Genomic DNA, 69935 nt, shown 5'->3' on the forward strand with positions numbered 1-69935 from the left:
ACATGATGATACTTATTCCCTGTTAGTTCATTTCATACTTTTACTGAATTTCTTTCTTTTTTTTTTGGTTTTCTACTGCACGTTTTACATTTGTTTTTTTTTAATTCAGATAATGAGTTTAATTTAGTTTTTTGATTTATTATGAAATATTATATTACTTGTTCCTTGTTGGTTCAACACATTTTAACATGTGTTATTTGTCAGAATTATTTGGGGGGCAATGGGCACACACACACTATATATATATATATATCAGGCACATGCAGTCAGGGTAGGCAAGGTAGGCAGTGCCTACCAAGGGTGAATTTAAATGAATGTCCTGCCTGGACTGTGTGTTCTCCTACTGTAAGACTCACCTGGAGCCGCATCTTACAGCATCAGGCCTGAGAAAACATCAGCTAGTGGAGCCTGTGAAGAACCTGTAAACCAGGATGTGTCCAAAGCACAGCAAACCTCTGGAGCTGTTCTTTCTGAGCGATCAGACACGTGTCTGCTTGATGTGTTCTGTTTTGGAACACAGGAGTCACCAGTTTGTCCCTCTGGGAGAAGATCTGTTTGAAGACAAGAAAGTTTATCTTCAGCAGATGATCCAGAAGAGACGAGAGAAACTGAAGGAGATCAAAGAGTCAGTGAGGATCAGGAAGGACGCTGCAGACAGAGAGATAGCTGAAGGTGTGGAGATGTTCACTGCTCTGATGAAGCTTGTTCAAAGAGGCCTGAACAAGCTGATAGAGAAGATGGAGGAGCAACAGGAAGCAGAAGAGAGAGAGGCTGATAGTTTGATCAAAGAGCTGGAGGAGGAAATCTCTGAGCTGATGAAGAGAAGCTCTGAGGTGGAGCAGCTCTCCCACTCTGAAGACCGCCTCCTCCAACACTTTTGCTCCCTGAAAGCTCCTCCAGCCACCAAGGACTGGACAGAGGTCATGGTCCGTCCATCATCATATGAAGGGACTGTGCTGAGAGCTGTGACTCAGCTGGAGGACACACTCAGTGACAAGATGATGAAGATGAAGATGTTAGCGATGAAGAGGCTGCAGCAGTTTGCAGTAGATGTGACTCTTGATCCTCTTACAGCTCATCCTAACCTCGTCCTGTCTGATGATGGAAAACTAGTTTGCCACAGTGATGTGAGGAAGAACCTTCCAGACAACAAAGAGAGATTTTCTCCTAGTGTTAATGTTTCAGGGAAGCAGAGTTTCGGTTCAGGCAGATTTTACTTTGAGGTTCAGGTTAAAAGAAAAACTAAGTGGTATTTAGGAGTGGTTAAAGAATCCATCAACAGGAAGGGATACGCCCCTCTGACTCCTAAGAATGGTTACTGGACTTTGATACTCAGAGATGGAAAGTTGTATAAAGCATGTGAAGATTCTTCAGTCATTCTTCATCTGAAGTGTGTTCCTGAGAAGGTGGGTGTGTTTGTGGACTATGAGGGGGGTGTGGTCTCCTTTTATGATGTTGATGCTGCAGCTCTGATCGACTCCTTCACTCACTGCTGCTTCACTCATAAACTACAGCCATTCTTTAGTCCCTGTTTAAACTATGGTGGTAAAAACTCAGCACCTCTGATCATCTGCCCTGTCAATCAAAGTGAATGATCAGTGTCATGATGAAGTCTCACCAACAATAGATTCAATGGTTCTCTGCAACCATTCACTTCTCCAGGTTGGTTACGCACTCCATCCAACCTAACATGTATGTTTCTCAACAGTGGGAGGAAACATTTTATTAAAGAAACTTCACATTTGGTGTTTGGATTGTTTTATGATCAGTTGAAAGGTGTTAGTTGCTAGTAAAATAGGAACATGATGATTTTTTCTATGAAATGTAATGGAAAAAAAATGCTCAGGTTATCTAAGGAGTTTTTGTAAGTCCATCTAAGTTTAATTTATAATTGTGTTGAGTATAACTGTGGTACATTTTGTTTCCAAGTGTTGTATGTGGGTATAAATGTTGTTTTTTGTCATATTACTTTTGAAACCTACATGTAAAAGAGGGTGATTGAACCTCAAAGAAGTATTCTATGTTTATCCAGGGTTACTTAATTTTAATTGAGTTTAACTGTTTTGTTTTTTATTTATTTCTCTCTGAGTTTTATTTCAAGAAAAAAGACTTGTAAAGATCACATGCATTTATATACTTTATTACTGTATCTGTCACAGTGTGTTGTATGCCACCCTTTGTAAACTTTGTGTGATTGTTCAAACAAAAATACAGAAAAATAAAAAATGTGGTGAAAATAAAACATTTGCAAATTTCCTTTTTTAAGTCACTATTACTCTTCCTCATTAACTTACCCTTTAATTAAAGAGAAACCGTGAAGTTTTGGTGTTTAAGAAGTGTTTATCACACTGGTAGCCCTTTGGATTATTCACTAGTTTTAAAGTAGCTCCATGTTTCACAAAGGTTGGTGACTTGTTCTTTAGATCAGTGGTTTTCACGGCACGACCGCCAAAATAAAGGTTTCAGAAAGCGGGGACCCCCACTGTAGCAGAAGGTGGTTGAACACAGACATGAACTTTGAAGAACAGTCATGTGGAGACAGGATCATCTATAAGGGGGAATAAAGGGGAGAGATTTTTGGGGTCCATCCATAAAGTACGCAAAATGATGGTCCATTGTTCTATGAATCTGTGATAACCACATTTATAATATAATATAATATAATATAATATAATATAATACAATGTAATGTGATATAATATAATATAATATCCACTGTTATCCAGGAAGTTTACTATCATTATAGTCATCTTAAAGAAATCCTTTTATTTAATTAGACAAAGTGACCAAAATTAGGAAAAAGGTGGTGACATGGGTTTTTAAAACCACAGAAATGGGTTAAAAGTAGCAAACTAGAGTGGGTAAAAACTGACAAAAAGTGTTAAAAGGGTTTCAAATTGTCAATATTGGAACAATTAGTTGAAACTTGCTAATAATGGGTATGACAATTTGTGAATGTGTTTAAATTGGCCAAAAAGCATGGACTATATTGAAAAGAGGTTAAAAGTGACAATAATGGGTCAACATTTGTCACATTAGGTGGAAAAGTGGTGGAAAGGGTTTATATCGGCTGAAAATGTCTGGAAAGTGAAAACACTTGCACAAAAGGCATTGAAATAAGATTGAGAAGTGTCAGAAATGGGAGTGATGTAGCAAAAATGCTTTAAAAGGAGCAAAAATATGGCAAGAAAAAGTGATGAAAACATGTTAAAATATGGCAAGTTTGGTTTAGTTGCAGAAAAAGGGTAAAAATGAGCAAAAAACGTGGTCCTTGCTTTAGATACTGGTTCCAGGCTGCTGTGGTGTGTGCAGTCTCCTCTGTGGCCACTAGGTGTCAGCCTTCCTCTGCTAACAGCCTGACTCTTTGGATGGAGGTAAAAACCTATGTTTAGCTACAAAAAGTCCCTTTATGCACTGTTAAATAATCCCAATATGATTCTGAAATCTACAAACCAGTGACAATAAGCTGTTTCCTGGTCAGAATACCAGTTGTGAGTGAAGAAGAGGAAGTTAAAAGTTAATGAAGCTCCGTGAGTGAAGCACGTATTGTGGTTATCCTGCTACATGCTAACAATAATTAGGACTTTACTGGTTTAAAAACAGGTGTTAATCTGTCCAGGTATTCTCCCTAAAACCAGTCGGAGGGATGACAATTATGTTTCTTTGTTTGCTGTACTATAGTGCACTTTGTAACACTAAAACAATGCTAAAGTAGATACTATTAGCTAGCGGCCACCAGGGACGAGCAGAGCAGCACAACCGGAGACCCCCCACGGCACCCCCCGAACCATGAGCACGGCGGGACCCCCCCCCCAGGCGGAGCAGGCCCCAGCCACATCCCCCAGCAGTCCCCCACCACCAGGGACATATTGGAGACAATATGCTAGTTTTTAATTGAACATTTGTAATGTCCAGGGCTTTCCACCACGCAGTCAGGGTGGAGGCAATCAGTGGGTTTTTAAAGCAGTTATGACGTTTGAGGGTAGCAGTGATAAAAGGGAGATCAGAGAATTTAAAATGTTTGCAGTCTAGCTGTTCTATTACTAGCCAGGTGTTGTGATATTCTTTTGGTTTTAGCCATTCTGTTAAATATAGAATTTGGTTTGCTAGGTAATAATGCGTGAAATTAGGGGCTTCCAACCCACCCTCGTTTTTGTTTTTTTGAAAGGTTGAAAGGCTTATTTTTGGTTTTTTAAACCGAGCATAGAATTTTGTAATTGCAGAATCTAATCTTTTGAACCATTGCATTGGTGGTTTCAGTGGGATCATAGAGAACAGTTTATTTTAGGTAAGATTTTCATTTTAAAGGGGACATATCATGCTAAATCCACTTTTTTTAGCCCTTAAATGCATTTTGATGTATATTTAGATTGTTTAGAAGCACAGAAAAGTTCAAATTAATCTCTTCAGGTGCTCCGTTGATATCTTTATATTCTGTTTTGGTCATATTTTTCAATCTGTTTCGACTTTTCGATTCTCTATTACGTTTTTTGAACAATAACGTCAGCGGAACTGCCAAATTAGGATATCGACTCCAGGCCCAACACTTCGAGCAATCCGCCATTTTTATTATTCAGTACAACGTCTCCCAGCATCAGAACCTTTTCAAAGTGCCTGGTTGAGTTTTATTTTTTATGGAAATGTACCCACATCTGTGGGTAAGGTCATTTTTGTGTGCACGAAGCACTTCAAGGATGACTGCTTCTGCAACCTCCGCCAGAATAAAGAAGGAACCCTCAATCAGACTTTGTCTGATTGAGGGTTCAATTCCTTCTATCTTTGGAGACGATGAACAGAGCACTTTGGTAAGCTGTAAATAACGCTAAAAAGTGTGATGATAAGATGTCCCTGTCATTGTTTTGTTAGCATTAGCAGTTGCACCGTCTTCATATGTTAGCGCTGTGTGCTCGTTTTAGATCCTTGATGATATGGCCTACGTGGTTTAATTTAAGTCTAAAGTTTTCATTAGTCATTTCATTTTGCCGTTTTTGTCTCCGAAAAGACTGTATTAAAATTCATTTTGTGACGTTAGCTTGGCGCTAGCGTTAGCTCGGTGCTTGTGTTAGCTCACTTGTTAGGGTTCTGCAGGTTCATCATCTTCATTTTCATCTCGCTCCGCCAGGTCAGACTCTGGCTCAAACATGTAAAGCTGGATGGACAAGTATTTCGTTGTTGACATTGTGTAAATAACGTGTGAATAAACTTTTTCTGCGCCGCTACATAGCCATATCTCTTCTATCAAACTACAAAAATGGCCGAGCAGGGTGGAGTTGAACCTGGAAAGTGGGTGGGGTATGAAGTGTCTCATTTGCATTTGAACAGACCGCACCAAAACGAGTTGCTCTTAGAAGCACATCAGAAAAGGGGTAGAAAAGGGGTGGAGCTATAATAATGAGGAATTCAGACCCAAGCAATGCAGTTCCGCTTTATATAGACCACAACTGTATGATTTATATCTAAAAGGAAGGATTTAAAACCATGATATGTCCCCTTTAACTGAGGCTATTCTGCCAAGGTGTGAGATGGGGAGATTGTTCCATCTCCGCAGATCTTCTGTGACTTTATCCAACAGCGGATCTAGGTTTAGTATAATTAATTCATTTAGGTTTGGTGATATATTTAAGCCTAGATATTTAATTGTATTTTTAGGGGAGGGGTATTGTGGGTATTGGGTTGCTGGGTTCCATGAATCTTTTGTTAATGGAAGGAGTCATGATTTTGACCAGTTAATGGAATAGTCTTATAATTTAGAGAAGCTGTTTATTAGTTTAAATACTTCTTCTAATGAGGATTGGGGTTCTTCCAAATAGAGTAAAATATCATCCGCATAAAGATTAATTTTGTGTTCTGAAATGGATGAGTGGATTTCTTTAATAACAGTATTCTGATAAACAGCTGCTGCGAGAGGTTCAACAAATATTGCAAAAAGCAAAGGTGAGAGTGGGCAACCTTGTCTGGTTCCCCACTGCAGTGTGAAGCTTTGGGATGTTATTTTGTTTGTGGTTACTGAGGCCTTAGGTTTAGAGTATAGGGTGGAGATCCATTGTATGAATGATTCTCCAAAGCCAAATTTGCCAAGGACAGCAAGGAGGAATGACCAGTTGATTCTATCGAATGCTTTTTCTGCGTCAAGTGACAAGATTATTGTTTTCTTTTTAGAGTTCTGTGCCATGTTGATCAAATTAAACAGTCTTCTAACATTGTCTGTTGAGTGTCTATTTTTAATAAATACTGTCTGGTCTTGGTATATAATTGTATGTACTACTTTCTCTAACCTGGAAGTGAGTGCTTTGGAAATAATTTTTATGTCTGTGTTAATAAGAGCGATGGGATGGTAGCTTGGGGGTAACATGGGGTTTTTGTCTGGTTTAAGTAATAATGTAATGTTAGATGTATTCATGTGACCTCCTACATAACCTTTATTTCTAATCTCTGTTACTACTCTGAAAAAGAGCGGCGCCAGCATTGACCAGAAATGTTTTAGGAATTCAGCAGGGAACCCATCTGGACCTGGTGCTTTGCCTGTTGACATACTATCCAAAGCATTTTGTAGTTCTTGTAAGGTTAATGGTGAGTCTAAGGTGGTTTTCTGCTCTATGGTGAGCTGTGGTAGATTTAAGTTATTGAGGAAGGTTTTAATATATTCAGGGTCAGGGTTTAAGTTTGATGAGTAAAGGTTTTGATAATAATCATGAAAAATCTTATTAATGTCCTGATTTAAGTTTAAAGTTTGACCTGAATTATCAGAAATTGCCGCTATGAAATAGTTTTATTTGTTGTGTTTAAGCTGATTTGCTAAATATTTGCCTGATTTATTGTTGTAGTCAAAGTTTTTGTACCGTAGTTGCTGTAAAATAAAATGCGTTTTTTTAGATAAAATTATGTCCAGATTAAGTTTTGTATTTTGGAGTTTTTTCCATAAAAGTTCAGACGGGTTAGCTGCGTATTCTTCCGTAAGTTTCTTAATTTTTTTTTCAATCGTTTTTTCTGCTATCTGTTCCTGTTTTTTCTTATAAGAAGAGTATGATATAATCTTCCCTCTGATGACAGCCTTGCCGGTTTCCCAGAGTAAGGACGGTGACACTTCCAGAAAATCGTTTGTAATTAGAAAGTCCTCCCATTCTTTTCTTATCATTTTACCAAATTCACTGTCATTAAGTAATGAAGTATTAAAGCACCACAGAGAGGATAATTTCTGATTAGAGTCACACTTCAGGGTGAGGGATATCGGGGCATGATCGCTAATGATTATAGGATGTATTTTAGAGGAAATCTTATGTGCGATGGATTTATTTGAGAGAAAAAAGTCAATTCGGGAGAAGGATTTATGCACAGGGGAGAAGAAGGTGTATTCTTTTTTAGTTGGATTGTTCAGTCTCCATACGTCTCCTATTCCAAGATCATCCATGTAATTCATTAATACTTTAGCAGATCGAGACGGTTTTGTATTTGGGCACTTACTGGATCTGTCTAATGATGTGTTGAGTGTCAGATTGAAGTCACCTCCGATGATTACAGATGAATCTGCAGATAGGTCCGATAACTCCCAAAAAACTCTCTGGAAGAATTCAGGGTCGTCGTTATTGGGGGCGTAGAGGTTTAGAATTGTGAAACATTTATTATAGATTACCACTTTGGTAATAATATATCTACCCTCTGGGTCTATGGTGGAGTTGATTATGTTAAAGAGCAACCTTTTGTTGAAAAGAACCGAGACTCCTCTTTGCCTGGAATTGAAACACGAATTATATATTTTGTTAAAATTTGAGTCTGTCAGAGATTTTTCTTCTGATTGAAGTAAGTGAGTTTCTTGAAAGAAAACAATGTCTGCATTTAATCTTGATACATAATCAAATATCTTGATATTTTTAGCCTGCGAGCGAATGCCACGCACATTCCAAGATGTTACTGTAAACTGAGACATGGAAAGGAGTGCGGTTTAGTCCATACGATTGTGAGCATAACCAAGAGTCTGAGAGCATTTGTGCACAGCTGTGTCGTGATAGACTTCGATGCAAGAAAGAAAGAGAAGAAATGCTTATCATGCGATACCACCACAGGGTAAGGGGCTGGGTTGAGAAGGTTAGTGAGAAGCACAAACACAACAACAACAACCAGTACCAAAAGAATAAAACACGCAACGGGTAATTATATAAAGCGTAGGAAGGGGGGGGTATTGAGTGGATGTGAAAGAACACACATACATACACACACACTTAGTATATATACACATATCCATGATTTTATTTTATTTATCTTTTGAATTATTTCAATTATTTTAGATATATATATACATACATACTTTTTTTTAATTTTGTTAACATACATAGATATATATGGATATACATACACATAGAATACATACAGTATATATATATATATTATTTATTTATTTATTTTCTCGTGACTGAACATCAAAAACCTCCAGAGGACTACTGTGGTGAAAAACTTTGGGACATTGTTGAGCAGGAGATTGTTGCATGAGGATTTTTCCAAAGTATTACATTTTTTTCATATTGTTAATCTAAAGGTTTTGTATATATAACACAAGTTAAATTAAAAAAAAATGTTAACTGTTTCTTTTCTTGTTTTGTTCTGTTCTTTTCCCCCAGGTCATGAAAAAAATGTCCTTTCTGTAAAACCCAGCTTTGATCTCTGGGCCCCATGGATTGGGAAAGAAACCTGCAAGTCTGTGCTTGTGTTAAACATTAACTCAAAGGGACCCAGAATGGATTTTGTTATAAGGTTGAGGGAAGAAATGAAAATGAGACACATATGACAAGATATTCCAGAAAATCTGGGGAGCATTTGGTAATGGTTAGATGTGGTAGAGGATAATTTTTTTTCATCACATCTGTTACTCATGTTCAAATAAGTATTGTTCTTGTCTTCTGTTTTTTTTAAAGGTGGCTGGTCAGTGATTCTGTGCCCTCATGGTGTGGTGTACAGTTTGAAGTTCAATCTCCGAGCAGAGTCTCCAAGAGATTTTACAGATCTTCTATTATCTTGGAGGCATCTGTGTACGATTTTGCCAGGGGATTGGCAACCCATGCCAACCTTCGTTGCCCACAATCGCCACCTTTTCACCCACATGAAGGAAGACTGGCTGCCTCCACCCCAGAGAATATTAAAGCAGCTCAGCAGAAAAAAAAGAGAGTCTCACTGCCCTGGTCAATTGAAAAGCTGCATTCACCGGTTAAACAGGGACATCCCCTCACAGGATGCTCTGAACATTATGTGTTGTATGACAAATTCCATGAAGCCAACACCAGAGACCCTCAACAAATCCTGAGACGGATTAACCTTGTCCCGGAACTTCAGGGCTCATTGAATAGCCAGGTCGCTTAGCAGCTTTTCTCAACCATGCAGAAAAATAACTATTACCTCAACAACATGTCACCATCGACACACATTTTCATGATGAGGAACATTGTTCACCACCGAAATAAAAACACAAACGCTCAGCTTTTGGAGCACATTCTCAAGAGAGGACAGGAGTCACATCAGGGGCAAGACATCCTTTTGAATGATCTGGGACAAGCTGTACTGGGTAAATATGTAGACTAAGAAATGTACATGTTTATTGTTGCAAATTTAAATACAGTTTTTAAATTGTACTCATTTTTTAGTGAAAGACTCTGGAGTGTCGCCTTGCAAAAGGGTGATGCAACCACAGCTCGTTCCTGATGGTGCCCCTTTGCTGCAACAAATGCTTCCCACAGACCCTACTTCGAACAACAGTGGGTAGTAGGCCCAGACCAACAAATGTCAATGGATTTCTTGTTTAGTTCCTACTTTCACTTTTTTTTTCTCTTAATAGACTATAATCCATGTGGACCACATTGTGAGTCCATCACAAAGGTTGACCAAGTTGGGGCTTGCCAACACTCTCAACTCATCCTGCTCAGGAACGGCTGGTAATTATTCTGTTTCCCCCTAATAGAGCCTCATTCATATCCTCTTAATGCAGCAAACAATGATTGACCAGGGGATATTTTTTGGACCTTTTCATTTGGAATATATTCTGGATACTGAGGGGCCTGAAACAGAGTTAATTGTGAGAACACAAAAGGCCTGCCTGACTCGCGATGACTTTTGGACCCTTGGCCCGAATAAAGAAATGGAATCTAACGTGGGTTAAACACTTGGTATATATAAAATTGTTATGACTTAAATTGTGAATTGGAATTTGTGCTGTTTTTCAGATAGGAAATGCTTGTTTCGAGCTCAATGAGCAGATAGCTCAGTCCAAGGTAAAATGGGGGGTGGGGGGGATCAGATTTCACTTATTTTCTGTCATTTTTGTATATTGGAAATTTATTATTGAAATTGTTTTTCATTTTTCAGAAAAAGAACATCTATATTGCTGACCTCTATGTTGTTTCAACTTGGAGACATCCAACATTGTGTGACCCCCCTCTCAAGTTTGCCTGTAAGTATCTGAACCCAATGGTCACAACATACAGGAACTGAATGTAATTGCAAAAATAGTAAGAAATACATTTGTTATGCTTTTTTTATTGTTATATTTTACATCCTGGAGAGACATATTTTACATCCTGGAGCCGAAAACCACAAGTGCAAAAAAAATCAACACGCTCATCAGACAGAAGGCCCAGCTCCAACGAGAAGAAGATTCCTCCTTCTTCTCATTTGCACAGCTTTGATCATCGCTGAGGAAAGCATTGAACACATTGAAAAATGATTAAAAAAAATGTGAAACATTAAAGTAAAAGACTGGATGTAAGAGTAAAGGCTGAGGTACCATTGAGAGGGCTGATGTACAACAGTAGTATCTGTCTGATCCTCGGGTTCAGGTTCCTCCTGCAGACACACAAAGCATGACAGGTCAAATATAGCTTATATACACTGATAAAGCAGCTTTACAAGGTTTCAACAGCATCCAAACAGATCTTACCTATTCTATATTTTTAATTGGTCTAAGCTGAATACTAAAACGTTGTTACTAATTTGTGTAAGAAATGTCCTTGGAGACATTTATATTAACTTTTAGCCTTAAACACATGAAATATCCCTCAATATGTGGAAATCACCATTTTGGAGATTACAGCCAATCAGCTTTCACATATCATGTTCTTGTCTCGTCAGGATTACTGTTCCTATCCTAGAAATTGCAGTGAGTCTATTGAGACTCAACATGTCAGTCTGGTGCTTTAGGGCTTGGTTATGTGTCATCAAGTTCCTGGGACGTTATGACGTTATTATAAGACCAGGAACTTTACAGAGGGACAGATGTTGACATTACACTTACACGGAAAATGCAAGATCAGACTTAAAAAGCCAGTTCAATACCGCGCTCAATACCGAGAGGGAGCCGTAATCTAAATTAAAATGAACGTTTGCAACTCCAAATTACTCCAAAAATAATGGATGCTCACACTTGGAGTATTTGGAAGCCATTGATAAAGTTTCAGGTCAAACACATACCTCATCGGGGAGATATTCACTCCATGCACGCACGCACGCATACATAACATTCTTGCTTTTATAGGTAGATAGCAGCTTCTAACTCAGCTCTCATTCCTACAAGGAGATGTTTCATATACTAGTCTTTCACTTGGGGTGTTTATCACTTTAACAGTGAGTTTTAGATCAATTTTGGGTTACAGCTAGTGATGCACTGAAATTCCAGCCACCAAAAATAGCATTTTCAGTTGAGATGACGTCAGCAAACACCACACCCAGCGCGCCCTTGTCTGGAAAAGGGACAATGTGTCCGTGGAGCGGCCGTATTTAAACACATGAAAAGTTCACTTTCAGGTGAGATTTGAGTTTCTGTTTCAAGTTGGCACCACAGGTACGTACAGCCCTCTGTGTCGGCACACGGACTCCTACAGCACAGCCTGAGGCGTGGCTTTAGAGTCTGTCAGCCCAGGTTTCATTGAGATCATGTGCACTTAATTGCGACTGTCCTTGGTGTAAAGATCATTATTTGGATGGGATTAAAACAGCGTGCCCAAGAAATGATAGAATGGATGTGGAGAACCTGCTTTAAGACAAAGAGCAGCGCAGGAAATGAGAGCAGAGCTCAGAGTCACTGTGAGATAAAGCAGAGAAGCTGCTTTTCATCACCACCTTATATGAACTTTGTGTTTCTATGAGAGAACATTATTAATTTCAGTCTCATTCAGCAGCCCAGTCAGTTAAAGGCTTGTACAATACGCAGCACAAAGAAAAGTCTCGACAGTTTTCTACATCAATAAATGCCAGGATGGGGAGCATAAAAGCAGAATTGCTAACCACTACAGCACAGTGCTGCACAATATTCAAGTTTTACAATAGTTTGTTGTATTTCAAGTGTTATCTTGAATCAGAAGAAATCAGTAGAAACTATTATAAATGGTGAAGTGTCACATCTGAGAGACAAATAAATATTGTGACATTGCAGAAGCTTGTGGAAATGATGCCACAACAAATGCAAATAGACTTAGCCACAGCATGACAGTTACAGTATCAGTAATTATCAGAAATAATGGAAAACAAATGTTAACCTCAGATGTTTGTAGTTCAGCATTGAGTTTGCTTATGTTGGTCTGGTTCTTCTCATTTTCTTCCTGGAGGCTTTTCAGCTGAATGATTGGTGACAAACATTGGTAATATTGATTAGCTTATCTATTAAACACATGATGAAGCTTTTACCAACACATCTACCTCTGCAGTGAGCTTCTGATTTTCCTGTATCAGAGCAGCCTCTTTTTCCTGCAGCTGAGTTTCCTGAGCAATGACCAGAGGGTTACTGAGCACTCCTTCATTCTCAGCTTCTGGCTCTTTAAGAGCTGCACTAAAAGCAGACATGCAGACAGTACTGAGTTAGTATACAGTGCTATAGATTAATGGGAAATAAGAAGATCAGATGTGTCATTATTACATAGGGGTCCTCTCCAATACTTCCTTTAACAGCCTCTTCAGCTCCTGGTTCATCCATCGGTAATCCTTCAGCACAGAAACAACATCAGACAATAAAACACATCCAAACCATCTTTAATTTGCAGATGAACTTTTCAGATAATGACATATATAATGATTTGGGTGACCATGGCTCAGGTGGTAGTGGGTCGTCTTCTGATCGAGAGGTTGGGGGTTCGATCCCAGTACCTGACTATGTGTCGAAGTGTCCTTGGGCAAGACACCAAACCCTAAGTTGCTCCCAGTGGTCGACTAGTGCCTTGCATGGCAGTCCTGTCCCACTGGTGTGTGAATGTGAGAGTGAATGGGTGAATGCGCTATGTAAAGCGCTTTGAGACTGCTTCAGTGTGGTGATAAAGCGCTATATAAATCAAGTCCATTTACTTACAGCTCTACTTCACATCCCACAATGCAAAGTGTGAAACTTTTATGAAATTGTCAAAAACAGTGTTTACAGTGGAGATCAATAAAATCTTTTGAGCTGCAATTTCAACCTCTTTTTGAGCAAAGGATTTTTGATTTCCCAACGACCCTGATAAACGGGAATAAGTGGGTCTTAAAATGGATGAATGGATTTTTGATTTATGGGGTCTATACTATGAGTCTCATCCCTAAAGAACGAAGCGCAATTACTCTCAGCGCCACGATTTCTGCAGCGTATGTGCGGCAGTCGGCACTGTTTTAGCGCCGTATCCTCAAATTAATTTGCACTAAGGGTGTAACGATTAATCCATTTGATCGATGAATCGGTTTTTTATTCATACGATCCAACTACATTGATCTATGCTCAGCAAGTTGGCCTTCCGGATGACATTAATCGATCTAACCTTGTTTCAAAGGTAATCAATCGACATCGATACAAGGAAATAACGCATTGGATGTAAGCATGGCAAACTGGATGTGTTTGAAAAACACTAAGTATTAAAGACATTACAGCAGACTCTGTTGGCTCTTTGTGACAGGGAGCGCCAGCAGACAACAAAACAAAAGGGAGAAGCTGGCGAGTGTGTGGAAATACTTTAACACAGATGGAGATATTCTAAAGGAGTCACTCTCTGTGTTTAACATTGCAGCAGCAGCACATGTAGCGTTAGCTCATTAGCATTAGCTCTGCGGAAGCTGCCTCAGGCTTCGTAATTATGTTAAAAAGAAAAGTAGCAGATTCAACCACTGCTCATTTAAGCTGAAAAGATCTGGGTTGCACTTCATTTTCAATATCAACATTGTATTATTTCTATCTTGAAAAAACAAACAGAAGAGTCAGGTAAACCTAATATGTATTTTTAATGAAAACTTTTTAAGTATTAAAAAGGAGAGCAGAAAAGGTTAACATCTTGTTCATTTAAACTTAAGTGTTGGTTGGACTTTATTCAAATAAAATGTGAATAAATGTGCCATTGAATGTTTATTTGTTTGTTTGTGTCCATAATACATATATAGACGATTCCCTTACATTAAACATCAGGAGTCGATGAAAGCTCACCTGCACTGTATAGTATTCAGGTGTGTATTTCAGTCCCACTGGTTGAATTATTTTGGCAAAAAAGTTAAAATTACAAACATGCAGATATAATTACCTCAATGATGTTGGTGTACTTTCCAATGGCGATCTCAAAATGATTTAACTGCAAAGTTTTCTATCACAAACAAAGGCAAATATTTCAATGTGAATGTTAAGATGAGTTGTAATTACTAAGGAGTCATAGTTAGGTCACTCCCTGTGTTCCTACCTGATGAATGATCTCATCCTTTCGCTGCTGCTCTAACTCAACCTGTTCAATCCAACGCTGATGGAACAAACAGACTCAGCCACAGCATGGAACAGCATTACTGATAAGTGTATCAGTAATTATCAGAAATATTGGAAAACAAATATCAACCCCAAGTGTTTCCAGGTTTGTGAAGATATCGCGTAGGCAGGTCTGGTTCTTCTCATTTTCTTCCTGTAGGCTTTTCAGCTGAATGATTGATGACAAACATTAATAATATTGATTAGCTTCCATGTTAAACACATGACCTAGCTTTTACCAACATATCTACCACTGCAGTGAGCTTCTGATTTTCCTGCAGGACACCAAAGTTCAACTTTAAATCAGAGCTCCACACAAGTCATCACAGCAAGTGATCTTTTCTTGCATGATGTGCCTGGCCTGTGGGCGGCCCATCTTGTCTGCCTTGTCTGCCGCCTCCTCTTTCTGTTCAGGATCCAGCACCTGGCCCAGCCCCTTGTAATCAGCAGCTGCTGATATCAGCTGGGAGCTGTGCTCCTTGTGCCTCTCTCTCTCTACCTGCCTGCATGCCTGTGGTCTGGTGGCCACGTTCTCCAGCCTTTAGTTTTGCACATTTGAGTTTGTATTTTATTTAGTTTTTGTATACCTGTTACTTTATTATTAAATGTACTTCTTTGCACCCTTTTCCTGTGTCACGTCCCCCTTATTTGTTGCGGCCTAGAGCCGGTCGTAACAAGTAGCCGCGTTTTTGTTTAAACCGGTTTTGGGAGCGCTTTTGTCGCAGTATTAGCTCTAGTTTGTTTGTTGGCTGTGCGCCATTTTGAGAGTGAGCTGGTCCTGGCGTCTTGGTGTGACGTGTTCAGTGGGAATTCCCTGTGAAGTCATTTTGTTATTTGGATAGCAGTGCGCGCTTTGTGGGGGACATGTGGGAGGATTTGGTCAGCTGAAGCTGTTGTTAAAGACCCAGAAGGTAAGTGTGTTTTTTTTTAAGTTGCACGGAAAGTTTAAAGGTGGGGAATCCCTTTTAGGTTTAGCGGTGTTTCCCAACAGGGGTTTCACTGCATTTCTGTGTTTAGTGTGGAAGTTAAGAGTGGGTCGCAGCTTCCATTTTCTTCCCTTCCCTACATCGGCTCGGGAGCGTGCCGCAGTTACGCTTGGTTGCCAGTTTGGTGGTCCTGTGTACCGACGGTATCTGGCGCATAAGAACCCACCGCCACACTTCCCAAAGACTAGGGTTGAGTTAGTAAGTTTTTGGACTAGGTAGTTTAGCGGGATTTCCTCAGCTTTGTATCTGTGTATTTGTAAATTAACATTTAAGCTTCTGGGGTCTTTTTGAGTTTGTTAGTTATGGATGAAATGGTGGAGGATTTTGTTGAGGCACCATGTGTAGATGGTCTGGATCTGTCACGGGCGTGTGTGGGTGCAGACCCAAATGCAGGGACGGAGGCGGAGCTCAGGTGCATCATACCAGTATTTATTGTTCTCAAAGGCATGGTCAGTCCAGGGAGGCACCCAAGAAAAACAACAAAAGTAAAACCAAGAACCAAAGTCACAGCAAGAAGCAACAGCAAGTAGCAATGTCCCAGCACTGAAGTGACCCCAAGCCTCCACATTTATACTCAGCTAATCCATTGCAGCTGGAGGCCAATCAGCAGGAGAAAGCTGCTGGAAGGGAGTCCACGATCTCCTGCCTGCCCTCCAAAATAAAAGCCCATCGTGACAGGATCTCTGCACTAAAAAGCAGTTAATTAGTATAACAGAGTATTATGAGATTGATTTGGGTGATACTAAAAAAATGAAAGGTATCATAAAAAATAATTTAAAGGAAAAGTTGTTTGAAATGAACATTTGTAAGATAGAGGAGCATGAGGTAGGTTTAGTCTCACCTGTGGTTGCAACTGGTTTGACATTTGAGCAGCAGAAAGAGCTACTTTTGTTGAAACTATAGGCAGAACATGAGAAGGAGAAAATGAAGCAGGGTTTGGAAATTGCTAAGCTGGATTTGGAGCGGCAGAAACTGGATTTGAGGAGACAAGAGGTTCAGAGTGCTTCTAGATCTGGGGAACACACAAAGGATGAGCTGTGTGATTTGAAGTTTGTTCCTCAGTTTAATGAGAGGGATCCTGAAACGTTTTTTGCCCTGTTTGAGCATTTAGCAGAGGCTCGTGGTTGGTCTGAGGCTATGCGTGTGCTGATGCTACAGTGTGTTTTGGTAGGTAAAGCGCAGCAAACGATATCAGGTTTGAGTGGTGCTGATGGTACTACATATTTGGATGTTAAAGCTGCAGTACTGAAAGCATATGAGCTTGTACCGGAGGCTTACAGACAACGTTTTCGAGGTTGGAAACGTGGAGATAAGTCACATTTGGAGTTTGGACGTGATTTGGTGGTACATTTAGAGAGCTGGTGTTCGTCAGCTGGTGTTAAAACTCTAGAGGATTTGAAGGAGCTTATGTTGCTGGAGCAGTTTAGAAACTCTGTAACTGTTATGGAGGCAGCTGCATTAGCGGATGATTATTATCTGACACATTCAATGGGCAATAGAAGTAGTTTTGGTTCTCGTGAAAATGGGTCTAATTTTTCAAAACCACCAGGAGAGATTGGAAGTGGCCGGTTTTCACGTGACGCTGAGAAAGTTTGTAATTATTGTCACAAACATGGGCATTGGAAGAATGATTGTTATATGTTGAAGGCTTGTTTCGAGCAGAAGTCACCTGATCGTAAACCGGTCATGTGTGCAGTGTCTGTTATGGTTCCTACAGTGGTGGAGCCAGAGTTAAAGTTTTTCCTACCGTTCATTACAGGGGGTATGTCTCCTTGGTCGGCAGTGATGAGCGTGTGCGGGTTAAGATTCTGCGCGTCACAGGGGCAGTTGATTCATTTATTGTTGCATCTGTGTTACAGTTTTCAGAAAAAACCTTTACGGGCGCTGAAATTCCTGTTGTGGGAATGGGTTTAAGTGTCCTAAATGTGCCTCAACATAAAATGGTACTGGACTGTGATTTCTTCCAGGCTGAAGTGTCCATAGGTGTCCGTCCAGCGTTGCCAGTAGATGGCGTTACGATGATATTGGGCAATGATATTGCAGGTGGGCTGATGTTCCTCCTCCAGTCCAAGTGTCCAGTGCTCCTGTGGTATGTAATGAACCTGATGAAAATGAGAGGCAGTTTCCTGACGTGTTTAGTACCTGTGTAGTTACACGTTCAAAACTATTGGAAGCTAAAAGTAATGAAATGGTTGGGGTGTCTAACTGTGATGTCACAGTGTCTGTTATTCCCTGGTCGGTGACACACGATGATCTGGTGAAAGAGCAGAAGTCTGACGTCACCTTAAGTGAGCTTTTTGATTTGGTTTGTTGTTCATCTGAAGTTGCAGATCGTCCTTGCTGTTACTTCCTGCGTGAAGGAGCATTGATGAGGAAGTGGACACTTCAGATGGATGGCTTTGGAGGTGATCCTGTGTACCAGGTTGTGGTGCCTTTAAAGTTTCGTGATACTGTGTTACAAATATCTCACGACCAGTCCATCTTGGGATCCGGAAAACCTATGATCGAGTGTTGAGGTATTTCTTTTGGCCTCGCTTGAAGAGAGATGTGTCTGTTTACTGTAAGTCCTGTCACACATGTCAGTTGACTAGTAAGCCAAATCAGACTTTGCAATCGGCTCCATTGAATCCTATTCCAGCAATAGGACAGCCATTTGAACATTTGATTATAGACTGCGTTGGTCCATTGCCGCCAGCTAGGTCTGGTGTACAGTATTTGTTGACTGTGATGTGTCAAAGTACACGTTATCCGGCTGCGTTTCCTTTGCGCAGTATTACGACAAAGAATGTAGTGCGTGCATTGTCATTTCATTTCTGTATTTGGTTTTCCTTGTATCGTCCAAACTGATCGGGGATCCAATTTTTGCTCAAAGATGTTTGCACAAGTGTTGAAGCAATTAAAAATAACTCACAACCTTTCCTCTGCTTATCATGCACAGAGTCAAGGTGCTTTGGAAAGGTTTCATCAGACTCTAAAATCAATGTTGCGTTCTTTTTGTGTCCAGATGCGAGGAGACTGGGAAGAAGCCCTGCCCTGGATGTTGTTAGCAGCACGGGAAGTGGTCCAGGAGAGCACAGGGTTTAGTCCTAATGACCTTGTGTTTAGCCATAAAGTTCGTGGCCCTTTGGCACTGTTGAAAGATAATTGGAGTGAATCAGATCCTCCAAGTAATTTGATTGATTTTGTGAATGGGTTTAGATACAGGTTGTATACAGCTCAGGAAGTGGCTAAAAAGCATTTAGCTGTGGGCATTGCACTTTTTCAGGGTGTATGTGGGATCTGGGCCCATAACTGTTTTTACAGATCACAACCCCCTGACGTTCCTCAGCAGTCTCCAGTCTCCCAACCAACGACTGATGCGCTGGGCTCTGCACCTCCAGGCGTATCAACTGGAGATTCGTCACATACGGGGCCGGGAGAACCTGGTGGCGGATGCCCTCTCCAGGGCTCATTGATGTCACCGGACGCGTGTGACTTCAACCCACCGTGCAAGCTACGCCGGGACGGCACGGTGGGAACCCCGATGTCCCGGGGGTGTAAACTAAAGGTGCACCACTATCCTGGGGCCCCTTTCTTGTGGGGGGGGTGTGTGTGATGTGCCTGGCCTGTGGGCGGCCCATCTTGTCTGCCTTGTCTGCCGCCTCCTCTTTCTGTTCAGGATCCAGCACCTGGCCCAGCTGCTGATATCAGCTGGGAGCTGTGCTCCTTGTGTGTCTCTCGCTCTCTCTACCTGCCTGCATGCCTGTGGTCTGGTGACCACGTTCTCCAGCCTTTGGTTTTGTACATTTGAGTTTGTATTTTATTTAGTTTTTGTATACCTGTTACTTTATTATTAAATGTACTTCTTTGCACCCTTTTCCTGTGTCGCGTCCCCCTTATTTGTTGCGGCCTAGAGCCGGTCGTAACAATCTTCTTTCAAGCATAAATTCAAATTGAAAAGCTTGTGATTATTACACACCATCTTGTTCATCTTTTGCACATTCATTTTATCTGCATTAAGTAACCTGCTTGTCTCTGCAGACTGGAGAAGCTCCTCAGTGAAAAAGCTCACAATGAAGCAGACACACACACACACGTTAATTACCATTAACTGTGATGAGTATATTTCTAAATCAGTATTTTACTTGTAGTTAAGTACGTTTTAAAAGAAGTAAAGCAATGTTTAACTTCTACACCCAATCATTACTGAGTAAATTATTTTTTTTACGTTTTTTAAATGATCAACGGACATTGTGAAACTACAAAAAATGAAATGACCAGACAAAAACCAAATGCATCACATCATAGGCAACCAACCAGATTAACATAATGCACCGCACCAAAACACCACTGAATGCTGGTTGTCATCTCAGTTTTATAGTTCAGAAATTTAGCTATACTTAGAGCCTGAGAATGTACTTTTATTTTGAATTGAAGTCATTGGTGTTAATTTTATGTATTTAAAAAAAAAAAAAAAAAATTACATTTTGACAAATCTTTTATTTTATACAGATGCCTTGGTGAAAAATAAATTAAGTTCCATTTGTTGAAAATTTGGTCTCCAGTTTTTTTCCAAAAGTGCTTGGATCGGACTGAACGGGGAATCAGCAGCTAGGTCTGGTCCCGTCGAGTCCATATGTGTGCACCATTCCTGAGTCCAAATTGTGCCTGCTAGAGACCCTAAAAGGAACCTCAGACACTACTCATGTATATGCACAAAGGCCCCAAAACGGCCAGTTCTTAGGAGCGGCCATGAAAGTGACTTTTCAGAGGACCAAAAATCTGAAAAACAGACGAGGTTGTGAAAATAAACCTCAAATACTATGTTGTTGGGGTTCTTAGAACAATTTGAGATGGTGAAAAATACCATATTACTGGACCTTTAACCCTACCGTTTGTGTTGTACATCACTTTGGATAAACTCGTCTGCTAAATGAAATTGTAATCTTGTAATCTACCTTGTAGAATATTGGCATATCTGATCTTGGCCAAAAATCCAAAACTGTGCATCCCTAATATTTAAGTTGTATGTTTCTTGCAATAACAGACCTTTTGATTTGCTCCGTCCGCAGCTCTGACAACTCCTTGTCAGCGAGCTCCAGCAATTGTTTCACCTCGGTCAGCTCCTTCAGATGACTCCGTCTGTGCTTGAGCTCAGCTATCTGCTCCATCAGCTGTCCTGGAAACTACACACACACACACGAGGTTAATTATCATCCACTGTGGTGTGTGAATGTGTTTAGCAGTCGTCATTCACAAGTTTTCCATACTTAAGGCCATGGATACTGACTGTTGGATACTTGGCCCTGGTACTGCTACTGGTACTACTGGAGGTGGAAGAAGAAAAACAGCTGTTACTTTAAATAGAGTTTGCATTTTCTTGGGGGTGTTCTCCGGATACCAAGGATTCCTCCCTTTAGTACGAACTCTCCCCTTTTTCCACAAAGTAAACTACACAAACAAAACAACACTAAACCCAACATGTAGCATTGGAGGTGATCTGCTTTCACTATTGTAAGAACCACGGTTGTGGTCAATTATAATTGCAATCGTGTAATTGATAATTAATTACAATTGTGGCATAATTATAATTGTTACTATAATTGAAAACATCTGTTGCTGTTGTAATCATAATCAGTGTTGGGAACGTTACTTTAAAAAAGTAATTAGTTATAGTTACTCACTACTTGTTCCAAAAAGTAACTGCATTAGGAACTGAAATTATCACAGGTATACAGAAGAACTCAAATGCAACGCAGGAAGGACTAGACAGATACTGAAATATCAAAATAAGATTAGATAAACGGGCCCCACCCAGAACAAGGAAGATAACTGAAATATTCCCCACTCGGATTTGTTTTTTAATAAAGAACTCAGATTCCACACTTAATAATCAAAATCAGGAACTCTCAATTCCCCACTTTAATAATCAAACTCAGGAACTCTCAATACCCCACTTTAATAATCAAAACTCAGGAATCAAAACTCTCAATTCCCCACTTTTATAATCAAACTCAAGAATTCTCAATCTTTCTAGGAGCTTGAAGTCTCTCTTAACGGGTTGACCATCTAGCAAGAGACTGACAGAACAGAGGGAGTATATATATCCTCCTCCAACCTGACGAGGGAATGAGGAGCAGCTGTGGAGAGCAGGAAAACTGGGCAGGCAGGAAAACATGGACAGGAACAGGCAAAACCAAGGAACAGGGAGTGAATAAGGAGGTAAACCATAACTAACTAAGCAGACTCATGACAGAAATACTCTATAATAAAAGTAACTCATTAATAAGGAAAGTGACTATTTGCATTACTGTTAAAAAAAAAAAAAAAGTTGCTATATGTCAAAGAATTCAGATTTTTTAGATGTGTGTCATTGTGAGGTGCTTCATTAAATTTGAGTTGTTTACAACGGATGTCGACAACTTTTCATCGGATGCTCAACGCTCGCCATCTCTGCTGCGTCATCAAATCTGTAGTGTGTGTGTTTGTGTGTGTTGTCACATGAGTAAAAACACTGGCTCTGATTGGCTACCATGGAACATGACGCCGCCTTAGCCAATCATAATCGCTCACCTTGTTTATAACCCACCTCCTCACAACAGCTGAGGAAGAAGCCGGGGATGCTTTCGGATCACAGTTTATTTAATCAATGCATGTAACGCACCACATTTAACGTTCAGTAACAATAACGGCGTTGTAACGGCATAAGTAAGTAATTAGTTAGATTACCCCGTTACTGAAAAACAAACACCGTTACATAACGCCGTTATTTTAAACGCCATTATTCCAAACACTGATCATAATTGAATTGTAATTTAGTTAAGATAATTCACTGTAATTTTAATTGGCATGAAAAGTCTCTAAAAACTGAAATTTAATTAAAAAGCAAAACTGTGGAACCATGTTACAGTTCAATGTTTCACACATACGTAGTTAACAGTCAATAAAATATGTTTCATATCCAGTTCTCCCACTACATTTCAGTTTGCTTGAGTATAATTTTTTTATCTTAAAAAATAAATAAATAAATCAAATTGAGGGGTATACTGATAGGAAAAAATATTTTGATGGATAAGGAAGCCTAACAAGGTAAACAAGAAATGAAAAACAAATGAAATGTAAGATAATATTCTATTTTGTATTTTACAACTGATTTACTGTAATGGGTCAAACGGACCCGTTATCATTAGAGTTGTTAACAGACAAGAGGAAAGTCGCGTTTTATGGAGATAGTTATTTAAGGCTCAGTAATTGTGATTAATTGTAATTGAGAATGTAATTATAATTTAGTTTTAAGGGAAAATAATAATTGTGTTTTCAATTGTAATTCATTGGAGGAAAAGCTCTGTCATTATAATCGTAACTTACTAATATATATTGTATATAACTTAATAAAAATGAGTTATATGAAAAGTTACCAGAACTTTCTCCAGACACTTTTAGCTCTGGACAGGAAACAAGCGCCAAAAGAATATGAAACGTTGTCAGAGCATTTTTCTAGAGACTCTCAGACATCTAACAAAAACAAACATACCCCATAGGACAGGGGTCACCAACACGGTGCCTGTGGGCCCCAGGTAGCTCGCATGGACTATGTGAGGGGCTCTCAGGGGCTCTAGTTACCAATGAGCTCCATCAAAAATGTGATTTACTTTCCAGGATTGAAACACAAAGATAAATACATAATGACAGATGTATTTAGTACTTAGTAGAGTTAAATACTGCTGATAAAGATTTAGTATTAAATTAACATCTATAAGTGTGTGTTTTCACTGAAACATTACGATAAATCTTTTTAAGTGTTACAAATTTGGTGTATGGGTTGTGGTATGTTATATGTAATATGATATATAAGATTACATTTTTTTTAAACGCAAAGTGTATTTCTGTAAAATACGACAATTGTTACATTTTACAAATGTTATGTTATACAATTAGTTAAAAGTTGTTTGTTAGTAGCTAGGAAAATAAGATGATCATTTGCTATGAAATGTAATGAAAATGAAACAATTGCATAAATTAAAATATAAAGTGTTGCATGTTGAAACTTAAGAAAGGCTAGCTGTAAGTTAAAATGGTAAGCAATGTTTATCATCTTCATCTTAAAATGAAACTGTGAACATTTGGTATTTAAGAAGCGCTTTTCTAACTGGTAGCCCTTCAAACTATACAATACTATACAAACTCAGTTTCAGAAAGGTTGGTGACCCCTGCCATAGGAGAACAGGCCAATAATTGTCATGGAAACTAGCATTTGCGTCTACGCTGCACATGGACACTGACTTTATTACAGACAAGTCACACTTTTTATGAGGTCATGTGAGGTCTGGTCCTCATGAAAAACAGTTGCAGTGAGATAAGCAAAGGCTTCCTTACCCTTTACAGCAATGATCTCACTTAAGGCACAGCGGCTGACTTCTTGACCCCACAGGGATTTGGGAAACAGGTTACGTACCAGAGCATCAGAGAACGCTCTGAGAACAGAAACCTCCTCTGCTCTGGAGCTGAACAACTGCTCTCTGAAACAGAAAGTGAAGCCCATCCAATAACTGAAAGTTTATCAGCTCAAGTGCTCGGTTTTATCTCTAAATGGATGTAAGACCTTCCTATTCATTATACTATGGGCCTTAAAAACAACCATGACTGCACTCATAGTGCAATAAAAGAAAATGATTTACACATGATAGGTAGGGGCCAGGTACTGAGTGCAAAGTGTAACTGAGGCAACACCATCACATCAGATTATATCAGAGAAAAAGCATCAACATTCACCTGTCCGACTGCTTTGCATTATGCAAGTGTTGAGTCAAAATCCGGATGGAGCCGACGACAGCCTGGCAGACATCAAAGTCTTTGGCTCTTTCAATGATGCGGCTGATGACAAAGTCGACCTCTCTGCTGAGTGCCTGGTGCAGCGGCTGCTCCTCGCACGGCTCAGGGGCGTCGTACCAAGGCAGGACCAGCTGAGCGTATGCACACTCAAACACTGTGGGCAGCAATCACAACAGGAGTCACACAGGAACAAGCACACTCACCTACTCTGACAGCAGCAGCTTTCATCCCTGCCTGATGAAATCCAAGCTTTGCCCTTTCTATTTTACCAGTGAATGACTTCTGAAGATCAGAGCTTATAGAAAATAATGTAATTTAAGAATCCAGTGCACATGTTCACATAAGATAGATGTAACAATTCATTTTGAAATAATAAGGAAATGTTCCTAGTTCCTTTTTGGACTTTTTTATTTACAAATTCAACAGTAACAGTAAAATTCCTTAATAAAATACTATATTTTCTTGTAATTCATTGAAACAGGATTATTTTACACAGTTTTATACAGTTTTATCACACTTCTGACGATAGGAAAAAATAATTAGCTATGTTTTTAAAAAAGACACTGTATTTACTTACTATAAGTATTTAAGTAATCACATAAAAGTTGTAGTTTAACTAAATTCCACTCATTGTTTTGAATTTGTAGATTAACCCTTAGGCAACCAATGTTCGAGATGCATTTAATTCAGAATTAAAATCGGAATGCATCAGCCACCTAATTGGGATTTAAGTTTAATTCAGAATTATATTTTAATTCAGAATTAAGTGTTCACAAGGTCAGTTTAAAGAGGATTTAACTTTTGTTCTGAATTAAAAGGAATTAAAGCCCTCATGTAAACGTGGCCATTTAGGGGTTCAGGAGAGCCAGCTGTAACACACATGAAAACGCATATGAAATTATGGAGAGGGTACTTATGATATGAAAAGGGGGTGCACATTATTTGACAAAAAGCGAAGGGGGTACTCTGGACAAAAAAGATTGGGAACCACGAACAGACTTTGCTTCTCAGAGGGGTCTATTCTCCCATGCGCATTAGTCAGAAAAGCCACGCAGCGGCTAACTTGATACTACCACCAGGACTCTGCCACTTATCCAAACTAGTGCTGCAGGTCTTGTGAGACTACAGGACATGGATCTAGTAATTCATGCCCTTGGACATATTGGCATACTAACGTACTACTCATACTAAGTCTGACGTCAAAATTAGTATGTAGTGCATTTACATTAGATAGTATGAAAAGATTGAGTACGCGAGAAATACCCGAATGTATACTATATCAGTATTATGAAAAAAATGACTTTATAATGGTTTTGCGAGAGTGATATACATTCTTTTAGCCTCATTCAGAGGCCCAAAGTTGAAAAAGTTATGTTTCCTTCCTTTCTTGTTATTCTACATTTTGTAAAAAGTCAGCTCTAAACGGGCGAGTTGGTCACATCGTCACATCGTGGAAACTTCTTCTTATAATCCTGGCTCGTCCTACCTTATAAGAATGAGAGGGTTTGTGACAACGTGACAGAGCATTTGGACAAAACAGTGGACTTGTTAGGATCTGTTATTGTTTGTGTTTAGCTCTTGTGGTTCTCCTTTAGGTTTTCTGAGAGTCTTTGTTTAATGTTTTCGATTCTGGCCTCCTGTGTTAACTGTTGTCTTTGTGTTCCAGACCTTCCTGTTCGTGTCTCCACCTCCCAGTGATGTCAGTGTGTTTGGGTTGCGAGTAATTAACTGCCTCATGTTTTACACCCAGGTGTGGCCCATTCCAAATCAGGCCTCCTCCACTATTTAGCTGAGTGCTTGGACATAGAATGATCGCTGGTTCGTCATCAATGTTACCCTCCTCGAGTCCTGCTGCGTTTTGTTCCCCTACTCCCTGGTTTGAATTTTTGTTGTTTGAGAATTAAAATGGACTATTATTACCAACGTTATCCTTGCCTGCTGCCTCCACCTGTCTCTGCATTTGGGTCCACATCCACACACAATGACAGGACTATTACCTTGAATTAGGGCTGCTCGATTATAAAAAAATAATAATAATCATGATTATTTTAGTCATTTTAAATCACGATTATTCAACTGATTTGTCAACCAAAAATGTATTTATTTCTTGTACAAAAAAAACAAAATATATTCTTTAAACATAAATAAAATCCTTCAAACATTAAAAGTATGTTTACTTTTGCACAAAACAAAACACTTCTTGCACTTGATGTGTCTTTGCTCTAAGTCTTCACCATCAAATCCAAAGTGTTCCCATAGAAGAGAATTTGACTTGACATTTGTTTACCAAGTGTTTTTGCTGCGTTTCTCCTGCCATGTTTCAAGACCACTAGCAACAACTTTCCTCGTGTTGGCCTGCAAGCTAGCTTTGGCTTTGAGATGGGCGGGGTGGAGAGAAGGAGCTTGCATGTGCATGGATTAAACAACTCAAAGTTAGTATTATTAACATGTGTGTGCCAATCTCACAATTATTTGTAGATGTACGAAAGAGTGGGTTTGTTTTATTGAGCAAATAAAACATACAGTGGGGCAAAAAAGTATTTAGTCAGCCACCAATTGTGCAAGTTCTCCCACTTAAAAAGATGAGAGAGGCCTGTAATTTTCATTATAGATATACCGCAAAAAAAAAAAAAAAAGATCCAGAAAATCACATTGTAGGATTTTTAATGAATTAATCGGTAAATCAAACAAAGGCTAACATCAGTAACACACTAGGCCGCCAGCGACTCAAATCCTGCAGTACCAGAAGTGCCCCCCTGCTTAAGACAGTACATGTCCGGGCCTGAAGTTTGAAGTTTGCTAGAGAGCATTTGGATGATCCAGAAGAGGATTGGGCGAATGTCATATGGTCAGATATAAAAAAAAAAATAGAACTTTTTGGTAAAAACTCAACTCATCGTGTTTGGAGGAGAAAACACCATACCTAGTGTAAAGCATGGGGGTGGTAACATCATGCTTTGGGGCTGTTTCTCTGCAAAGGGACCAGGACAACTGATCCATGTAAAGTAGAGGTCTCATTCTCACGGTTTATATCGGCTAATGTCCCACTGTCCCGACAGATAGTAAACGCCCCACTGGCGATCGCCTTTTTTCCACTCTCTATCGCGGTACTTTCTACCATCTACAAATGTCATGATGTTCATGTCATCACAAAATACATGAACATTGAGTGCAAAAAGAAAAGCAATTGCTGCCGAGTGGTTCATTATCCGCCTTGTTGTTGCCGGAAGAAAAAGCGAAAAGGACGTTCTCCGTGTGTCTGGTTGGCTAAACACGTGACTTTAACTTTATTGCTTTAAAAAAAAAAAAAAACTTTATTAGGAGAGCGACAGCAATTAGCCGACATCATGTCATGTTCAAAGCCTGCAGTGAGAGAAAGGTTGGTGATGAGCACAGGCTATTTCTTCCTCACAGCAGCTTCCTCACACTGAAAGCACGCCACCGCTAACAGAGTTAAAACAGAGTTTTTGGTCACGTTTTTAACATATATAATGGAAAGTTTATTGTTTACTTACTGCTGAAAGAGACATGAGACAACGAAGTTTCTACACAATACAAGCGATGAGCTGAGCTCCTCTTCTCCAGCAGCTGTGAGCATGCATGTGAGTGAGACGGAGCACAGAGGAGAGGGGCGGCGGGGGTAAAGGCGGAGCCATCGGGGAGGCTTCATTCAAAATCATGCTAGCTTTCAAAAATTGCCTACCCTACTTTTAAAGAACCGTTAGTAATGACGTTTATGAAGATTTAAATTTTTTAAAGTTTTTTTGTGGAATACCTGATGTGGCCCAGCCTCACCCAGACTCTGCCTACTGTGGCCCCCAGGTAATTTGAGTTTGAGACCCCTGGTGTAAAGGAAAAAATGAATGGTGCCATGTATCGTGAGATTTTGAGTGAAAACCTCCTTCCATCAGCAAGGGCATTGAAGATGAAATGTGGCTGGGTCTTTCAGCATGACAATGATCCTCATAGAAAATCTTTGGAGGCAGTTCAAAGTACGTGTTGCAACAGCCCCAAAACATCACTGCTCTGGAGGAGATCTGCATGGAGGAATGGGCCAAAATACCAGTAACAGTGTGTGAAAACCTTGTGAAGACTTACAGAAAACGTTTGACGTCTGTCATTGTCAACAAAGGGTACATTAAAGTATTGAGATGAACTTTTGTTATTGAGCAAATAGTTATTTTCCACCATAATTTGCAAATAAATTCATTAAAAATCCTACAAATGTGATTTTCTGGATTTTTTTAATTCATTTTGTCTCTCATAGTTGAGGTACACCTATGATGAAAATTACAGGCCTCTCATCTTTTTAGGTTGGAGAACTTGCACAGTTGGTGGCTGACAAAAAAAAATGCAGCACCTCACATCTTTCCTCTGAAGTAAACAAAGGGAGTTGTTCATAGAGGTTATTCAGTCCAATTTCCCAATTCCACTCCGATTATTGAAGTCTCTATTGGAGTTTTCTGTGTACGACTGCATGAAGACTCTCAGAGCATTTGTTATCTTTGTTCTTTAGTGATGGCAGAAATTGTGCAATGTGACGATGACTTGACGTTTTTACTGCATTGCAGTGTGTAGGACATTGACTTGCCACTTTATGATAAAACAAATCCATACAAGGACTAGCCACTACATTGTAATGACTTGCATAACAATTTACACCTTTAATGCAAAAACCAACCCTGTTGATACCTGGATGAGAGGCCATTGACAAGCTATAAAGTTGAGCTGCAGTATCCAGCTCTCAGACATAAGCAGATCAGTAGCAAGACGGCCTCCTTGACAATGGGTTAATTTGGATTAGGCCAGAAATGATTCGTAGAATTAAACCAACAAAATCGATTCAGAAAATGAGTCGAAGCGTCGTATTTATGAGAGTCAATGAATCGTCTTTTAGACCACTGGGTCTGGTTTTTGCTCTTTAACACACTGCACTCTGCTCGCCAGAATGATTTTAATGGAACACCACTGCCCCACTTCAAAATTTGGCAAAAAAAGATTGCACTGTGCAGTGGTTTTATTGCAGAGCAGTTTTAGCATTTCATAGCAGCACTTAGTCCAGCAGCAGCTCGACTGGAGGACCCATTAAACGGCAGATTTATCAAAAAATAACCACAGGTCAGTGTTATTATTTATCTTTGCAAAACACTTATTCTTAATTAAGCTGCAGATATGGGTCTAAAACCATAGCTTTTCAGTTTAATTGCATATCAAACTAAAGTGACCATGAGTGGAAACATACAATCACCAGTATTGTACCTTCTTGTAGTTTTAAGCATTTCAAAATTAATATGCTTTATATGTTGATATATGAAAATCACTGAAAGCAGAAATAGAAAAATGAAAATAAATTGCATAATTAATATGATAATTAATACTATAAAAAATAATATTAAAATAATACAATATAATATTAAAAAAACGAATAGCAATAATACTTACAAATTACAGTAATGTTCTTTTATTTTGCTTCAGACTCATTAAACATTGGATGTGAGGTTAAACCGTCTTTTGTGCCATAGGATGGTGGCACAAAATCGTAGTATTTTAAATACTAAAATATGAAATGTTATTGTTGAACTTGGGAGGGGGGGGGGGGCGCTTTTTTTTAAAATCTGAATTTGGATATAAAGGCACTGTTTAAACACTGTAGTTGTTTATTTGAGCAATATTTCTTATTATGCCTATATAGAAGTAATGCCTATCTAAAAGGTCATGTGAGTTTATTTCTTTCAATTCTTCTGTACAAATGTGTGATTTCTCTTAGAATGAATTGATTAAAAAAATGGTCAGATGAATCATTGCCCTTGACCTTCATGTGATGGTAGAGTACTGGGATTCATCGGAAATAACCAGGACCTCCAATTACTCCGAGTCCTATTCTGATTGAAAGTTGTAACATTCCCAGTTGTAGTGATTCAGCTCTTTTGAATGCACAGGGGCCATTAAATGGGCCATGACTGTGTAGTTTAATACACAATCTGAAATGCACTACATGGTGGTAAATGGACTTGATTTATATAGCACTCAACATGCTAATCACTGAGGATGAGTACATGCTTCACCCATCCATTCTACACACAAGCTGGCTGTAACCCTCCAGTGATTTTTAAACTTTTAAATCAGTGTGTATAAACACTGTGTACTCGGTAGTTAACATGTCTTAATAAGTGTCGTGTATGGATGTACAGTATGAGCAGTCAGATCGTGTCACAGTGTCGGTCCGTATAGTGTGAGAACATGAATCGTAAGCTGCGCACATTCATTTAAGCTGGATCGCTGAGTTCAATGATTTAAAATAAATAAATAAATAAAATCACAGCGTGTGCCGCCTTTAGAGGAGAAAAAGCCAAAAGTGACACATTGTGCAGCTGTTTGTTAATAAATGTGCTTGTGTGGCATTTTAATCAGCACATTTAACCCAGAATTGTCTCTCTGGTAAGACTTTATTTAGTTAAAAATATTGAGATTTATATAGTATATTGCTATTTTGAGAAAAAATATTGAGATTAGAGTTTTGGTCCATATTGCCCAAATATATATATACATACACAGATATATATATACACTTCTGCTTAGATCAGATACCTGGAAGTTCACTACTAACTACTAACTACAGTTAAAAAGTAATTTACAAAAAGATGAGCGGCACTTTAAATCAGCCCTGCAAATCTAATACTAAGTAAACATGATAAACTGTGCTGCAGACCAAAACCTCAATATAGGCTACTTCCTGTTTGAAACATGTCAAAGATTGATGACACGCCATGCACGGAGGCTGTTTTTCACATTTTCTTCCTTAAGGCCCCTCCTCATGATAATATGAACTTTGGCAGCAGCTGTGTCTAAATCTAACTGTCCTTTTCAACTGTGTCAAGTCCAAACAGAGCAGAAAACAAAAAAAAACAAAAAAAAAGCTGCTGACAAAACATTTATAAGGAAACCACATGTAAAACATCCTGCACAGACAGACACGAATAAAGAGCTTCACCTTGCTGCAGAGACTTCTTCACATGTGGATACTGAGTCTCCAGGAGTTCAGCTTCAGTTTGTCCATCATTCTGATCCAGCCCTTCATCTGCATGCTGCTGCAAATACATGGAAGATTTCCCAAAATGCAACAGGGTCAAATTGGTAAAGTTAGGAAGTGTTTTTCAACAAAAAAATATAAATGAATGTAGGTTTCCAGGGAAAAGCCCTTCAGGCTACAAACAATGACTTATACATTTGTCAGGTATTCAACACATCACTGCTCAGGCATTTGAGCAAAAACAGCAGGAAAATTAGATTAGTTTTTAAATGCAACACTAAAATAATACATCTGTAAGAAATCATGTGTGGTGTACAACTAATAATACCACATGAATTCATCGTTTGTACCTTCGACTGTAACAAATCAATTAAATGAAGTGTAACTTCACTTTTATAGATGTGTGTGAGGGAAACAGGAAAAAGAAGTGAAGGAACAGTGAACACCACCTGCAGCGGGCTTTCCTCTGACTCCTCTTCGGTTTGAGTGGCACTTTCTCGGCCGCTGTTTCCAAACAGGAGCGGAGAGAACAGCCAGAGGACGAAGTAAGCCACGTACTGGGACAGAGTGCGACCACAGTCCGACCAGTACCACACCAAGCCCAGGATCAGGGCGATGGAGGACCGCCACAACAACATCTTCCTCCGCGCTCAGAGCTGCTCAAAGCTCGGTGTGAGCCGCGGGCTGCTGCCGCTCACGGCTACCTCCACATCCACATATCCAGCTAGCGGGAAAACAAGAGCTTTCTCCCGGATGGAAGTCAAACACTGACGGCAGAAAAACACACAAACTTGATTGAAACGCAGAGCTGTGATTGGCTGCGGGAAGCCTCGCGTGTCTGCTGCTGATTGTAGCAGGATGCCATCTACAGGTCACAGCTTTAGCTGACAGGCCCCCACAGATAGGGCCCCCACAGATAGGACCCCCACAGATAGGGCCCCCACAGATAGGGCCCCCACAGATAGGACCCCCACAGATAGGACCCCCACAGATAGGGCCAGCACAGATAGGACCCCCGATAGGACCCCCACAGATAGGGCCCCCACAGATAGGGCCCCCACAGATAGGACCCCCACAGATAGGACCCCCACAGATAGGACCCCCACAGATAGGACCCCTTTAACAACGGCACACTTCTTAGAAGGACCCCAGCACCAGAAGAAGGGGTGTGAAGGCCCTATTTCTTTCTTTCTCTTTCTTTCTGTTTTTTTTCTTTCTGTCTTTCTTCTCTTTCTTTTTTCACTGTCTCTCTTTTTTCTCTTTCTTTCTATCTTTTTCACTTTCTTTCTTTTCTCTTTTTATTTCTTTCTTTTTTTCTCTTCTTCTTCTTCTACATTTTAAATCAGAATACAAAGGCACAATAACACAATCTTGCACTTACTGGGGAAGTGAACATAGGAATAAACAATAAAGAAAAAAGAGGAAATACAGGCAGAACTGAAAAAGGCAGTATGGGCTATGGGAGGAAATGGGAAGTTTAGGAGAAAACGCAGTGAAAATGTGAAACGACAACAAATTCCATTAGATGGAGCACTTGTACATTGATCGTGTTTGAAACACATTCAAATACACCACCTACACAATAAAGAAGAGGGTATGTGTGGTGTTTAAATCAGAAAGGGTGTTAATCTTAAAAGAAGCATAAGAATGCCTATACAAGTATAGAGTGCTGTGTTATCTGTTCCACCTGTAGGGGCAAAAAAAGCTGTATTGGGAGTTGTGCAGCCGTTTATAGAGGAAGAATGCTGCAGCCTGTGTGTGGTGTTGTCTGAATAAAAAGATACAGAATCATCATCAGACGAGGATGGGATTTATCTTTTACGGATGAAAAGAGTTTTATATTGGAAGTAAAACTCCGTTGAGAAGGGAGAAAGCATGTTGGTTATGGCGGCATTAGGGAAAAGTGAGGATTTTCACTTCGATGAAAGCGAAGAAGGATTTGAAGCTTATTTAGAAAAGTTGGAGCAGTTCTTTGTTGGAAAACGGGCTGATGTTTGGTGGTGAAAAGTCAAAGGCAGTATTCCTGACATTTGTGGGCAGATGGAACCACAATCTGCTTATGGACTTGTGTGCGCCATTTTAATTGTCAGAGAAAAAAACTGTTGGAGTTAATTGATTTGTTTCATGCACATTTTGTGCCGAAGACAAACTTCATTGCAGAAAGATACAAGTTTAACTCCAGGAACCAGCAAGAAGGTGAGTTCTTAAGTGAGTACATGGCTAGTTTATGGAAGCTGGCATCCACATGCAAATTTGGGACATTTTTAGACGATGCTCTCAGAGATAGATTTGTATGTGGGGTTCAAAGTGCAGAACTGCGTGACCACATGTTGAATGACGCCCACACAAAAGCTTTAACACTGGCAGCAGCGTATGATATGGGACTGGCACATGAAGTGAATAAACAAAATACACAACAGTTGGCACAAAAGTCGTTCAGGAGTAACGCCATTACTTTGGCAGCCACGCCGAAGAAAAACGCAGACAGGAAACCTTGTTATCGATGTGCTGAAAAAGGGCACAAACCAGATGAATGTCGTATAAAAAGACGCGGAATGCCACGCCTGTAAGAAAAGAGGGCACATTGCCAAGGCCTGCCGTTCCCGACCTGAAGGAAGAAACGATAGACAGACCAAATGGACCAAGCACCTGGACGCTTCCGCTCAAGGGAGGGACCATGATTGGAGTAAAGTACCTGCAACGCCGGTGGAGGAGCACACCTCTAATGAGGATCCACAGAAGGAGGTCGACTCACCGCCCACAGAGCCTGCAACTCGGGCCGTGCGGCCAAAATGCCAGAACGCAGGGACAGCAAAGACTCACTCAACACCAGCACCGGGCTGTGTTACAGAGTACCGGACAGGTAATATCAGAGATGTTCAACTGTTTTCATTAGAGACTAGAGGTAAGGACTCCTGCTCTGAAAGTGATGTACAGATTGAAAAACCTTACTATTTATATGTGAGAATCAACGAGAAACGACTAAAAATGGAAGCAGACACAGGAGCTGCTGTGTCTGTAATCTCTGAGAAACTGTACAAACGTAGGTTTAAGAAGCTAAAACTAATGCCTACAAACTGTGTGTTGAAAACCTACAGCAAGCATTCACTTAGACTGAGAGGAAGCATTTCGGTAAATGTAAAGTGCAATGGAATCGGTCGAACACTTAATGTGTTAGTGGTGGAAGGAGATGGTCCAGCATTACTGGGAGAGACTGGATCAGGGGGCTGAAACTGGATTGGTCCTCTGTAAACAAAGTAGAACTTGAGAGTTTGGAGGAGTTAACTGAGAGATACCAGGTGTGTTTCAGCCAAGCTTCGGAAAGGTGACAGGTTTCAAAGCTAAGCTCCATGTGGTATCAGGGACCATTCCTAAGTTTTGCAAACCTCGCTCAGTGCCTTATGCACTTCTGGAGGCCGTAGAAGCTCAGCTAAACAAAATGGAAGCTGATGGAGTGATTACACCTGTTAACTATAGTGAATGGGCTGCACCTACTGTAAACATTCCAAAGTTAGATGGATCTGTGGGGACTATAAAGTATCCATTAACCCATGGTTCGAGGTAGATCAGTACCCAATTCCAAAACCACAGGATCTTTTCACAAAACTAGCTGGAGGTGTGAAATTCACTAAACTTGATCTCTCACAAGCTTATCAACAAGTGGAGCTAGAGGAGAGCTCTCAACACTACTTGACCATAAACACACACAAGGGACTGTATAAAGTAAACAGACTTCCTTACGGTGTAGCAAGTGCACCTGCAATATTTCAAAAACTTATGGATCAAGTCCTTCAGGGCCTCGATGGTGTTACTTAGATGACGTTTTATTCACAGGGCTAGATAGAGAAAAACAGCTTAACAACTACAACCTTCGGGTTAAGAAAGAAAAAAGTTATTTCTTTCAGCACAATGTGTCTTATTTGGGGCATGTCATTGGGATACATATGTATGTGTATATACGTATATATGCACATGTGTGTATCCATAAAATGAAGAGTCCGTCCTTAAGACTGCTCTACTGTAAAGTGTCTTGAGATACCATTGGTTATGATTTGGCGCTATACAAATAAAGATTGATTGATTGATTGATTGATTGATGCAGAGAGAATACACCCCATGCAAGCTAAATGTGAGGCTCTTGCTAAAGCAGCCGTTCCTACTAATACTACTCAACTGAAGTCTTTTCTATCTCTGTTGAGTTACTACGTGAAGTTCATTCCTAATCTCTCAACCCTGCTGCCTCCTATGACAGGGTTATTGTAGAAATATGTTAAGTGGGAGTGGTCAGAGTCACGCCAGAAATCTTTTGAGGATGCTAAGAAGCAACTACTTTCTAACAATGTTCTTGTACATTACAACCCAGACCTACCGCTCATACTAACTTGCGATGCTTCACCAGTGTGGGGGTAGGTGCTGTTATATCACACAAAATGCTTGACGGTAATGAGAAACCTTTAGCCTTTGCTTCTAGGATGCTGACAAAAGCAGAAAAGAACTATTCTCAGATAGAAAAAGAAGCATTAGGTTTAGTTATTGGAGTGATGAAGTTTCACGAGTATTTGTTTGGTCTTAAGTTTACTTTGATAACAGACCACAAACCATTACTGAAAAGGACGTTTGACCTCACATTAGAAGATGACTGTGTTCTCTGGGGATTCCGGGTGGTCGTTCCGGACAAATCGGAGTTACATGACAGCCATTGGGGTATGGTAAAAATGAAATCTTTCTCCAAAAGTTTGTTTTGGTGGTCAACACTTGATGAGGACAATAAAAGTGAGGTGAATGTATGTGATATCTGTAAACAGCAACATAGCATGCCTGCTACAGCACATGTACATACATGGAAATGGGCTCCAGGTCCATGGGAGAGAATACACCTGGATTTTGCAGAGGTGAAAAAGGAAATGTTTCTAGTTGTTATGGATGCATATGATCACTGGCCACATGCAGACTACCACAGCTAACAAAACCACTGAGGTTTGAGAAACCTTTTTGCCTCCTATGGGTTACCAAAACAGGTTGTAACGGATAATGGTCTTCAGTTTACTTCAGGGAAATTTGAATCATTTCTTGAGCTAAATGCAGTCAAACACATTAAAGCTCCAGCTTATCACCCCGCCTCAAATGGTTTGGCAGAATGCCTGGTCCAAAACTTCAAAAAGTCTTTGGCAAAAAACAGGGCGATTGGTGGCATGTCATTGCAGCATTGTGTTGCTCACTTCTTGTTTAGTTACAGGAACATACATTGAACCACCAAGAAAACACCAGCAGAGCTTTTTCTGAAACGAAAGGGTCCGTACTAGGTTGTCCTTAGTGAAACCAGAAGGTCATCAGTTTTTCCAGTAGTGGGGATTTCCCAGCAGTCAGACAGTGGGAGGAAACTCAGGTCTTTCTCTGTGGGTCAAGCTGTGCTTGTAAAAAAACTACAGGGGAGGAGATTAGTGGCTGGATGGTGTGATAACAGATGTTTAGGGTCCTGTTACATATTTAGTAAATGTACAAGGTGCATGTGTAAAAAGACATGTGAATCAAATGCTGGATGCAAAGAGAAAGGACATTACTGCTGAACAGACTATCACAGACACTGAAGGGGACTGGGAAACGTCTCCAGATGATGTTGCTGAGGAAACTGACATTGTTTCTGTTGTCACTTAAGAATGCTCAGAGCTTTGAAGAACCTGACTGTAATGTCTGTTTTCTAGCTTACTAGACATAAAAGATGAGACGAGAGGAGTGGTGACTTTTTGTGTTATTTACTTCTTTACTCCCAAGTCAAGACCGACAAAACATGGCTTCCAGGCATCCCAGAATGCCTTGCGCGAGTGTCCCATAAAGTGACAGTACCAAACTGCATTTATACATTACATCTCCCCTTCTTAAAGATACATCTCAAACTTATAATTGCAAAATTAACTCAGTTTGCAACACCTCTGATTTCAACATCAGGATAACATTCAAAACATTTGATTAGTCAAAACATACTGTATGTACTACTAGGTAATACTGTAAAATGGCAACCATTCATCTTTAAATTCACCAACCACACATCTATATCCTACCAAGTCAGTATAAAATCTACCATCCAACGCTAAAAAAATACAAGTTGAGGTTTTGTTTTGGCTTGATAATATGTGGATTATTTATGCAAGAAGTGCCGACAGGCCACATGTAGACAACATTTGGGGGAAATGTAGGTTTTATACAGTGACCAATAACCAAACGCAGGATACAGCAAGTCCTACAAGATACAGGATTACAGAAAGAAACAGTACCTGATGTAAACCATTTACACCTTATGCACATCCACAAGCATGGTTCTGTAAAACAATAAAATAAAAAATCAGTTCATTTGCCTTCATGGCTTTTTTCTATATACATACAGTATATAAAAAATATATTCATTCTTGGTGAATTTTCTTATTTTTTATTTTGCAAACAAACAGTATACAACAGTATACAAGGACATACAAATACACAAAAAGAGTTCCAGGGGGTTCACATACAATCAAACATTTTAGAAACTGATGTAAATGGTTTTCTGAGCCTTTTTATTTTTGCATTTCTTAATGAGATTTATATCATTTATTGATGTAGATGTAACTTGCAGATGTAATATTTTGCCCAAATAATCAAGAGGTTTATTAAAAAGCAAGGATTTTCTTTAGAATATTAAACAATAAAAACACAAGACAATATCCTTCTATTTCAGTGGAAAGTCTTTGTAAAGATGGACAATGAATAAATTGACTGAAGTCTTTCTATAAAGTCCTTGAGTGTGAGCAGGACCAGAAGTGGTGTTGCACTGTTTCTGGGTGGGTTCCACAAAAACAACAAATCACATCAATGTCTCTTTTAAACTTAGAAATTAAAGCTCCAAAGGAGTAGGCTGAGGCAAGAAAGCTTATAGGCACCTAAATCATAAACAATTATTATTACAAACATACAATAGCAACATCAACAAGAGAAAAGATCTAAGAGAAGCATTTTAGTACATTTTGACATCACAGAATTATTGCTAACTACACACATTGATACATACATTATATTTGTGTTTATGATATAGCATTTGTATTAATTCCAATGATTACGGGTTACCTACAGTTAATATTTGGAATTAATACAAATGCTAAATCATAAACACCTAAACGCAAAGTTACCACAACTAGCGCTCACTTCAGGTGATACTTTCTCTGGTGGCATCAACGAGTAACTACAGCTCCAGAAATAACGTCTAAAATCACCACAAGCATCCATTTAAATGTGTCTTTTCTCACATAAAATAACTTGTAAGTATGTACAGTATGTATGTGTCTGTCTGTCTGTATACTGTATATACAGTATCTATATATCTTGTGCTTTAGCTCTCAGAGCCTCTAAGCTCTGGAACTCAAACTCACTATACTAGATTGTAAATCCTTGCTTAAAAATTAACTCTGAATGTATTTATTTATTCATTTTTATATATTCTACCAATGTTTTTTGATGTGCATTTTATTGAACATTTTTTACTCTCTCTATGTTTTAAATCTTGTTTTGTCTTTGCACTCTGTAAAGCACCTTGTAACCTTATAAGTGCTATATATATATTTATCTAATTATTTATGGCTATATCTATCTATCTATCATCTAATAAATTATCTATCAAATTATTTATATATCTATTTAATTGTCTATCTAATTATTTATATCTATCTAGCCATCTATCTTCCTTCCTTCCTTCCTTGGGCTTTTATTTTGACGCTTTTACTTTTACTTCCTGGTCACGTGACGGTCCTTATTCATGTCTTAAACAATTACGGTAAAACAAGAAAAGGAAACGAACAGAAACTAATTTCGAACTTTATTTTGAAATCCGTTTTTTTTTGTTTTTGGTTTCCTTTAACCCAAACGAAAAACAGAAAAAATATCCTTCATTCAGATTGTATCAACCAACAACATAACATATCTTACTGGATCATTTTGATTTTGGTTCTGTGTAGATGTGTTTACCCAGAGGGAGGGGCCGTGGGGTCCTCTGGGGTAATGGTGAAACTGTTTGGGTTGGATGGACTGACCAAATACTTATTTTACTGAGGGATTTAACAATGAATTCATTAAAATCAATCAATCAATGTGATTTTCTGGATTTTTTTACTCATTTTGTCTCTCATAGTTGAGGTATACCTATGATAAAAACAGACCTCTCTCATCTTTTTAAGTGGGAGAACTTGCACAATTGGTGGCTGACTAAATACTTTTTTGCACCACTGTATAGGGTCTTCTCCTCGCCCTTCTCTCTCTGCTCTGTTTCAGGTTTCGTGAAGCTGATCAATCAATCAATCAATCAATCTTTTATTTGTATAGCGCCAAATCATGACCAATGGTATCTCAAGACACTTTACAGTAGAGCAGTCTTAAGGATGGACTCTTCATTTTATGGATACACACATATGCATATATACGTATATACACATACATATGTATCCCACACCCAACATGAATTCATCATGGCGGCAAGGAAAACCTTCTGTTAAGCAGCAGGAACCTTGTGTGGATCCCATTCCTATGATGAACAGCCATCCACGTTATGCTGTGTTGGGTGTGTGCAGAGGAAAGGGTGGAGACAGAGTTGTTGAGACTCTGTAACTCCACACTGAGGATCCCACGGACCTGCAAGACAAAAGCCAGAAGGAGTACAGGAGCAAACACACAAGGGAAGAAGCAGACATAGAGGGAGTGTTTGAGAGAGGAATGGGATGATGATGGCAGTTCCTGATCTGTGGTTCACGGCTCAACTAGTCTGGGACACTCTGATGGTCTATCTCTCTACTCTGTTCTGCTGGACCTTCTGTCCACTAACCTGTTCTTGTTCATCATCTGACCTCCAAAATGAAGTAGTCAAAAATTCCCATTTCAGTTTAAACTGCTTTCTTAAATGTTCTAAGAATTATAATTTCGGTGCATCACTAATATTTATATATATTTACTTCCTTTAGCCTTTATACAGGTTTTGTCTGAGAGACCTACATAATGTAGCAAGTATTTGTGTTTGATTAGATTGTTATTCCATTTTGGGCTGTCGTCAGGGATTAGATTATTAATGTGATTTTTTTTATTCATCATCATCATCCTTTATTTCAGACTCAGTAGTTTAAAAATCATGGTAGTGTGAAATTAACTGATGCAAAAATAATTGTAAAATTGCACTTATTTCTCTAAAAAAATTAATACCTAGATCAAAATTAATGTGTATATATATATATATATATATATATATATATATATATATCAACATTTTACCCAAAATGCTCCATAGGCGAATGGTTGGTTATAATTACCTATATGGGCACTTTTTGCATACATAACATAATCCACATAATATTGAGCAAAACAAAAACCCCACTTGTAAACTTTTTTGTAGTTACAGTATGTAGGTAGTTTTAATGCTGATGTTACTTATAAATGGAAGAAAGTTTGCAGTGGGATATTTTTTAACAGAAGCTGCTGCTATGACCTTAATGTTTAGTCTGAACATCAAGCTCAATACATGAGTTACCCTGTGATTATTACCCTGCATAAGATACCCTCACTCCCACTACACAACATAGAGCAGTACATTATTGTTATCACAGTAATGAAAATGTATTCATTTTACAGCAAAATAATGGGAGGTAAACAAATTGCTGGAGACACTGCTGCCAGTAATTTACATGATCATTTCTAAACAGGGTGCCTCTCAAAGTACTTGGAAGGATCAGATTTTGAGCAGAAAACGTTCTTATATTCTGATGGATTGTTGTGGTGTGGAATTACATTCTCTGGTCTCCAAACTTACTCAAGAGTAATCTGTATTCAGTGAAGATGTTTGTTGTATTCATCTCAATAGGGACTTCACAGAACATATTAACTCACAAATCAAGACTTTACATAGTGGCCTCATAAGAGTGTTTTGTTCATGTTTAGACATTAAGATCCACCATCTCAAATACCTGAAGTACAGAATCAAACAACAATATTTATAGTAGCCTTTTGACTCAATATGATTTCTTATTGGCTTCAAAATCATGAAAGTTTCACTGGTAGTTTTGTGCCAAAATAATTTTTCAGCAGCTATATTCATTACAAAACCTTTTCCTGAATTATTTTTAGAAAACCCACTTTTCTTCTTTATAGATATATTTTTTAAAAAACAACAACAAAAAACCTTATCGCTAAAATATCTGTTGACACATATTGATCAATGATTTTCTATTGACTAAATAATTAGACTTCTAATACCTTTTTGTGTTGTGTGTGTTTGAGTTGGAAAACAAGCTCTTTTCCCACTGATATCAAATATTTTATTATACATTTATATATATATATAAACTATAGATAGAGACATACAAATTTGAAACTGTATGAAAGCACTTTAAATATAAGAAATCTACAATCTTGGGAATGAGGAATGCTGTACACTCTGCAACACCCCTAACGCAAACCTCTAGCACCTCTTGTCAGGCTGTAAGATCGCTCTCTCTCAGGTGGTGCCACAATCATCCTTAGGAAGCTAGCAGAGGTGCTGGAGGGCCGCCAACAGGGCCACAAAGGGGGACCACCAGCAGAGAACCCTAGCCTCATCACTTTTGTCATGGAAGGACGTAGGGAGAAGAAACATCAGGCCAAAAGAAATATCTAGGCCATTTTCCCCTGACCAAGAGTAGAACATGTGAGTAGACCTCGACAGGCAGCTCCGATTCCCGGTCAATATCACTGATTTAAAACCGACATAGTGGCCTGGTCCAGTAAGGCAAAATCTGTGCTCCTCATTGAGCTCACGATACCAGTGGAGGTGGGGATCAAGACTGCCTATGAGTGCAAGAAGGCCAAGTACTCAGAGCTGGCTGCTGAGTGCTGGATGGCTGGCAGGAAGACTACCATCTATCCAGTGGAAGTTGAATGCCGAGGCTATGTGAGGCTATCAACCACACGCCTTGTGAAGGACGCAGGAGTGACCGGAGGGAACCTAAAGAAGGCAACCAAAGAGCTGGCAGAAGAGCTTTTAGCACTGGCTGAGGAGGAAGGACAACAGCCGCAGGGAGGAACACCTATCAGCTGTGGCAGGAAGACGTCTTGTCACTGCTTCACCACCAGGAGACGTTCCAGGAATGAAGCAGCAAAATGTTGATGATCGGGGGTTCCTGGCTGATGGCCCTGCTGCTGACACGTGGGCACTGGAGGAGGTGCGACCGGCAGCAATGCCTAGCAGGAGATCCTACTGAATTTCTGGAAACCCAGTGACTACTGTGAACAGAGCAGTTGGAGTCCAAGGAAAACAGCCAGGAAAGACCATGTCGGGAGTGGGTAGTGATTATCCTACCCACTAGTATCTCACACTTTCACACCAATTGCAGAGCTACTGATATGTGCGCATACGCAGTGTTCAAACAGGTGTGTGGCAAAAATGTAAGAAGCCATATGATTGGCTGAAAGCAAACACACCTGATTGGCTGATGAATCTGTCAGTTTTATCAACCAATAGTGACGTTCGTTGACCAGGGTAGTCTGGACGTTAGGGTAGTCTCAGAATTCACTACACACATTTCTTTCACAAATACACAGATGTTTCACAGCACAGAAGCAGCTTGTAAATGCACATTAAGCAATTTGCATTATCTGTGGATTTATATTAAAAGTGTGCTTCAAAATAATATTTGTGAAGTAGAGCATGTGCATTTGTGAATCTGAACTACAACTGTGAAACAAAGCATGTGCATTTGTGAAAAACCCTGCAAGAGTTCATTCATTATGATACTGTTCTGATTCCATGAGAGTGGAATGTAAAGATTTTTGCACCCTAAACAGGAAACACGTCATCACCAATCAGACACAGATGAACAAAACAACTTTACACATTATCATTATTATCTATATATTTTTTCTGATTATCTAAATACAAATATACATTTGTTTCGTAGTATTTTTAATTCGGTATTATTTTTATTTCTCACTCAAACAAACATGGTAAGTGGTGGGGCGGCGCCCTAGCGCCCTCTATTGGCCAGCCACCACTGCCTAGCAGCCTGTATAATGTGCTACACTTATGGAAGTTATTAAGAGTTTGTAGAGCTAAGTAGATGACAATTAATTATAGCAGCTTTCATTTGTATGCCAAAAAATAAGTAATGGTTTAACCCAACCATCATTGATAGTCATAGCGCCACCTACTGGTAAAAGGAAATCATTGGCATATTTATACAGAACATTGCAGGAAAGTTTGGGATATAATCCTTAAAAATGGTCGGCTACGTCTCAACACTAACATTTCTGCCACACCCCGACATGCAACAAACCTCAACGTGCGCCACGTCCCGACTTGCGAGGGGTGCGTTCATTGCTGCTTGCAGCTTTAATTATAATTGTGATTTGAAAAATCTCTTTCCCACATTTTATCATTAAAAAAAAAATTGAAATCGAGAGGGGTATACTTACACAAAAAAGGCTCAGATACCACCATCAAAAATATTAAAACCTATATTTTCATTGATTAGGAAGCCTAACAAGGTAACCAAGAGATAGGAATGAAATTAGATGATAGATATTTGTTTTTAGTGTATTTTACAGCTGATTTAGGACCCGTTATCATAAAAGATGCTAACAGAAAGCTAACTTGGTTAACAGGTTAACTTTTATTCGGTTATTCATTTCAGTCTCAGTAATCATGATCAATTGTAACTGAAATTTAGTAATTGAGAACGCAATTGTAATTGACTTTCTGAGAATAAAAAATGATTGTAATTTAATTGTAAGTGGAAAAAATGCTGGTCATTATAATTGTAATTGAACATGGGTAACTGAAAACATAATTGTAACTGAAAAATGTAATTGACCCCAACCCTGAAGTAAGGTCTGACTTTGATTAGAATCCTGCTAACAAACGAACAAATAAATGTCGGTGAAAATATTGCCTCCTTGGTAACAATCAAATGTGATATACACTAATATGATTTCCTACAATCGGAAGTTAAATCTTTATAGATTAGAGTGGGAACAGTACACACACACACACACACATATATATATATATATATACATAATACAGCCTTAGATTTCTGTTCACTATATGAAACAACAAACACCAAACACATTGTCATACGCTTTTAATTTGGTTGTGTAGTGATTTCACATGGGAGGTCTGGACTTGTAGGTAAGGCTGAGATGAGGTTGCAACATCTTGAGTAAGTCCTTCAAAAGAGGGCAGAGCTGATAGGAACATCCTGGAGCCACGAAGACCACAAGTGTAAGAAAAATGATCAACACACTCATTAGAAAAAAAATCCAGCTCCAATCAGAAGATTCCTCCTTCTTCTCATTTGCACAGCTTTGACCATCGCTGAGGAAAGCATTGAAAACATTGAAATATGGTTTAAAAAAAGTGAAACATTAAAGTAAAAGACTGGATGTAAGAGTAAAAGCTGAGGTACCGTTGGTAGTGCTGATGTACAACTGTAGGATCTGTCTGATCCTCAGGTTCAGTTTCCTCCTGCAGACACACAAAGCATGACAGGTCAAATATAGCTTATATACACTGATACAGCAGCTTTACAAGGTTTCAACAGCATCCAAACAGATCTTACCTATTCTATATTTTTGATTGGTCTAAAACTGAATACTAAAACTTTGTTACTAATTTGTGTAGGAAATGTTCTTGGAGACATTTATATTAACTTTAGTAGGGTTGCACATCTCCCTGTGATAAACAATTTAATATGCATCTCAATACACAGTTTACGATTTGATTAAAAAACGATATCCTTTTATCACTGAACGATTCGATACGAATCGATTCGATACAGTGTAGGAACTATAATGATTTGTTTCTATGATAAATATTTGTTGTAGATATTTTATAAAACAATCAATATGTAAAAGACCACAATCCCAAGCATTGTGGCTTTATGGCATTGGCACAACAAAAACAGAACAACAAAATCACATGTCATCTGAACAAGATGTTGGTAGAATTTCCAGTGGGAAAGATACTTAAGTTCATGGCGTAGCTGGGCTGCGTAAATCACTCAGGGCAGTGTGCTAAATGGGGCGGGGAGTGTTACCAGGGCTCCTCCTGCCAGACCCTACTGCGCAGACACTGGGTCAAATTATGTCAAATTTGCAAGATGAAGCCACCATTTAGCGCTGTATTTTGGCTTCAAGAACGTTGAGTGGGAACAGCTTGCAGTGCACGCCCTCGATACCCAATCCATGACTCTACAATCTATTCATCTTGGAATTCATGGCTATTTCCTATTGACTGAGGAGGCTGCTACCAATGGAGCCGTATCTCTCACTTGTTGAATTGGATATCCGATCGCATCGGTTATCCTTCACAACCTTACCTTTTAGCCTTAAACACATGAATATCCCTCAATATGTGGGAATCGCCATTTTGGAGATTACAGCCAATCAGCTTCACACATCATGTTCATGTCTTATCAGAATTACTGTTCCTATCCTAGAGATCGCAGCCAGAGTTTATTGAGAGTAAACATGGTCAGTCTGGTGCTTGGTTATGTGTCATCTAGTTCCTGAGACGTTATGACGTTATTCCTATAAGACCAGGAACTTTACAGAGGGACGGATTTTGACGTTGCACTTACCCGGAAAATACAAATTGGACTCTGAAAAAGCCGGTTGGTGCAGCTTTTGGAAGCCATTATCAGATCTCACTACGGACCTACACATGTCCTCCAGATGAAAAGGGAGGACACTTTAAAGTGGGGGAGCCTGCGCTACCATGGCAACCACCGGAGTTTGGAGCATTTCCCCAGAAACCACTAGGTGACAGTTTGTCAAACATATCGAACCTCCACCAGCGTGAGTTCAAGTGCTTTTTATTACACAGCAGCTTCAAACTCAGCTGTCATTCCTACTAGGAGATGTTTCATATACTAGTCTTTCACTTGGACTGTGTATCATATTAACTCATTCATTGCCAGCCAACCCAATATTGCCAGGCGTTTTAGATTATTTTCACCGATCTTTCAAGACCCACAGAATATTTTGTCCTATGACAATCTGAAATCTGAAAACAGATTCTGAAATATTAGACTCTACTTTCATCGGAATATATTTTTTTTGTTTATAGCTTGTTTCGTTCTTCTGTAATCAGCAGTTGAATAAAGACAAGTTTCACACAAATCGCCAGTTTGTGACAAAAAGCTGAGAAAAACACTTTTTACATATGTAAACACTGGATTACAATAATCAAGCCTTGATGAGGCAAAAGCATGGACAATCATCTCCAGCTCAGCTCTGGATAACTTAAATCACTAAGTTCACAATTGTGAGATAGAAAGTAATAATTATGAGATACAATCTGAGCATTTGCAACAGGTTACCAACACTGACTTTTACTATTCTTAATTATTATATTATATTTATAATTTATTCAATACACATATTTTGGCTGTTTATTCAGTTCTTAGAATTCAACACATGGTACATAGTGTAGGTTTGAATTAATTATTATTTTAGAAATTATGACTTTACTAACTCGTATTTATGACTTGGCATAGTGATTTTTTTTTTTTTGTGGCGGAAACAGGCTTCTATTACATAACGTAGGCCTCATAGACAGAACAATCAAAGATCATTTGCATTTCTCTCCCTCACACACACACTTTACTCAACATTTTTTTCAGTGGCTGATAATAATAAATATTGAATTATTTAACGTTGTTCATATACTAGAAAGGTTAATGAGAGCCTTTTTTCCCATCTCTGCTGTGTATTATATCAACATTCACTGCAGCTATGATCTCTGTTTGCACCTGCCTGTGAGTCGTACTATTTTCTGGCGCAGAAAGTCACTACAAACAGTTCCAGGTTTTCTATGCATTGCATTGCGTCCACTGTATTAATTTATTTGCATTCCTCCCATTTTTTTGCTCCCCTTATGCGATCCGGTTACATTACATATTCATCAGAGGGAAATGCGCTAAATGGTTGTGGGCACATTGTGACGCGCTAAACATGCGCAGTCCTGATTCCCTGGGGTTTGTACCCTTATAGCGGAGTGATGTTTGCACATGTTTTATACCAGTAAACCTTTAGTGAATCCGCCCCTATGTCTTTATCAGATAAAAGATGATATTTCCAACAACTTTACACAGACTTACACTTTACACTATGGGCCTCGCTATCCTCAGAACATTCTTTGAAAATTCGATTAATTTATTAGATTGATGAATCAATTTATTTCCTATGAACCAACTACATCAATCTGTCATCGGCAAGTTGGCCTTCCGGAGGACATTCATCGATCTAAAATAGTTTTCAAAGGTAATCAATCAATTGTATCGATACAAGGAAATAACGCATTGGATGTAAGCATGGCCGACTTGGTTGTGTTTTTAAAGCGCTTCTAATATTAAAGGGTACCTGTAGTGAAAATGTATCTAACAAAAATTTGTTAAATGTATTACCAATAACAAAATATGTAGCACCTGACAGCACCCTAATAAACTGGTAACGGTATCATTTAGTCATAAGGAAATCAAAGGGAACAATCTGGTAGGGGTGCAGTTAGTGCATGACACCCACTCTTAATATCCCCTGTAAGCAGAGACGTAGTAGTGCTCTGAACAGGTACGTTTACAAGACTTTCTGTGAAGGAATTCTGTCTGAACATGTCTGATTCAGATGTAACTTTGGCTTCATGCCCATTAGCTTAGCCAACGTCTGGCTAACTCTGACTTAGTGTCATTATTGGCTTGGAAACACAAAGGAAATTATTCTGCTGGGTTTTCTCTTTTTGTTATAGCAACCACTGTTTTTAACTTTAAACTGTTCAAAACTTACCACCATCGGAACCGGAATTAACGAACGACCAAAATGGCGACTCTCCATAGTCTAATGCCGAAGGTATTAATCGTTCTAAAAAGTCCTTTTGATGTGTTTTTTTTTTTTTTTTATAAAAAGGTGCACATATTTTGTTTATTGGCAATGCAATAAAAGCGCCATGGAAAAACCTTTTTGCAATACACCATCACAGAACGTGACGTACCTGGTCACATGACCACTATCTCCGAGAAAATATGACATGGTACATGTGTTTTCAAACACAAACAAGGCAAATATTTTCAATTTGAATGTTAGAATGAGTTGTAATTACTAAGGAGTCATAGGTCACATCCGGCTTCCTCCTATCTGATCAAATATGTCATCCTTTCGCTGCTGCTCTACTAACTCAACCTGTTCCGGTAACACTGATACAACACAACACAGACTCAGCAGCCTCAGCATGATACATCAGTAATTATCAGAAATATTGGAAACAAATATCAACCTTATACTGTTTTCAGGTCAGTAGTGATATCGCGTTGTTTGGCCTGGTCCTTCAATTTTTCTTCCTGGAGCTTCTTATCTGAAACAATTTAAATGATTAATAATAAACATTTGTGATAATGGTTAGCTTATCTGTTTACACACATGACATAGCTTTTACATATCTACCTCTGCAGTGAGCTTCTGATTTTCTCCATCAGGGCAGCCGCTGTTGCCTGAATTTCCTGAGCAATGGACTGAGGGCTACTGAGCGCTCTTTCATTCTGAGCTTCTGGCTCATTAAGAGCTGCACTAAAAGCAGACATGCAGACAGTAGAGTTAATATACAGTGCTATAGATTAATGGGAAATAAGAAGATCAGATGAGCTATTATTACATAGATGTCCTCTCCAGTGCTTCCTCTAACTGCCTCTTCAGCTCCTGGTTTGTCAGTCGGAGATCCTTCAGCACAGAACCAATATCAGACAATAAAACACATCCAAACCATCTGAAATCTGCAGATGAACTTCTCATATAATGACATATCGTAGGCCTCACAGATAAATGAATAAAGAACAAAAAAAAAGTTAAAATTGCTGCTTAAAAGTTTGTTTTGATCTCCACCGTAAACATTCTCTTATTGATGTTGATGGAAAAGATTCACGCATTGCAGTGTGGAATGTGGAGTCCTGTAGACGGATGCATAGAAGTGTTTTTACTTCATTCTTACTGTGATTTCTTGTGTTTGCCCCACAAAATCTGCCTAAGTGACTTATCACAGTTCTGGTGTTGTTATGGACTGAAAGTAACTTCTATGCATCCGTCTACAAGACTCCAAAATAGAGCTGTAAATCTCATTTTGACAAAGGGTCAGGTTTGGATGTGATTGATTAGCACAAGAAAGACGCATAGATGGATGCGAGTCGGTGAATGGAAGGCTGGCCTCTGACACGTGAATAAATGATGTTAAAAAACGTATTAGTGATTTGACAGGCGGTGTGCTGTCACATATGCTTGTCATGTTTATTGTGTTTATTGCGCCCGAGACACTGGCAAAGGGCAAACGCCCATGCCTCGAACAGGTAGCCAGCGGGTGCCCCACCAGCGGGCCCAGAGACAGCAGAGACCGGACCCAGGCCAAAAGGAACCGGACAGAAGCAGCACCAGCAGCAGCCCGCCCAAGGACGACGGCCGCACCCCCAGCCGCCTGGGGCACCAAGTCACCCCACAGGCCCCGAGGCGCACCGGCCGAGCCCCCCAGATCACCCCCAACGACGCCGCCAGCGCAGATGAGCCCAGTTATTGTCAAAGTCTGGACCCTCCCCAAGGGCCCCAGCCAGACCATCATACCGGTATGCAGCGCACACAGCCCAGAGGCGGTAGAACCGCAGGGCACGGCCAAGCGGGACCACCCCACACCGCACCCGCTAGCATGCAAGGGCACTGCCAAAACCGCCCGCCCCGGAGGACCCCTGCCAAGATTTGCAGCCAGCAGGCCAAGCCCACCGGACCCCAAGGGCACCCCCTCAGATCAAATCGTTCTAAATCAATAAATATCGTCCTTGAATTATATCGGCAACAATGAATCGTGATTTGAATCAAATCGTTGCTAAAACAAATCGTTACAGTCCTATACAGTTTTTGTATATATCACGATTTGCGTATGCTCTGTGGGTCGCACAATGTCTCTTTTTTGCTTGTTTGTGCTGGTCTTGTTTCGCAAACTCAGCTCAATCCTTTTGAGGATGTAGCCCATATCTGTATCTGATAAAAGATGATAATTTCCAGCAACTTTAACAACTACTACCTAAAAATGAATAAATTGGGTCTATTCACAATGAATCCCACATCTTAAACCAAAACTGACATTGGCTGCTTAAAGTTTTTAACATTTAAATTACAAACATGCAGATATAATTACCTCAACGATGTTGGTGTACTCTCCAACTGTTTTCCTCAAATGGATTAACTGCAAAGTTCTCTATCACAAACAACGGCAAAGATATTCATTTTCTGAATGTTAAGATGAGTTGTAATTACTAAGGACTCATAGTTAGGTCACTTCCTGTGTTCCTACCTGATGAATGATCTCATCCTTTTGCTGCTGCTCTACTCACCACCCTGTTCAATGTAACACTGATGGAACAAACAGAATCAAACTCAGCCACAGCATGACACTTATCAGAAACATTGGAAAAAAATATCAACCTTAAATGTTTCCAGGTCAGTCGTGATGTCACGTATGTGGGCCTGATCCTTCTCTTTTTGTTCCTGGAGCTTCTCATCTGAACAATTTGAATGATTAATGAATAAACTTGGTGATAATGTTTAGCTTCTTCTGTTAAACACAGACCAGTGTTGGGGCATTTACTATAAAAAGTAATTAGTTACTGTTGTAAATTACGTCTCCCAAAAGGAATTGAGTTAGTAACTCAGTTACTATGCTGTGAAGTAATGAGTTACTCTGCAAAGTAATTATGAGGTTTTTTTTATATTTTGTACTATCGTGTTAAACAGTGTTAATTTCATTGACTAAATATTTTCGTCATTATTTTTGTCACTAATATATTTTTGAAAAACTGGCTACACTACGCGATGACACGTCTTCCACTATGTACGTAGATTACACGCGATCCACACTTTTTCCCTTCTGTTTTGCCAGAAACGGAACTCGTAAACTCGGCCAGATTCCCGGTCACAATTGCAATAAGCCAAATCAGCATTATCAGTACGCATGCACGATTCCCGGGTCAATATATCCGGGTCAGAGTTCACGACTGCCCAGCGTGTCAACAAAGCCCCTGTCTAGTGGAACAACCGGCTACTTATACGGACTTTTAGGCATTTACTTTGCTTAAGGTCGTTTTAAGGCAATATGCCAGGGTCCCATTGTTCAGTGCGTGGCTGTTCCAACGGTACACGTGGCCTTAATACGTGGATGAAAGAGTTTTGCCCCATTCACGAGTGCAATAAAGGAACCTCACGATGTATATGCGACCCGCCATACGTACTCATCCCATTTCCTACTGAAAGAAAAGATCCAGAACGTCGTGCCGAATGGATTAAATCAGTAAGTTTGACATATACTGTACTACATTAAAGCTAACTAGTAAACTAGTATATAAATATTATATTGTGGTGTACATGTTAGAGAGGTGTCTCTCACCCAGCAGGTTTCGGGGGTTTGTTGGCGTCCTTTTCTTTCTCGCCACAATATGCCCGATCCCCCCAGGATCAACTGTCAACATCGATCTCGAGCAGAGATTTATAATCAAGGTTGACAGCATCTCGTTCCTGCTGTTTTGTCAAAACTATAGGCGCTTTTTGAAATGACAATGCCCAAGCGAGGGCCACCAGTTCTTTCTTCCTCTTCCCAGTAACAACGTGTCCACGTGTCTTACAATATTCGTTTAAAACATCCACTTTACAACGCTCAAAATATTCAATATCTTTGTCAGACTCGGCCATGTTTACGTTTTATGATACGAGTAGGCGGGAGCTGGGTAGTCCTGACCTTTGACCCGGACCAGCATGCTTTGCGCGCAGCGAGATGCCGAATCCGCTTATTATACCCTGGGTCCTGAATGCGACACTGCACATAATTCGCACACATGTGCCCACGTTCATACACCCGGGACTAATGGCACGTTTAATTTAGCAAACGGTTTTTGACTATGCTCAACTATTCCCCTTTTGTCACAACGTAAACGCGAGTCTCACACTCCTTTGGGTTTCGATCCACACGACGCGATCTGGGGGACGGACGTTCCCCCCCAACATAAACTGTGGACGACAGGCCAGAAAGTTACTTATTCGCTGTTTCCCTGGGCTGGTGTGGGCAAAACACTGCGCGTCGAAACCTTAGACTACAGTTTTAAGTCCTTCGTTAACGCGTCATTTTTGGCCCTTACTGGCCTCTCGGGGGAAATCACGAATATACGCTTAATGGTCCTACAAAATAGAATGGTCCTAGACCTACAGACCGCGGCCAAAGGAGGCGTTTGCACAATGGTAGGTGCATCTTGTTGCAGTTTTATCCCGGATAATACCGCCGACGGTCAGATTATCGCAGAGGCAGTCAAAAACATTTCCAGGCTGTGCGACGCCACGAACAAAACCGCCACGTCTGTATAACCCTACCACCGCCGGAGGTCCTGCCTGAAGTTTATGATTCGTGTTTTTGATGTCTCAGATGATGACTCTGCTTACTGATGACACCTACATATGTTTTTGTTGCTATGCTGTGCTGATATTTTTACCATGTGTGTTTTTGCTACTAGTGATATATATATATATATATATATTCCATATTCATTGCCGTGATTGCCAATGATTTTAGTAGCTAAGGATATTTGATTTTATTGTGCATATGACCTTGTCTCACATAATATTCATTATGTGTTTATGGGGTTCTTTGCCTTTTCCTCCTTTCCTCTTGCTCCAACTTTGGGGATGCCTGTGTCCTCAGGAAAACAATGCATATATCCATAGTGTTATGACGGTGTCAATATCGTTTGTCCTACGGACCACGAGGTTGAGCTACAATTACACTAATTTTTTATTAAAGTTTTATGTGTTTTGGGCTGTGCTTTGCTAAGGTTAAACATTTTACTAACTAATTTTGCTTTTTTGTGTTGGACTTTGTCCAAAAAGGGTGAATTGTTATGGCAAAAATTGTTAGTTACGTTTATAAATACATTTACTCATGTATCTTATTCCTTTAAGCCTTAAGTTGTAACTTTCATTGTGCCTCCTGCTCTACTTCTAGCTGGGTCAGGTCATCTTCTCAAAACACATGCCAGACACAGAGGCATCCTCTATTATCACACACACACACACACTCACATAATCACACATACACACCCAATACACATCCATTCATACACACAAGCACCATACACGCACACACCTCCAACACAGCTGACAATCAGGAGATACCAGAGAACTGGTTGTTTTGACCTAAGAAGAAAATGTCTCTTTTCGCTCTCTTCCCTCACCTCCTCCTCTCTGTCCTCTTTATCTCCCGGGGGGAGGAGGGAGGGGGACTGAGGGGGAATATACGTGATGAGTTAGAACTGTGCCACTCGATCATCGGACGTCCGCCGCCGGGCGGTCACTAATTTTTGTCCATCTTTGTACTCTTTTTTATTGAGTTTTATAATAAACCTTTTTTATAAAAATCATCATCTTTCGACTGGACTCCATCATTCAACCAGAGCAATAAATCATGTCTCCAAACGAGGTCAACCGCAAATTTGCCGTGACATTAGCCTGGAAGTGCTCATGGCGTTTGAGTTCTGGTGGCTGAGTGGGGCGTGACAAACGCGCAGAGTAACCAATCAGCGCAACAAGCGTAGTTATTTTTCCCTAAACGAAGCCAGCAGACCAAAACAGCGTGTAGTACGGTATAGATGGTTTTAAAGCCTCTTCTTGTTGGGGTTTCAACAATAAATTCGGGTCTTCCATGTTTGTTTTCACGTATTTTCCTGTTCGGCTCTCATTGGCTCAATAGTAACCAACTTTTTGCCCGTCATCACCACCCCTGCTCTCCCATGCGTTCTCCACTGTCCTGCTGCTGCCTGCAGGATGAAAACAGCTGAGATGGGCTGCCCGCTGCCTGACAACATGGCACCAAACGGTAACGTGCCACTTTACTTTCCCAGTAACGATAACGGCGTTGTAAGTAATAGATGATTACCGTAATTTCCGGACTATAAGCCGTTACTTTTTTCTCACACTTTCTATCCTGTGGCTTAAACAATGACGTGGCTAAATTATGGATTTTTCCCAGTTTTATAAGCTTCATGCCACCACAAAATTGCAGTGAGGAGGTGACTTCATGTAGTAAAGGAAACTTATCAGTTGAAACACGGACATTTCCCTGCAACCTAAGTTGAGTACAGCAGCCCACCTACCTGCCTGTTCTGATTGGCTGAGTTGTCTGAAGGGCACCCTCATCAGCCAATAGAGTGCGGCCTATGTTAAGCTACGGCATTCGTGAGGATTTTTCTTAGAAAATTGCTAAATTATTGTAATGCGGCCAATAAAACAGTGCGATTTATTGCCCGGAAATTACGGTACTCCGTAACTGAAAAGGTAGCGCCGTTATACTTAAACGCTGTTATACCTAACACTGCACATGGCGTAGCTTTTACCAACATATCTACCTCTGCAGTGAGCTTCTGAGTTTCCTCCATCATCAGGGCAGCTTCTTTCTCCTGCAGGACACCAAAGTTCAACTTTAAATCAGAGCTCCACACAAGTCATCACAGGTGATATTCTTCTATATCTTCTTTCAAGCATCAATTCTAATTGAAAAGCTTGTGATTATTACACACCATCTTGTTCATCTTTTGCGCATTGATTTTATCTGCATCAAGGTCCTCGCCTCGTAGTAACCCGCTTGACTCTGCTTCATTGTGGGCTTTTTCACTGAGGAGCTTCTCCAGTCTGCAAACACAAACACACACACCCTTAGAGGTGAAAGTAATGGATTACAAGTTCTCACGTGACTGTAATTGAGTTGCTTTTATGGGTACTAAAAGATAGGGGCATCTCTGGTGCCCCTTTGGCTGGGCAGGGTGAGTAGAGTTGTGGGTAGAGTCTTAGGTAGAGTCCTGGCCTTTTTAAAAAAAAGTCCTCGGATTGGACCGGACGAGGTATCAACAGATACCCCCTGAATCCGACTTTGTGCATCATTCCTGAGTCCGAATTGCGGCCGCTGGAGACCCTAAAAAGTAGTTGATTCCCTGTACCAGGTGTAACCTCAGACACTACTCGTGTACAGTATATGCACAAAGGCCCAAAAACAGCCAGTTTTTAGGAACGGTCATGAAAGCGACTTTTCAGTGGGCTAAAACTCCAGAAAACAGACAAGGTTGTGAAAATAAACATCAAACACTATGTTGTTGGGGTTCTTCGAACAATTGGAGATGGCAAAAATAGCATTATACTGGACCTTTAACCCTACCTGTTCTTGTTGTACATCACTTTGGATAGAATCGTCTGCTAAATGAAATTGTAATCTTGTAAACTAAAATATCTGATCTTGGCCAAAAATCCAATATTGTTCATCTCTAATGTTTAGGATGCATGTTTCTTACAATGACAGACCTTTTGATGTGCTTTGTCATGCTAGTGTTCTGTGAGCGCAGCTCTGATATCTCCTCGTCAGCGACATCCAGCCATTGTCTCATCTCCTTGGTCAGCTCCTTCAGCTGACTCTGACTGTGCGCGAGGTCAGCTATCTGCTCCATCATCTGCTTTGAAGAACTGCACACACACACATGCACACAAAGGTTAATTATTATCGACTATGGTGGAGCTCGTTTAAATGGGAGCTTTAATTCCTCTTTAAGGCAGAGTAAAAGCTAATTCCTCTTTAACCTGACCTTGTAAACACTTAATTCCTAATGCTAATTTAATTCCAAATTAAACTTAATTCTGAATTAGATGACTGGTTTATTCCGTTTTTAAATCCGAATTAAATAATTCCTCTTTCTTGTAAACAGTTAATAACACTTAATTCTGCTTTAAGTTCATTCCAGTCGTTTTGCGCATGTGTGACTTGCGGTGATGACGTGTTGGGTGGGGCCTGGAATAGAGCCGACACTATTTAATAAGAGCCTTAAAAGACATGGATATCATGAAAAAAGGGGATGGAAGGAGGCATAAACATGCAGACATTAACACGTAGACTTATACACATGGAGTCAGCAAACAGATCAGGCTTCATCGGACGGGTGATACTAAAATCCGGAGACGGAGTAAATGCGTCCCCATACTGTTGCACAGGCTGTAATATCACCTAGTTTATCATTGTAACGGTTGTTAGAGCTACTATCTTTACCAGGGTGCAACTATTTATTCCTGGTTATTGTTTTCCGTAGTTTTACTGGGCTTTATTTACCGGTGATTAGCTCATATCTCTCTTCCGCTACGTGGACCAAAGTGTGTTATTGTCTAGGTACTGCTTCAAAACTACATTCAAAATAAAGGTGAAAACAGTTCTCATGAATCCCTTTACCATTCATTCTATGGTTATTCTGTTTTAAAATCAAATCAAAATAACAAATAAACAGTATGGTTATTTTGTTTTACTGATTTAAAACCAAAACAGAAATACAGAAACACTAAAAACTAGATAAGCAGCGTTTTTCTGTTTTTTTTTAACTTGTTCTATTTGTGTGATATTTGGATATTTACGGGGAAATTAGAGCGAGAACTGAAGTCCTCTGGACCTCCTTGCCCAGGTCCTGGACCAGATCTCCACACATAGCGCCAAATCATAACCAATGGTATCTCAAGACACTTTACAGTAGAGCAGTCTTAAGGACGGACTCTTCATTTTATGGATACACACATATGCATATATACGTATATACACATACATATGTATCCCACACCCAACATGAATTCATCATGGTGGCAAGGAAAACCTTCTGTTAAGCAGCAGGAACCTTGTGTGGATCCCATTCCTATGATGAACAGCCATCCATGTTATGCTGTGTTGGGTGTGTGCAGAGGAAAGGGTAGAGACAGAGTTGTTGAGACTCTGTAACTCCACACTAAGGATCCCACGGACCTGCAAGACAAAAGCCAGAAGGAGTACAGGAGCAAACACACAAGGGAAGAAGCAGACATAGAGGGAGTGTTTGAGAGAGGAATGGGACCCTCTCCGGTCCCTCTCTAACCTAAATGACCTCTCTCTTAACGCCCTCTCCAACCTCTCTCCAACCGAGCATGCCAGACCCCCCCGGCAGTCTATGCCTATTGCATCTTAACTATGAGCTATGACCTGGTTCCTAACTAAAAGCTTTACCAAAGAGGAATGTTTTGAGCCTAACCTTAAAGGTAGAGAGGGTGTCTGAGTGTCCTTGGGCAAGACACTGAACCCTAAGTTGCTCCCAGTGGTCAACTAGCGCCTTGCATGGCAGTCCTGTCCCACTGGTGTGTGAATGTGAGAGTGATTGGGTAAATGAGCTGACATGTAAAGTGCTTTGAGACTGCTTCAGTGTGGTGATAAAGCGCTATATAAATCAAGTCCATTTTAGTCCATTTACTATTTGGACAGTAACGCTGTTCGGTAAAGTTGGCAGATATTCACAGATTCGGACTTCCAGCATCAATAACTCTTTAACAAAATCAAAATCATCGACACAATTACACCTCTGCCAACGGTGTGAGGTGGAAAACACTCTACAAGATAATTTTTTTATCAAACGCAGCAGAGTAAAAGTTTGTCTGTGTGTCCCCTTTGTGTGGTGAGATTAAAACATGAAGCTCTCGTCCTCGTTTCCCCGTAAATATCCAAATATCACACAAACAGAACCAGATTTAATTTTAAAACAAAAAGACGCTGCTTGTTTGGTATTTCCGTTTTCCTGTTTCTGGTTTTAGATTAATAAAACAAAAAAATAATCAAGTTTTTTTCTTTGTTTTCTTTTTTTGGTTTTGAAACAAAATAACCAAAGAAGGGTACACGGATGTGTCACTCATGTGGTCTTCTGTGTTACAGCCAACAAGAAAATGTTGCTTGTTTCTCCCGATCGACGTGATACGCGATGTTCGCCCCGTCCAATCAGAAGCCTTCCCAACGCCCAGACCTACAGTCTGGGCGTTGGGAAGGCTCAATTGGAGAATTATTATATCCATGTAAACATGAAGCAGAACACTTTAATTCCGAATGATTTTATTCGGAAAAACTAATTCCGAATTAAAAATGATCATGTAACCGTGGCTGTTGACATCCTGTGGTGTGTGAACGTGTTTAGCACTCACAGGTTTTCCATGCTTGAGTCCATGGCTTGGCTCTGGTACTGGTACTACTGGAGGTGGAAGAAGAAAAACAGCTGTTACTTTAAATAGAGTTTGCATTATCTTGGGGGGGGGATGTGAATGTGTCACTCTACCTCATCTTTGTTCATTTCAATAAATGTTCCTTTTTTTATTTGAAACTTGTACCATTTGTTATCATCACAGTGTAATTTTTATGATGTAAATTGAGCGAGCAAAGGTAGTATCGGCTCCAAATATCGGCTCAAGAAAATCGGCAGTCCTTATTGGTCATCGGCTAAGGCTGAAAGAAATATAATCGGTATCGGCATCGGCCCTAAAAAACCCATATCGGTCAACCCATTTGTGGCACCAACTCCCGATAACATATGAAAAGCCAAAGATGGAAAACTGCAGGTGATATTACCTTGGCTGAACTGTAAGAAACTGATACCAGACTGTGATGGCCATCCAATAACTGGTTCAGCAGAGCACTATGCTTTGTATGACCGATTCCATGAGGACAATACAAAGGATCCCCGAGATGCCTTGCGCAAACTTCGGCTGGTCCCACAACTTGCAGGACAAGTCAACAGTCAAATAGCGGAGTAACTTTTTGCAAAAATGAAAAAAAAAAACAATTACTTCTTAAACATGTATCATCCACCATCACAACACCCACAAAAACAAAAAAACAATTGGATGCCATTAAAAAGACCTTTAGAACTGAAGTATCAATGAACATCTACAACCAGGCAGTGTTGGGTAACTTCAACCTACTTTTACTATGCAACGTTAAATACACCACATTAATTATTCATTGAATTTTTTGCCCTAACTTTTTTTTTAATTTAGAAAACTCAAAGATCGTCAGGGACATACAGTACTGTTAAACCTGGTCCAATGAACACTGAGTTACCAGCAGGTGAGTAATGATGCTCTTTTCCTGTCATGGTCATAATTTTATTTTTCTCTATGGATGTAAGCTCATATGAGGATTGACAGGTCAGGCGTTAACTGTCATTTTCAATTGCATTTCGGCAAAGGCAGTGCCCCCCACAGCAGCCTTTGACATGCCCACCACTGAAGCCGTTGACATGCCCCTCACAGCAAAGCCTTGGGAAGAAGACTGGAATCCTATCCAGGAACAATTTGTAAGTTAATCAGTAGAAATATTAGTTTGTGAATGCACGCTTTACTGTCTGACTAATATATGCTACATGCAGCTTAACTCCGTGCTGCACAAGAAACGGCCTACGGGAGAAATTATTGTTAAAGAAGGGTCCGCATCCTTACACGTGAGGAATTCTGTTTCTCAGGTTTGCAACGATACATGGATTCCATTGTAAGTAGTGAAAAGTTGGTAAAAACAAGAAAAGGAAAATCCACGTTTGTTTTTGTTTATGCTTTTTCACATATGAAATTGCCTCTTTTACAGATCGGAAATGCCTGCATGAAACTCATCCATGAAGCAGCTCAGCAAAATGTATGTAATATAAAGGCTAATAAATGCTGTAACTAAAAGGTTAAATTAAACAATATGGCTTTACTGTCTATTTACGGTCTTCACTTTTTCATAGGGCAATGACATTTATATAGAGGACATGTACGTCGTTCCTACCTGGAAGCCCACATGAACCAACATTGTTGCTCACTTTCCAGTGAGTATCTACCTATAAAAGCAAGGGAGGTCTGTGAGTGTGTGTGTGTGGATGTGTACGTGCGTGTGTGTGTGTGGAGCAAATATCTCCCAGACGCGGTGCGAGTTCGACCAGAAACTTGGTCAATGGGTTCCAAATACCCCGAGTGTGTGTATCTGTTATTTTGGAGTAATTTGGTCATTTCAAAATGTTTATTTTAATTTTATTTCACTTCTGGACGGCCCCGAAATGAAACCTATTCATCTTTTGACCTCAGGGTGTGAGGGGGCGCTAGCGCACCATCTATATCTATTTCACTGCACAGCTCCTCAACCGAGCAAGACTCACATGTGCGGCCACTGCTCCTCACCATGCTATCGTTAGCTTCTCAAACACGGGAGCTCTCTGAATAGATCATTTGAAACTGTCAGCCACTGGTGAGTCTTTTGCAGACATGTTTACCATTGTTTTAACCATATAACTGATGCTCAATAACGCGCTGTTTCAAAAGAGTCGGTTTTGACCTCAACCCGTTCAATACTCCAACTGGAAAACTGCTGATTCTGTGTGGTGCCGTGCATGGAAGCTAAGCTCTGATCACTCGGTTCGAAGGTACAAAATGATTTTTGTTCTTTAAAAAGGCAGCCGAATTGTAGATAATACTTTAATTTACTTTCTCACTGATGTAGTTTGGAGCTTTATGTTTGTTTTGCGCAGTTTTGTTACTTTTCTGATTGGCGCTACAATGTTTATGGAGTTTGGTTATCAGCGTCTCAAACATTTCATGGAACACACAGACACGGTATTTATTTATTTATTTAAATACTAAATGAGTAAAAAAAAAAAAAAAAATGCACAAAAAGACAACTGAAAGAATAAAAAATATACGACTCCAAAAACAACATTACAGAAAAATACAACAAAAATATGAAAATGACTCAAAATACACACAAAATATTTATACAAAAAATGACAACAGAATCACACTAAAATGGCAACAAATAACTATAATTATACAAAAAATGCACAAAAACACAACAGAAAGATACACAAATACACATAATGACTCCAAAAAACATACATTACAGAAAAATATACCAAACAAAAAAATAAATAAAAGTAAATAAACAAAAAACAACAACAAACACATTTATCATGTTCATGTCCCATTGAATTAAACCAGGGAAATCGCACATGCTGTTTTATTTTGCACCCAAAAATAAACTCCTTTTCTGATTTGGAGATTAAGATTAAGATTAAATCGGGGCTTTCGCCTTTAATTGGCCATGTAATGTTATTACATTAATGGAATTTGTCCTCTGCATTTAACCCATCTCTGAGGAGCAGTGGGCAGCCATTTTGCGGCGCCTGGGAGCAGTTCGGGGTTAAGGGACTTGCTCAACATCCCACAGTAATGGCCCAGGTGAGGCTTGAACCGGCAACCCTCCGATTACATGCCCAGTGTCTGAGATACCATTGGTTATGATTTGGCGCTATACAAATAAAGATTGATTGATTGATTGATTGTAATTTCAGTGTAACTTATGATTGAAATTCACAAGTTGTGATTAATTGTGATTATTTAGTCAGATTTGCAATCGATTGTTTTTTTTTAATCCATTCACAGCTAATTTATATTTAAAAAAACATTCCCCATGAACAGTAGAGACCTTTCTTCGATGATATCACACATCACATGACTTTTAGTGGTGGGTGGTAGATGATGGAAACCAATGGCAAACTGTTTACACATTTAATCTCTAACCTGGAAACTGGTTAGAAATATCTGCTCTTCAATCCTATGTTTTTTTTTTTCAAAATGAACATCACATTTATCTCAAACCTCATTTGAACTTGGTAGAATGAAAGTTAAAGATATGGAAAACGTCACGTCACCAAGTCTAAACTTTAGTTCAAGTGATCTTCAATGTTCCTCAAATAAAGATATCTATGTAGTTATAGATATCTGAGAAGATGTTTGGACTTGGCAGAACTAGAAAGTTATGTTGTTCTGTTTGTGTTTTATTCATTTTTATATTTACGAGTCACATTTCCTGAGATGCAATTTCCGTTTTCTAAAAAGCAAAAGTTGATTGTCTAAAAAAGGAATCAAATGGTTCATTCATTCTTAACCCTAGCTTTACATGCAGTGAGACATTCCGTTTTATATGACGCTAACACACACACACACACACACACACACACACACACACACACACACACACACACACACACACACTGTGTATAATGATCCAATTCAGACTAAATGTTAAATGTTAAAACGAACAGATTTAAATAGAGCTTCTATGACAAAGTCGTTCCAAAGATCTTAACAATATCAGCTCATTCACACAAGATTATGACTATATATGTAAATACATTTAGATTAAAACAAGCAGTATTTACACACTGGATTGTGGAAAATCACTAAATTAGTCATTAAAGTTGACATTATTATTAAAAACTCACCTTGATCTCAAACGTTGCTCACTGATGACATCTGCTGGTCAACGTTAATCGATGTTATTAAAGCTTCTTTATTCGTTTCTGACGGTGTACGGAGTGTAGATTGGTGTAGATTCTGCAGCTTTCATCTTAGCCTGAGTTGCCATGACAACCTGTCAACATTGATCTTCCATTTTAGTCTGAGTTGCCATGACAACCTGTCAACATTGAGCTTCCATGTTAGCCTGAGTTGCCATGACAACCTGTCAACATTGATCTGTTCGAAGCAGCCTTTTGTGATTAAATGTATGTTATATTATCATCAGAAGATCAAATATATTAAAATAAATAATGCAAACACACACACACACACAAATTTTACTCCTCATAGTGGATTTATGTCTGGACTGTTACATCAGGCATAATTACTACCAATGAGGCAGCGTCCATTTTATAGAGGTCCTTAAAAGTTTTGATGCCAGCATTTTTCCACTGCATGTATGTAGCGTCAGTGAGACTGGGGGGAAACAGATGAGTTTTCATGATTGGCATTGTTATTGATGCTGAAAGAAACTTAAAATGGTTCCTGTATTGTGACCATATTTTCAAAGAGGACTGTACCACAGGACTTTATGTATATTTAGAGGGATTAATTGGAAGAGAAGAAACAACAGAGCTTCCAGTGATAATGAGGAACAACACAAGTGTTCAAGTTTGCACCACAACAAGTCTTGTGACCGGAGCCAATAGGTCAATTTATGAATGTGAGATGACCAATAATAATGTAGGAAATTAGGCAAAGCAAGCCCACCACTAAATGTCATCTTTTGTAATAGAGATTTCCTCACTCTGGGGTTCTTGCCTTCCCACAAAAAATATTATAAGATGGTTGAGAGTCTTAAAAAACTTTTTGAGCAAAAACACCGGAATACATTGAAATAGAAAGAGAAACCGGGGAAAAAAATCATGTTAACTGTGTTTATTCGACCCAAAAGAGATAAGGGCAGGGAGCCCCACCTCTGAAATTCTGCTTTAATTTGGTTAATCAATGGGGTGAAATTAGCTGTGTATAAGGAAGGTAAAGTGCGGGTGATGTTGATTCCTAGATATTTAAATCCAGAGGGGCTAAGTTTGAATGGAATATCTGTCTGGTTCAACTCAAAAGCTAACAAATTTACTGGATAGCATTCACTTTTAAGTAAATTAACTATGTATCCTGAGAGTAAACTGAATTTTTCCAACAACGATTTAATCGAGGGAACCCTAAGAGTAGGATCAGAAACGTATAAAAGCAAATCATCTGCATAAAGGGACAATTTAAAATTCATACCGGAATGAGAGATTCCTTGAAACTGAGGAAGAGACTGTAAGGATATGGATAAAGGCTCTATAGCCAGAGCAGCATTGTAATAGACATTACTAGCCCAAAATAATGTTTTTTGTGTGAGTTTCATAAGAAAGAAAGTGTCTAGAGATAGTGTCTTTTCTTTAACCCCTGAAAGTGTTTAAGGTGGTGGCCATGATGAAAGAACATTAGAATTTTATGATGAAAGAACATTAGATTTTTATGATGAAAGAACATTAGATTTTTATGACGAAAGAACATTAGATTTTTATGATGAAAGAGCTTTAGAATTTTATGATGAAAGGAGGCGTGGCCGTAGGATTATTACATCACCTAGTGGAAGTGCGTCTGATCGTCAAAACAAACGTGATCACCTTTTCCTAACTCCTCTCCTAACACCTTTCCTTAACCCTGTGACGTCATCCACGGGGTTATAGAAAAGTGGATAGGAAAGGAGATAGGAGGGATTACTCGGACGCAGCCTTTAAGTCACGTAGTGCATCTATCACGTGACCTAAACTGGCCAGTGAGGGGCTTTGTATGCATAGAGTTGAAGTCTATGGATACATATAACGTATCAATAGCCACAGTCTATAAGAAATGCAGCCAATAATTAGCCATTTTTAAAGCTATTCTGAAGGTTTTCTAAGTATTTCCCTTTACAAGAGTTTCCAGCAAATAAAACTATCCCATAATGAACTGTATGGATTATGGATAAGTATGCTAGTTTTTTATTCAATAGATGCTGCACTTTTTAGTCATTTTAGAATTGAATGACCAAACAGTTCATTTATTCATTCAGTCATGGTGCTGTTGGATGCTAAATAACCTTAATGACTGTTATTTTAAAGAATGCAAGATGATTGAATATGCATCCGTCTAGATTTTTATTATATTTATTTTTAATGCATTGGATTTAGTTTTTACCCTTGCTTGTTTTAAATGTTGAACCCTGTCTTCCTGCTCCTCTCAGACTCTCTTCACCTACCCAGAGAACTGGCGAGCCTTCAAGACCCAGATCACAGCCCAGTACAGCGGAGCTCAGCTCAAAGTTGGCAGCAGCTACCCTGCCTTCACCTTTGGGCTGACAAACCGCACCCCAGCCTTCCTTAACAGCTTCCCTCTGGGAAAGGTGAGTCCGTACTATTCATTTTTAAGTACATAGGGCTGTTACGGTATAGATTTGGTCTGATTCATTATTTTCATTACACTTGGATGTTGTATTGATCCATATTGTGATTAGATAGTAATTATTAATGATGTGAAATTAATCTTCCAACAACTCAAGATTCAATTCTGATTCAATTCTGATTCTTGGGGTGATGATTTGATTCAAACTGATTCTTGATTCACAATCAATACTTTTTGTAACAAAGGGTACCAATAAAAACAGATTATGTTCACAGGGTTCCAACGGATCCTTAAAGGAGCATAGGGCAGGATTTATAAATCAGACTCCATAGTGGTTAGTGTAACTGCAGCCATCAGCCCAGCCATCAGCGGGAGCGTATCAACTGTTTTTAATGGTTTTTATTTTTTGTATTTTTGTTGTTTTATAGATTTCTGGCTAGATTTCTGGCTACTTTACAAAGGTAAACCCTCATCCCAATCTCTTTCACTCTCCAAACAAAATTTGCGCAACATGGATTTAAGGGTTTGATGAAAACGTTCTAAGGCTCCCTGAGACTCCGGATGATAAGGACTGGATTTTCTATGTTTGATGTTCAGTTCTTTAACTACTTGTGCGAACAACTTAGATGTGAAGTTGGTGCCTTGATCAGTCTGGATTTCCTTAGGTAAGCCAAATGTAGAAAAAAACTGTACAAGGGCTTTTATTACTGGTTTGGTTCTAATGGATCGTAAAGCTATGGCATGGGGAAAACGAGTAGCTGAACACATTAAAGTCAAAATGTATTTATGTCCAGATTTTGTTCTTGGTAACGGTCCTACACAGTCTAAAATCACTTTGTCAAACGGTTCCCCAAAAACAGGAATTGGATGCAAAGGGGCTGGTGGAACAGGCTGATTTGGTTTTCCAGCAATTTGACATGTGTGGCACGATTTACAGTATATAGCAACATCTGCTTTCAAACCTGGCCAAAAGAAATTTCGCAACACACGTTGGTACATTTTTTTAATACCAAGGTGCAATCATGTGCAAGGTTAAGAACTTGGGGCCGGTATTCAGTTGGCACCACTACCTGATTTACAGCACGTAACTCATCCGTATCAGGTCTCCACCTCCTCATCAGGACCCCATTTTCTAAGAAGAAAGCTGGAAATGTGCTAGCAGAGACTGTGGCAGAAGAGAAACACAAAGTCAACGTGGGATCGCTTTTCTGTGCAGAAATCAACATTTCTCGATTTACATTCAGCTTCAGTGCTTCATCAGAGAACAATGAACTTTCATTATGACAAGTAGACTGATTTTCAGGTTTTACAACAGGCTCAACACAATCAAATTTAACATTTTCATCCAATTTTACCATGAACGACTCAGACAAGTCAATATCGGCAAGTTTCCGAGCCTGTGCGCGTGTCACAGCGCACACAGGAAACAGATCTGGGGCGGAAGGGTCGGCAGGAGCGGCTTCAAAAAAAACAGAGACTGGAATGTCCGCAACGACAGGGTTGGAAAAAACGCTTCCTCCTGCCAAATCATTACCTAAAATGAACGAGACCCCAGTCACACACAGCTACTTTAACCTGCCCTGTCACTAGCGGTGATTCTAAAAACACCATGTGTTGTGGAGTTCTCAGCACAGTCATACCAATGCCCCACACTAACAGATCAGAGCCACATGACGTCTCACTGGATAATGGCAGGACATCAGCCAGCATCATTGAATGAGAAGCAGCAGTATCGCGAAGAATTTTGATCAGAATTTTCTCTTTTCCTTCCTCTGACACAGAAACTAGACCTTCTGAAACAAACGGCTTAAAACAAACGTCAATCTCAGAAGGTTTAAACAGCAGGCGATGGAAGACTTTTAATAAGACACACCCCCGCAGGTGGTTTATTAGACTTGGTTGAATTTTTCTTTTTAAGAAGAGGACAAACCGCGATCAGATGACCCGCCTCACGACAGTAAAAACACTCACTCACGGCTGTCACTGTTAACCGTGGAAACATTTTTACGCTCAAGCTTCGGTGACCTATTTTTCCGCTCATACACAACATTTGGACTGCGAGAGGATGGCCACGAAAACACACTCTTATGAGTTAAAATAAACTCATCAGCTAAAACAGCTGCTTTTGTAACAAAGGCGACCTTCTGTTCATTTAAATAAACCACGATGCGCTCCGGTAGACATTTCTTAAATTCTTCAAGCAAAATTAATTCATGCATGTCTTCCACAGTTCTAACGTTAGTTGCCTGACACCACTTGTCAACTTTTCTAAACTTCTGTCTATATGCCTCAGGCACCAATTCATATGCTTGTAACACAGCTTTCTTTAACGTTTGATAATCTAAACTCTGCTCTAAGGATAAACTAGCACACGCATCTTGTGCTTTTCCCACAAGTTTACACTGAAGTAACAAAGACCAAAACTCTGCAGGCCACTGGAGAGCTGCAGCTATGCGCTCAAAAGCACTAAAACACGAGTCAACCTCCGCTTCACGGAACGGAGGAACCAGACCAAATGTGTGGGCTCATGTCAAACCCACCTGAAGAAACAGGTGCACTGTGCGGGCTGGACTGTGGCATGGAGACGGGAGGCTGGCTCCTCTCCAGCTCCATAGCTCGGAGGCGGAGCTGCATCGTCTGCACCTCCAGCTCTTGGTGTCTCACTTCCGCCTCTTTGATCGCCAGGGTCAGGCGGAGATCTTCTGCAGACATCCCTGTCAGAAATGTCACGGCCGATTTTCGGTCAACACCAGACGGGGACTCAGCGGGACCCATCGGTTCCGCTGCATCCACCTGGCGTGCGCCGCCGACCGGTTCACTCACACCCGCCCGTGCAGGAAGCACACAGCGTCAACCAGCTGTTTAGCCAACACAGACTGCATCTCTGCTTTTCGAGCCTGATAGGACACATTAAAACTAAACTGATTTGCAATCATTAATAAATCAACTTTTTTACATTTATCAAATTTCTCCCAAGAGAGAAATCTGCCATTTCCCTTCCTAAATTCCTCCCACACTAAAGAGAAAAATACCAACCAGAAAAAAAACTTCACCACTGCGCCTAAAAAATTCGAAGGGAGAAAAAAACAACGCCAAGCCCCAATTCATGTTACGGCCCAGCCTAGGAGAACTGGATCGTAAGATGACGGTGTGCCACCTTTTCCTGGTCTCAAACAGACACATCGACAAAACCTAAGTTTCCAATTATTTATTCACAATTTTCTATAACACAAAAGAGAATTAACTAAAGGAGGGAGCTGTGGGCCAAAATAAACACAAACAAAATATGGCCGCTCAAAAGTCTCTCACAACTTGTCCCACACTCCTGACTGCTGTCTGCTCCGATGGATGAGACCAGTGAAGAGTGACACGATGCGCCTCTCTGCCCCGCCGCGCCCCGTCAGGTAGCGTTGTCTCCTCCTCTTTTGACTGGTCGGCTTGTGAAGGTTTGACCAATCAGGAAGGGACCCGTCACTCTATCCCTTCCTCCGCAGGTGGAATGAATCCCAGATGATAGGCTGACAAGACACACCCACCAAAGCACACACACACACAGCATAGACAGACACACTCACATATACGACCTCAGTCGTAACAATTCTGTTAATGGTAGACAAATGGATCATATCAGTTGTTATGCTTATCCACTCACGTTTCATTCAAGTTGCATTAATATATAAAAGATAGAACTAAGAACATTCTCAACCAATAAGACTAAAACTAAGATGGCTGCTGAAAACAACACTGCCTGGTAGAGCCTTAGTTAATGTGTCTGAATCATTCATTGATCCAATTGGTCAATTTAATGCAGCCACTAACGCTTAAAAATACAAGCAGTGGATCGAGAGAGAAAGAGGTGCATGCAAAACTTTAATCAGCCTGGATGTAGTTTATGTCTATTATTTACAATACATTTAGGATCAACAGAGAATGTTTCATAGATCTAGATACGTTGGTGACCACTGCTTTATAAGTTTTGTAGAGTTTTTTTATTTTTTTGGTGCTGCAGGTTTAGATCAACAAATGCAAATCAAGCTGAAGCCTCAGGGTTTTTTAAAAATCTTTTAACTACAAAGTCAAATGTTTTCCTTATACGATATAAAGATATTTTGTAAAGGTCATAGTTCCCCTGCCTTTGGGCAGGTAAAACACATTAATCCCTAAAGATTGACCTCAGTCACTCTGTGAAGTAGTAATGCTTTATTATTTTGGACATTTGTCCTCATTTGATAATATTATCCTTGTGTTGGCACACCCCTCTGCCAAATGGCAAAACGTTGTAGACATTATACAGGTTTTAAATTCAATTTTGAGGGTTTTCTGTAAATATGGAATAGAGCTATTGTCACACCTGTATATAAGTCGCTTTCCAAGAATTTTACTCTTTTACTGGAAAAATCCTCACATAAGTCGCGTCGGCCAAAAAGTCAAATGCCTGGATGTTAGACTTCCAGGTCTGGTACAAGGTTCCTGTGGATCCTTAAAAAGTCTTAAAATGCATTCAATTCATGAATCTAAAAATAAGGCCTTAATTGTCATTAAAATGTCTTGAATCAATGTTTCAAAAGTTTCAAAACAAATTATGTTGGAGGGTTTTTTCATGCAAATACTTTTTATTTAACTGAGCTACTTTTACACACACACTATAATATATATATATATATATATATATATATATATATATATATATATATATATCAGTGACGTGCCGTGACCACTAAGGTTGGGTAGGCACGGCGTTGCAAATCAAGACCACAAATGACTTTCTTTTTTA

At 39.6% G+C, this 69935-nt stretch overlaps 2 protein-coding genes and 1 long non-coding RNA gene across 5 annotated transcripts; 1 reads left to right on the plus strand and 2 right to left on the minus strand.

The window, feature by feature from the left end:
- The first annotated feature begins 431 nt into the window (after positions 1-431).
- LOC114459410 (E3 ubiquitin-protein ligase TRIM39-like) lies at positions 432-2165 on the plus strand. The gene has a single exon (XM_028441666.1). The coding sequence runs from the start codon at positions 432-434 to the stop codon at positions 1593-1595; it is 1164 nt and encodes a 387-aa protein (XP_028297467.1). The 3' UTR covers positions 1596-2165.
- A 12603-nt stretch (positions 2166-14768) lies between these two features.
- On the minus strand, positions 14769-32322 carry LOC114459411 (uncharacterized). 3 transcript variants are annotated; one of them, XM_028441668.1, is made up of 7 exons: positions 31993-32322; positions 31505-31598; positions 24454-24667; positions 24058-24200; positions 20952-21008; positions 20731-20867; positions 14769-14885 (listed from the first exon to the last, which is right to left on the minus strand). In XM_028441668.1, the coding sequence occupies exons 1-6, from the start codon at positions 32179-32181 to the stop codon at positions 20836-20838; spliced, it is 729 nt and encodes a 242-aa protein (XP_028297469.1). In that variant the 5' UTR covers positions 32182-32322; the 3' UTR covers positions 14769-14885; positions 20731-20835. The 3 variants fall into 3 exon arrangements, with proteins under 3 accessions (XP_028297469.1, XP_028297470.1, XP_028297468.1); XM_028441669.1 differs by having other exon boundaries at positions 20972-21008; positions 31505-31601; XM_028441667.1 differs by having other exon boundaries at positions 31505-31601.
- A 16713-nt stretch (positions 32323-49035) lies between these two features.
- Positions 49036-50774, minus strand: LOC114459412 (uncharacterized). The gene is made up of 3 exons (XR_003673338.1): positions 50748-50774; positions 49224-49288; positions 49036-49138 (listed from the first exon to the last, which is right to left on the minus strand). It is a non-coding gene; the product is annotated as an uncharacterized LOC114459412 (long non-coding RNA).
- Positions 50775-69935: the final 19161 nt, after the last annotated feature.

The sequence above is a fragment of the Gouania willdenowi genome, unplaced genomic scaffold (assembly GCF_900634775.1).
Source record: "Gouania willdenowi unplaced genomic scaffold, fGouWil2.1 scaffold_30_arrow_ctg1, whole genome shotgun sequence".
In the NCBI taxonomy this organism is placed as follows: domain Eukaryota; kingdom Metazoa; phylum Chordata; class Actinopteri; order Blenniiformes; family Gobiesocidae; genus Gouania; species Gouania willdenowi.

Bases quoted from the DNA above. Each gene is read 5' to 3' on its own strand.
- LOC114459410 (XM_028441666.1), top strand. From the start codon at position 432: ATGTGTCCAAAGCACAGCAAACCTCTGGAGCTGTTCTTTCTGAGCGAT.
- LOC114459411 (XM_028441667.1), bottom strand. From the start codon at position 32,181: ATGTTGTTGTGGCGGTCCTCCATCGCCCTGATCCTGGGCTTGGTGTGG. The intron at 24,668-31,504 runs GTGAAGCTCTTT...TGCTGCCCACAG, and splicing joins GAAGAAGTCTCTGCAGCAAG to TGTTTGAGTGTGCATACGCT. The intron at 21,009-24,057 runs GTAAGGAAGCCT...TTCCACCTCCAG, and splicing joins TGAGATCATTGCTGTAAAGG to TAGTACCAGTAGCAGTACCA.